This window comes from Setaria viridis, chromosome 8 (assembly GCF_005286985.2).
Source record: "Setaria viridis chromosome 8, Setaria_viridis_v4.0, whole genome shotgun sequence".
Lineage (NCBI taxonomy): Eukaryota > Viridiplantae > Streptophyta > Magnoliopsida > Poales > Poaceae > Setaria > Setaria viridis.
This window is the reverse complement of record NC_048270.2, coordinates 17,071,943-17,144,031: the sequence shown is the minus strand read 5'-3', so window position 1 is coordinate 17,144,031 and position 72,089 is coordinate 17,071,943. Positions and strand designations below refer to the sequence as shown.

General features: G+C 44.9%; 1 pseudogene; it reads right to left on the bottom strand.

Moving 5' to 3' along the window:
- Positions 1-17,725: 17,725 nt before the first annotated feature.
- LOC140220231 (uncharacterized) lies at positions 17,726-50,550 on the bottom strand (annotated as a pseudogene).
- Between the last annotated feature and the right edge of the window lie 21,539 nt (positions 50,551-72,089).

Genomic DNA, 72,089 nt, shown 5'->3' with positions numbered 1-72,089 from the left:
CACCCAACCAAACAAAAGGATCATTATTATTTTGAATCATTTCATACATGAATCAAATGATACAACCAACCAAACACACCCTGAGTTTCCCCCAACTTTTAGAACTTCACCCACCGCCGCCCATGCCTCACTATGGCACCCCTCCTCCGACTGTCCTCGTCCTCAACCAAGTTTTTAAATGGAACCTAGGTGAGCTCCTAACCGTGATGCTTGCGCCCGTTTTCCGTTTCCCTTAAGTTTCCTCGCCCGTTCCTGGCGATGTCGATGACGTTCGCTGCCGCCGCGCAGAGCCCCTGTGCGTTGCTGTTTCCCTCCCTACCTGTGCCATGCCAGGGAAGCCCTTTGGCCTGGGCATGGTGTCGCCGCCCCTCCTCCTAGCACCCTGCTGCCTTTCCCCCTATCCCATGGCCAGCCCCAGTGTGCCCATGCATGGCATGCCTATGATCTGTGCGTGGTGCTGTCCCAAGGTTGAAGAAGGACCCAATTGCTTTGTGAATAGAAGTTCTAGGGGGTTTATGTTTGAGGTGGGATTGTTTCTAGGGGCTAGATAGCAAAACGCAGGGGGTAGAGTGTTAAGAGAAGGACAGATCCATGAGGGGAAAATGTTTTCCAGGGGGTAGCTTCCAAATAGTTTCGGTCTTGTTTGAAAATGACTAGTTTTACTATGTTGACAACTTTGAAAATGCATAGAAACTAGTAGAAAAATGCTAAAATGTGATTCTTGTTGTGTTGGATTCCTTGTGAAGTCTAGTTTATTTTAGATCACCTAGAGCTGTAAAAAAATTGTGAAACCACCTTTGTTTGCTTCTTGTAACATGCATGTTTCAGATATATAACTTGTGTTAGTAGAATCCATGGTGTTCCTACTGTTTTGGATTTAAAATGCTTATTGCCATCTTCATATTGCTAAGTGCATGATAAAAAGTGAAAAATTGGTAAAATGGCGAAACCACTTTGTTAACCTTTGTGTTACATCTAGTGTCTAGGGAAAATGATGTGGTACTTTTATGGTTGATTGACAAGCCTTTTTAGATTTAATGTGCTTAATGGTAGTTTAACTTGTTTAACTAATATTTCCACATTAAAATTTGATTTTGAGGTGAAGCCAACTGTCATGATTGGGTATTGATTGTCTTCTGTTAGTGAAGGTTATTTTATGCTTATTTCTCAACAGATGTTTTAAACATGCCGTTCATGTTTGTTTTTGATTTATTGAGCAAAGTAGCTTCTCTCATTGTGCTTGTGTGAGTTGTATTACGATTAAATAGATTGTTCTGCAACAGTTGACTTTGTAGTGTCTCCTTTATTTTACATGCCTTTCCAAAGCTACTGGTTACATACATCCACCCTCTGATGCCATGAAAACCAATTTCTATAGCCTTAAGGTGTTGCATGTTACTAGGGAAAAACTATAAATAACTTGTGTTAGGTTACATGCATAATTGAAATTCTTAGTTAAATAATCATCCCTCCCAGTTATGTGAAACTAGTCTGTTGTTTCCCTAAACTTGTCCGTCATGCTAGAAGTATGCTTGGTCATGAAATGTGGTTGAATTGTTCCTACAAGACTCATAAGCATATCTAACTTAGTGTGTGCTTAGCTAATTGTGGAGCCAAATCCTGATTTTGTTTTTATGCTTGTCCTGTCTTTTAAAAATAATGCCAACCATGTTATCTTAGGGTTTTCTTTGGTAATCAGTTTGTGCTCATTTTCAACATGAGCATTTCATGAGCATTTGCACTCATAGCATCATCCCTAATGCATGCACGCTTTTCTTTCTTTTAGAGAGCAAATTGCCGGAGAACGTCACCTTTGAACCCACAGTTGAGGCCGGCATAAAAGTTAAGTTTGAGCCCGAAGAAAACCAAGGCAAGCCACTAAGCATGTTTGTTGTCTCCTACCTTTTAAAATGAAATTGTTGTTATGGGTTGCATATAGGTGATAATAACTTAATCTTGCAACTTGCTTAGTCATGCTTAGTCATAAAATGATCACTTAGTAAAAGAAACGGTCATAGGTTAATCAACACCTTTACTAATAAGGTTCTTTAAGTTGTTTAAAAATTCAGAAATAGGATAACTTTCCAAATAAGTGTTAAGCAACCCTAAAGTGACCCCACCGTTATTTTTTGAAGTTTAAATGATTTGAACTTTAGATGTGTACACAATCTTCATCAAAGTTAACTCCGAGTTTTAAATCGCAACAAACCTTACTTGACAAGAAAATAAATGGTTATAACCTTGTCTAAGTGAATGTGGTCCAAAATGCACCCTAAGCTTTTACAATGTTTATGAAATGCAACCTACACATAAAAGCATGAAACTGAAATCTTGCATATGCATCTCGTGTAGAGCTAACCGCATTGATGGAACGTACGAGCTTGGCCGGAATGCGAAGCAAGAGGGTGTCTGCTGAGCTGGACGTAATCAAGACAAATCAAGACCTGAACCGAGTTCGGAAGAGCCCAAGGCTAAGTTAGGGCAAGAAGGCAAGCCCCAGAGCATAACCCTGATTTCTAAAATTATGCACTACTTATGCTAGTTATGTTTGTGCATTAAGTTTATAGGAGTTGCTTGAAACCTTAGTTGCATGATCCTAGGTACCTATGTTTTGAATACTAGTATGTTAAGTCGTGTAGTTGCTATGCTAAATAGGGACACGGTAAAAGTCGAGTTATTTCCTATCACTCGCGAGCTATAGGAGTTGCCTATTTACTTATGTTGGAATCATAAGGATTGTTGTGTGGGGCTGGGCTATATGTTCGGAATTGGTGGATTGCCCCATCTATCTAGTGGAAAAATGTGCTAAGGTCGAACCGTGATGGGGATTGTGGTCAAGTGTTTGAATGTACTAAGCTCATACCTAGTATGGGATGGGGAAGCCTAGTACCTGATTGGTCCGGGACGTGGGCATACCTACCCACTCTCTCTAGAATGGGTTCCCCTGCTGCAGCATGTGGGTACAAGTGCAGCCATGGTACGACGTCATTCCGGGACCGTTGGGGCATTGTATCTAAGGGAAGTGGGACCTGACCACGTGCTAGGGATTGATGTGGACGGCTGACATGTGTGGACCCGTCGTGGTACGCATCTGTGGTGGGTTTAGGTCCATCTTGCAAGGTTAACAAACTTGATTCAAATTGTCTTCCTCTCACAGTTTGAGATTGCTTGATCACTATGTTGCACTGAGTAAGAAGTGGAACAAAGGATGATGATTAATACTGATGCTTGAATTAAATTTTTTGTTCAACATGCTTGCTTAGAATAGGTGCTTACTTAGAATGGTTAATCAATTAGAACCTGATGCTAAAATTTGAAAGTAAGGACCTACTTTAGATGCATTTGGCAAAGAAAAACCCCTTAGCCAAAAAGCTTTCATGTCTAGGAGTCGGTGGAGTAGATACTACCTGACGGGTAAGTCTTGTTGAGTATTAGTATATTCAGCATTGCTTGTGGCTATGTTTTTCAGGTGTTGTTGTTGACTTGGTTGCTAGTGTGACTCAGCCGTCCCAACTCCCTCTGGGTTGGACTGCCGAGTGGGACCCATCCTTGGTCGGCGAGGACCATGGTGTTTGATATCATGGCAGGCTTCACCATGGTATTGTTGTATCGACGTTAGACTTCCGCTTTATTCTGTTGCTTTTGAACTCTGAAATCTACTTTATGCTTTTGAACTCTTGGTTTGTAACAACTCAATGTTGGACCTGTAATAATTTATCTAGATTGTTGTAATCTCTGGACTCGTCTTTGTGCCAGTATGCTTTGTTTCGATCTGAGACAAGTGGTTTTCTCGTGTGAAACCCGATAGACTGTCATTTGAACTTGATTAAAGTGTCGATTCACATATGAGGCGATGTTGAGTACACTTTAGCTAGGTTACTCTAGGCGGTTCCGCCACAGAATTGGTGGCAGCATGGGGCGGCGACGCTTGGAGGTGGAGGTAATGGTGGCAGCACAAATGGAGGATGGAGGGGCTAGGGTTTGGGGCGTCGGTGTGGGGCTTATAAAGGAGGAGCAGGTGAGGGTAGAAGGGGATTTTCACATGGCTGGGGCCTCGCCGGCTGGTGTACAACGGCAACATGGCAGGCAAGCTCTGTTCGCCCAACCAGCGGTAGAGAGAGGAGCAGGAGGAAGAAGAAGCAGGCGCTGACGCGTGGGCCCAGCTAATTTCAAAACCGTTCAACTTTCCCGACTCAAACGACCCAGCTACATGCATCTAAAAATCCGCCAAAAATACTTATTTGGAAGATAAAATCGCAAAGAACACAATGCCACAAGAATCACTTCTAGATCTGCTGAGGTTTTTACACAATTGACAAAAGAAAACAACCAAAAAGAAACATAAATGAATTTTTAACACAAGGAAACATCACTAAAAACTCAAGTAAAAATACTTTAAAATCATGAAATTGTATCTAGTATTTAAATAAAATAACATGAGGCACAATTGCATAACAAAAATTGAAGTTGCTTCACAAATTTGAATTTCAACAATAAATAACAGTTATGTGAGCTTAAATAAATGCATGGCCATGATGCTCAATTATGCACAAATGATGCTCATGATATCCATGTTAACATGTTAAAGTTGTTTTGCATCTTTGGGTCACGACAATTCCTCCCCCCCCCAAGAGAATCTCATCCCGAGATTCAAGTGATGAGATGAAAGGTGGAAAGGAGGTATAGCAAGGAATTTATGAAAAACCCCATGGTTAGAGAAGGCCACATTCACCTAAACAAGTTAATTTAACCAAGAGATTTAACAACGATATGGTTGGTTAGTGAGGGACTAGTGAGACCTTTTTGATGGTGATTGTGTACACATATAAAGATGTAGATGGATTAATTAACACAAGGAAACATGGTGTGCTTGGTGTAGATTGGGCTTACTCATCGGAGAAAAGCTCAGGATACTCTTCTCTCATTTTATCCTCGCATTCCCAAGTAGCTTCATCTTCGGAGTGGTTACTCCATTGAACCTTGAGAAACTTGACATTTCCCTTTCTCATTTTCCTCTCGATGTGATCAAGAATACCAATAGGATGTTCGTCATAAGTTAGGCGGAAAGAGATGGAGGAAGTTCCAATTGATAGGCCATGGTGCCAATTCTTTTGGTGATTTTGTAAGGTCCAACATATCGAGGAGCCAATTTTCCCTTCACTAGGAAATGACGAGTGCCCTTGAAAGGAGAGACCTTAAGGTATACATGGTCACCAACTTCGAAACATAGCTCACGACAACGACGATCGGCATAACTCTTTTGGTGAGATTGAGCGATGCGAAGATTCTCATGAAGGGTCTTCACTTGTTCTTCGACATCCATTAACAAATCGGGACCAAAGAAAGGTCTTTCCCTAGGCTCGGACCAATCGATAGGAGTTCTACACCTCCTTCCATAGAGTGCTTCAAAAGGGGACATCTTGATACTTGCTTGATAGCTATTGTTATAAGAGAATTCCCCAAATGGATAGCATGTTAACCACTTATTTTCATAAATAAGCACGCAAGCTCGCAACATGTCTTCTAGGACTTGATTGACTCTTTCAGTTTGACCTTCGGTTTGAGGATGATAAGCGGTAATATAAGTGAGGTTGGTTCCCATGGCATCATGAAGACTTTTCCAAAAGTGAGCAACAAATTGAGGACCATGATCAGAGACTATGGCTTTTGGAACACCATGGAGACATACTATCCGAGTGAGATATAGTTCCGCAAATTGCTTAGTGAGGTAGGTGGCTTTGACTGGAAGAAAGTGAGCCAATTTCGTCAAGAGATCAACAATCACCCAAATGGAATCATATCCTTGAGAAGCCTTTGGTAGACCGGTGATAAAACCCGTTGCAATGTCTTCCCACTTCCAAGATGGAATAGGTAAGGGTTGAAGGGTACTGGCCGGTTTAAGATGTTTCACTTTAACCCTTTGGAAAATATCACATTCTGCAACATACCGAGCAATTTCTCGCTTCATGCAAGTCCACCAAAACCTTTGCTTGAGGTCTTGATACATTTTAGTACTTCCCAGGTGAATAGAGAGTTGAGAGTTATCAGCTTCTTTAGGAATGAGACGCTTCAACTTGGGGACCTTGGGTGCAACAATTCTCTTCCCAAAGAAAATGACGCCTTGATCATCAATGGAGAAACATTGTGCCTTGCCCTCCTTCTTTAAAGTAAGAATTTGGGCCATCCCTTTCTTACCCCTTTGAGCTTCTTTGATTTGGTCATAAAGATCAGGCTTAACAATGAGGCTAGCAACATAACCTTCCTTGACCATTCCAATTCCAAGTCTCCAAAAGTCATCACAGAGAGTGTTCACATGAGGTTCAACGGTCAAACAATTGCACCTAGCCTTGTGGCTCAAGGCATCGGCAACAACATTTGCCTTCCCGGGATGATAGTGGACTTCAAGATCATAATCCTTGATCAACTCAAGCCATTTTCGTTGTCTCATATTAAGGTCAGATTGGGTGAAGATATATTTAAGGCTCTTGTGATCGGTGCAGATATTACAATGATTCCCAAGGAGATAGTGACGCCATATTTTTAGAGCATGAACAACAGCTGCAAAGCTCTAGATCATATGTGGGATAGTTTTCTTCATGACACTTTAGTTGACAAGAATCATAAGCTACCACTTGACCTTATTGCATAAGGACACACTCGAGACCAATGCAAGATGCATCACAATAGACATCAAAGCTCTTATGGATGTTTGGTTGAGCAAGAATGGGGGGGGGTAGTGAGATGAGATTTCAATATTTGGAAGGCTTCTTTACACTCCTTGGACCACTCAAACTTGACCCCATTCTTCAATAACTCGGTCATAGGCTTCGCAATCTTGGAGAAGTTTTCAATGAACTGGTGGTAATATCCCGCTAACCCAAGGAAACTCCTAAATTCGGAGACACTTTTTGGTTGCCCCCAATCAAGAACATCTCGCACCTTGCTAGGATCCACGGCAACGCCATCCTTAGAGATAACATGAACAAGAAAAGATACTTCTTTTAGCCAAAACTCACACTTGCTCAATTTTGCATTAAGGCGATCATCTCTAAGCTTTTGGAGAACAATGTGGAGATGACGAGCATGATCTTCTGTAGTCTTGGAGTAGATAAGGATGTCATCAATGAATATCACAACAAAGACATCAAGCTCTTCCATGAATATGCTATTCATAAGGTACATGAAGTAGGCCGGTGCATTGGTTAAACAAAAAGACATGACTGTATATTCATAAAGTCCATACTGAGTAGAAAAGGCCGTTTTAGGAATGTCTTCTTTTCAGATCTTTATTTGATGATACCCTAATATTAGATCAATCTTAGAGAAATAACGTGCACCGGATAATTGATCAAACAAGATATCAATGCGAGGAAGAGGATATTTATTATTGACGGTGACTTCATTTAATGGACGGTAGTCAACACAGACCCGTAAGCTCTCATCCTTCTTTTCCACAAAGAGAGCCGGGCATCCCCAAGGTGAGGAGCTCGAATGAATAAACTCTTTTTCCAATAAAACCTTGAGTTGCTTTTTCAATTCCTTCAACTCGTTAGGAGGCATACGATGGGGACATTTTGAGATTAGAGCCATTCCGGGTAATAGCTCGATGGCAAACTCAACCTCATGATCGGGAGGCATTCCCAGTAATTCCTCCAGAAATACATCCGGATACTTACAAACCACAAGAATTTCTTCCAATTCCGTGATTTCGGTACCTGACATGGTATAAAGACAAGACTCTTCTTTATCAATATAGAGGGTGACTCTCTTGCTAGAATAGTGTAAGAGATCCACGGTACAAGGCCCGCACTTGATTATCCCATCATGTGTACCCATCCAATTCATTCCAAGAATGACATCCAAACCCAACCTATCTAGTATGAGAAGATTGGCTTTAAAGATAACTCCCTCTATGAGAATTGGAACATGTTCAACAAAATGTCTAGCAATGATTTCCCCACCCGGTGAGTCAATGAGATGTGGGTGTGATAGGTTTTGAACTTTAAACTTATGATGTAGTACTAGAGTCTTGTTGATGAATGAATGAGTAGCTCCGGAATCAAAAAGAACAACGGCGGGAGAGGAATTTATGAGTAGCGTACCAAAGAGTACTTCGGCATCCTCCGGAATTTCTTCTACGGCGAGATAGTTGAGGCAGCCACACTTCGGAGCTTGTTGATTCTTGTTCCATTGATGTCTAACTTGAGGTAGGAGGTTGCCTTGCCTCGGTGCATTGGGAGGACCACCTTGCCTTGGAGAGGGGCAATTCTTGGAAATATAGCCCACACCACCACAATTGTAGCATGGACCCTTTGGACCACCACTAGTATTGTTCCAACTAGGGTTGGTCAGCCTTGATACTTGTCCTTGAGCATTGGAAGGGCGACGCATAATCCACATAGGACGTGGGGGAGGGGCGCCCAGCGTATGAGGTGGAGGAGAAGGCCCCATACACGGGCGTGAAGAGCTACCTCCCACCAAAGTAGGAGCGGCACACTTGCTCTTTGCTTCAAGCTTCTTCCTCTTGTGCTCAGCTCGGATAGCCACATAAACCATATCATGAAAATCAACAAACTTGTTGGTAGAGAGCTTGTCCTACATTTCCTCCGAGAGCCCTTCATAAAAGCGCTCTCTCTTCCTGGCATCACTAGAGACCTCCTCGGGAGTGTATGGACCAAGAGTGTTGAAGGCATGCAAATAAGTCATCACATCATTGTTGCCTTGAGTGAGGCTAAGAAATTCCTTCTTCTTGATATCCATAATGCCCTTGGGAATGTGATAGGCGTGGAACGCCGTCCGGAATTCCTCCCAAGTGAAGCGATGGTCGCGAGGGCGCGTGGCAGGCACACCACGCCACCAAGCACCGATGGCATCTTGAAGTTGGTGGGCGGCAAAGAGGACCTTGTCATGCTCATCACACCGAAGGAGACAAAGCTTTTGCTTAGTAGTGCTGAGCCAATAATCCGCGTCGAGAGGGTCCTTGGTTCCACGGAAGGTAGGAGGGTCGGTGCGAAAGAAATCCCCATGACCATGCACCGGGGGTGCCTCCCTCCTAGGTGGATTGCCCATGTTTTGGACAAGTTGTTCAATGAGCCGAGTTTGTCGGGCAAGCACATCCACAAGAGAGGGATTCACAGGAGGGGGAGGAAGTCCCCGCCTGAGGGCTGACCACGCTCACGGCCCGATCGGTTCCTCATCCTGTCGTCCAAATTAGATTTGGTTAGCGATGAGATAAGGATTTAGGAAAGATTGGATTGGGATCGAAAATATTAGAGAATGACAGATGTATAGAGTGTTAGAAGGAACAAAGATGGCATTGACAGATTTTGGACAGCTAGTATACCATTGAGTTTAAGCTCAGTTTTGGACATCAAACAGCAAGAATATCATGATAAAATAGCTCCAAAAGATAACCCATATGTACATTAACTGGTATGCAATGTATGGATGCAATATGATGCTTCCTCATATCGTTCTAAGCAATTAGATTGGCCCAAACATAAATTTCAGCAAGCAATAAACTAAATGAACATGATATAACTTGCACAAATGAAGCATGATATTAAGGAAATTCAAAGGAACAAGAACCATGATTAAACCACCATTAACTTAACAAGTTGCAACCACCAAAGTTCACAAGTTTAGCACATAGGGCACGATACATAGTAAGAATCTTACATCGCGATACAAGAGCAAAAGCCAACACCCACCCTCTCAACTACTCTCAACCCATGATAACTTGCTAAGATCTCGACGCGAAGGTTCACGGCACAAAGCGTTCCAGGTCTCCCAAAAGAGTCTTGCGAGTGGTGCGCACTCGAGGAAATTGGCACATATGCAAACTTGAGGAGATGGGGTTTAGCCTAGACCGAGCTTCCACCAAAGTACCCGTCACAAGCGGAAAACGGTGAGAAGGGGCTGCCATCTCTTGTGTCATGTCACCTGGCAATCCATCAAGCACGCGCCTTGGCACCTTCCTAGACCTCACAAAAGGCTCCACCTAAATTTGGAACTTGAGGAAACACCTTCTTGTCTCCTCCAACTCCCACTTGGCACTCCGATAGGCCCACTCGTAACTGGAGATTGTCTCCGCCATACACCTCACAAGAGGAGGGGCTCCCACTAGGACAGGCGACCAGGGGGGGTGAATGGGAGCCAATTCAAATTTTCTCAAAGAACCTCGGCTAAGATCCCAAATCAATCCAGAAACCTCACTTCTAGCAAAATCAAGTCCATTTAGCTATGCACGAGCTAATGGATCTAGGAATGATGCTAGGAACCCAATTTGAGACTAGCGGAAGGAAGAAGAAGTAAAAAACAAGTGTCGGAAGAAGGATTTTGAAAACCAACACCTTAGTTCAGAAAATTTCGGAAAAACCTTTGGAAAATTCCGGATTTTTGGAAATTTCCAGAAAAACCTTCGGAAAATTGCGGAACTTCAGAAATTTCCGGAATATTCTGGAATATTCTGGAATTCCAAAATCAACTTTCGTGAGGAAGCTGGAAAAATCCGAAACTCGATCAAATGACCTCCAAAAATCATGAAATTTGAACCATAGGCTCACAACAACATACCAAATGTATTCCTAAAGTTTCAAGTTAAAAAGCCCAAGAATTGGTCACCAGATTCAAAGGATTCTGGAAGGGCTTAAGAAAGTGGATTTTCGGGAAATTTCAAAAATTCAAGGTGCTCGTGCATGAATTTGCTAGGGGATCATCCTAGATGTTCTTGCACATATTGTGGCCAATCGTGAGATCCAAAAAATCACCCAAAAATGCTTTGAAAATAGAAAAAAGATAAATTTCAGATCTTGAGAAGGAGAAGCAATTGAGCACGAAATTGATTCTTGGATTACTTCACCATGTCCAGTTACAAGCCACTCCTAAGCACAATCCAAGCTAGGATGGCAAAAAGATCAACACAAAGATCCCTCCTCTCTCCCTCTCTCCCTCTACCAAAGGTTCTCACAAAATAAATGAGAAAACCCCCACCAAAACAACCAAAGGGACGGCTGCCCCAAACAGCCCTCCTATACATATATAGGCATTTGGCAAATGTCCAAAATGCCTTTACATTAAGCACACAACCCAAATACCCCCAAGGGGTAAAGTCATCCAACTTTTTCTTCGTTCATCAGACGGACCCGACGCCTTCACGACTTCGCTTCGCCTCGACACAAGCTTCACAATGGTGTCATGCGTCCTCTGACTCGACACCGTCCAGCCGCACCGAACTTGCCCCCAGTTTTGAGGCCCAAACCGGCAAACCTGCGTGCGTGGTGGTTTTCAGGCCCAAACCACCCAAACCCGCTGCACACCCACCTAGCGTGACTCACCCCCGGTTTTGAGGTCAAACTGGTCAAACCCTCTGCACACCCTCCTGGCGTGACTCACCCCCAGTTTTGAGGTCAAACCGGTCAAACCCTCTTGCACGCCTCGCAAGGCGTGACTCACCGATGTCGACGCGTGTCCAGGCTCCACCAAGTCTTCGACGCCTCCAAGTCTTTCGCTTCCGGCTCCCGGACCACCTACTCGACTTGCCTCCATCTTGCTTGACTCGACCAACGCCGTCTCCATCACTGTCTGTGTACTCTTGCTCTTCCGTGCACCATGTGGATCACCTATGACTCCGCCCGGAATCCTCGGGTCCCTCAGTCCAAGCCTACTTGTGTCCACCCTTCACAGCCCTAGTACATCAGCATGAACCTTTCACGCTTGACTTCACCTCAGGCCGTCGACCACCATGTCACATCCTGCACTTGCATATCACAAGCCAAGAGACACAACACACAACATATGGTTTACACAAACACCACAACAAAATGCACACAACACAACACATCCGGTTAGCCGTTAGCATAATCATGCACATATGAAATATGGACTCAACCGGTAAAGCCTTAAATCATCTAGTCAATCACTCATCACAAATATACCAAGGCACATCTCAACTTGGTCTCTCAGGGTCTTCGGGCCCTTGCATCGGGAGGTATGAGTAGGATTTCACCTAAAGCTCCCGGTGCCCATAGAGAAGGTGCATGATGGCTTCATGAGCCACCTCTTGTATCGCCATCTCTAGGGAGGTTCCACTTTCTTTGGAAACCTAGGGCACGGATCCTGTCACCACCTTTGCTTGAATGTGGAGAGCGCGCACATACTCCACCATGCCCACTCCAAAGCCACAAGCATAGACCTCATACTCGAGCCTAAAAGTGTAGCCCGCTTTCACCAACATCTCATTGAGGACCGCAGAAAAGCCAACCGCGTCCGTGGCTCGGGTCGCCATAATGAACGTGAAGCTAGGAGGCATCTAACCCAAATAAAAGACAAGATAAGTTAAGAACAAATTAAATAAATAATTAAATGAAGAAGGGGGAGGACAAGCTCTAAGATAAAGTGAAAAGATAGAGCAATTAACCTTATGTTCAAATTTTAAGAACATAAAATTTAGTGTAAGTGGTCAAAATTTTATTTTTTTACACACCCCACTAAACAAATTTTAAGTTCACTTTATGGAACACCGGCTCTGATGCCACTTGTGAGAACTGCCCAATTTAATCTCGAATTAAGTGAATTGACGGTCATACCAATAGGATGAGAGCCCACACTTACATGTCTTGCGACATGTCAAGTGTCAACCCACACCTAGAGATGCACGACTCGGTGCAATTCAACTTAACAAGAGCCAAATCCAGTAGTCCCGGTAGGTGTTTCACAACATGCCCAAGATTGAGCAACACCAACCGTACGAATTGCACATCACCACATGAACCATAAAAGAGCAATTTTAACATTTCACAAGTTCAACAATTAAGGTTACAAGTTCATTACACACAGGATTCAAATCTAAAATTTGATTGAATGAGCTCCAAAATACAAGTCTTGGGCTCATGACAACAACAACATGGAATTAAACGTTAAGGTTTAAGTTTTCCCAACATCTAACCCTTATAAAGAGTACTACTACGCAGCGGATACGATAGATAAACGCAAAAGACACGATGGTGTAGTTGCCCAAGAACACCATCGAAGCAACAAACGACCGCTCTAGTCACTTATCACCCACCCTCGGATCGGCGGGGTAACAGTGACCAAACACGACCTTCAGTTCACCTGCAACTTTAGTGAGAGATAGCAACATGAGTACAAAAAGGTACTCACAAGACTTACACAATTATATAACAAGGATCATGCATAGGGTTGAACGAGTGAGGCTTTAGGGTTAAGTAAATTTGCAAAAGCCTATCTCATCCTATCCTTAATCTTTGACCATAAGCATGTGAATAACACTCTATGGACAGCTAGCAAGTTTAATTAATCTTGCCCAAACCCACTTCAAATTTTAGTTGGAAACAATTGCATCAACATGGTAACATAGAGCATAAATATATGAACAAGTATTAGTGTGGCGGATTCACCTCGGCTTAACCAAATCAAGGCATGGTTAAGTCGCCTAACATGTGACACTCGGCCTTAATCGGGCTAACTCGAGATGCCGTCGGATTTCATCCAATTTAACCACTTGAACAGGACCGAGTTAGCAAACTCACGCGAAGGTGAGCGGTTCCAGAGAATACAACAAGTCCACTGAGTTAAACAAATTTGGCCATTTAGTTCAACAACAACATGAGATCAGAGTTTTACATGGTTCAAAAGGAAACAACAAAAGGTAAACAACAAGCGGAAGCTACTTCATCGGGGTCGGGCATTCCTGGTGAGGCCAGCCAGGATGTCAGTGATCCCTTTCCTCGCCATCCGAGGAGGGATCCCACTAAACCGTCCAACATGGAGGGAGTTGGGGCGGCCAAGTACCAACAGAAGAAGGCTCGGGAGCAGCAACTTCACCTGAAAAAGAAAAGCCACAACAAGGCTAAGCTACTAAGCTCAACAAGACTTAACCGACAGGAGGAAGCTACTCCACCACTTCTAGACATGCAAGGCTCTTTGGCTGAGGGGTTGGTTTGCCAAAAGCACTATGTAGATCCTTATATTCAAAGTTTTAGCTCAGATTCTAAGTTCATTATCCGGTGTAAGTTAGCAACTTACTCTAAGCAAACATAGAACCCGCCAAGAGGGGTATATAAGCAGCATCAAGATCATGTTATCATCATATTCCGTTATTTACTCAGGGTAGCATAGCGATCAAGTAGTGTCAAACTGTGAGAGGCAGACGAATCGATTCGAGTTCTTTAACCATGCATGGTGAACCTAACCTCATGACATCCGCGCACCACCGAGGGTCGCTTCCTGTGTCGGCCTTCCCCATCATTCCCCTAACCCGTGTTGGGCCCATTTCCTTTGGTGCAAGGTTCCACAGACCTGGCCTCTGCCGTTCTGTGACCACGCTTGCCAATGACAAGGACAATGGGGCGACTGCTCACGTCTAGGTTCAATCCGGTACTAGGCTTCCTTATCCCATAATAAGTATGAGGTTAGTACTTTCAAACACTTGATCACGAACACCACCACTGTCGGGCCTTAGCAAGTTTCATAGACAGACGGGGCAATCAGCCGACCACCAAAGAGTTAACCAAAACCCTGCCCCGTCCATCGTCCTTATAGTTGTAACAGAAGAGAAACAACCAACTCCTATCACTCGCGAGTGACAGGAAATCACTCGACTTTTACCGAGTCCTAATTTAAGCATTGCCACTACTCGAACCCAACAGACTAGTGTTCAGATCAAGGGATCTAAGTTATGTATCTAGGGTTGCAAACAACTCCTATACGTAAATGCACAAACAAGATGAAGAAGGCATGTGCAAGTTTGGAGAAAACTAGGTTCATGCTCTGGGGCTAGCCTTCAAGCGAGGAAGGGAACGGGTCTTCTGCTGGGGCGGCTTCGGCTTCTGGAAGCAGGAGCTCGGCTACAGCTTCGTCTTCTGGCGCCGGGTACAACTCGTAGACGCCATCGGCAAGACGCAGCTCTACACGAATGCAATGCAAGAGTTAGCATTTAGATGGTTATTTCAACAGCACACTTGCAAGTTTTAGCCCAGAGACTAGTAGCAAAGCTATGGAAAAAGGTGGGGAAGTTCGCTTGGGTTGGTGGAGAGCAAGGTAAAAGGGTCGGATGGAAAGAAACTTATGGTCTGACCCTTAGGAATAGATGTGCTGGGGTCCTCAGACTTAACGCAGAGAAGTCCTCGATTTTTACACATATACCCTCAGGTCAGGGAAAAAGATACAGCTGAGCCCTCGGGCGAGGCGGAGAAAGGGTCGGCGGAACAGATAGGGTCGGGCGGACAGACAGGGTCGGACGAGGCGGACAAGGGGTCGGCAGCTTACTTTCGGCTCGCAGGTGAAACTTGGGGTCGGGAAGGAGCAGACTTGGGCAGAAGGATGGAAGCACTAAGACTTGGGCAACGGCGATGCCCGGCGGTGCTCCAGCGGTGGCGGTGCTTATTGTGGACAACAAGCAAGCTCTAGCACAGCGCGGAGGAGTAAGCGGCTGGGTGGTTTCGGGAAGGCGGGTGTTGAGCGGAGAGGAGAGTTCCTCAGAAACTTAGGCGGTAGCGCTTTGAGCACAAAGCAGGAAGCAAGCTGGGAGGGCAGCGATGGTGAAGGGAACTCCGGCGGGGACTCTTGCGTTCCCTTTTATAGCTGCGCGGGAAGAGAGAGAGAGACAGCTGGAGCAGCACGAAGACCCAAAAGAGGCGATGGAGTGCGCTGCCGGGGCGGTGATTGAGCAGCTAGGCGGCGGAGCAGGACTTCGGGGATGAGGCCTTCGGCCATAAGGCATCAGAGATAGGGCGGTGCAGGCGCGGTTTTGCTGGTGGTTGAGATTTAAAGGCGGGTGTCGTCGTGCGGCGGATCTGATGGAGGTGACCGGGGGAACGGCGCTAGAAGCGAGGGCGCACAGGTGAGAAGACATGCGGGCTGCGGTCGCGCGGGCGAGCGTGAAGCAATAGACTGTCGGGGCGCATCTCTGACAAGGCGGGAAAGGAGCTGTCATGGCCGTGGCCGGGGTTGGCGGAGGAGGAATCGTCGCGTAGCGTATCTGGGGTGGCGTGACGGTGGAGAGGCGGCGGAAAAGACGGGCGGCATTGGGCCTTGCAGCTGGGGGTCTGGCGAGGTGATGATGGGCGCGAGCTGTGAGATGCTGCAGAAAGGGTTGCAGGGGGCTTCCGCTGCGATTGGGGAAGGGGGCGCGGATACCCATCCGGTCGCTGCCGGCGACGGGGCGGACCGGCGGGTGTCGGAGGAAACGAGCCACGCGGCGGAGAAGCTCTGAAGCGGGCATACCACTCGAGTGTGTCTGTTGCAGGAGATCTGGGGAAAAGGTTTTGTGGGTCCACCGGTCAGTCTCGGTTGGTCCACTGCTCAGATTGAAAAGACACATCGTGGAAAGACTTAGAAGGATCCGGCGAGGTGAGGTGAGTTGGGGTCGGAACTGAGGAAACGGCGGAGAGGGGTCGGGACCGAACTGGAGGTTGAGTTCTTAAACTCGGGAAAGCTGAGACAGGGGGATTAGGGACTCGGATTAAGATTGACTCGAGAGATTTGGGGTCGGTCGTCACAGCCTACCCACCTTAAAAAGAATCTCGTCCCGAGATTCGGATGTAGAAGTAACCAGTGGGGGTGTGCAGTCCTTACCTCCTTGGTTGGAAAGGAAACCTGGGAAATGCTTGTTCAGATACTCTTCTGTCTCCCATGTTGCTTCATCCTGTGTGTGGTTACTCCATAGGATCTTGTACATTTTCACCACTTGGCGTCAGGTGCGCCTCTCCTTATGGTCAAGAACCTTGGCCGGGTACTCGGCATAGGTCAAGTCGGGTTCAATTTGAAATTTCTCTTGCTCGACTATCTCGGTTGGGATTTGGACACATTTCTTCAGTTGAGATACATGGGAAACATCATGTATGGCCGAGAGTTGTTCTGGGAGTCGGATCCGATAAGCAACGGGTCCACAAATCTCCACAATCTCATATGGGCCAATGTAACGGGGAGCCAATTTCCCTTTTACTCCAAACCGTTGCACTCCTTTGGTCGGGGAGACTCTAAGATACACATGATCACCAAGGTCAAACTGCAGGGGTCTTCTTCTCCTGTCGGAGTAACTCTTCTATTGAGATTGGGCAGCCTTGAGATTTGCTTGAATTACCTTCACTTGTTCTTCTGCTTCTACCACTAAGTCAGGGCCATAGGTTTGTCTTTCTCCAGTTTGTGACCAATTCAAAGGTGTCCAACATCTCCGGCCATATAAGGCTTCAAATGGTGCCATCTTCAAACTGGTCTGGTAGCTATTGTTATAGGAGAACTCTACCAAGGGCAAGCACTTGTCCCAATTTTTGTCATAATGGATGACACAAGCTCTTAACATGTCCTCAAGGATCTGATTAACTCTTTCGGTCTGACCATCGGTTTGGGGATGATAGGTTGAGCTACGGATGAGCTTGGTGCCCATTGAGGCTTGTAGTTGTTCCCAGAAACATGCTACAAACTGAACTCCTCGATCAGAGATGATTGTCCTAGGCACACCATGTAGGGAAACAATGCGGTCAAGGTACAACTCCGCATACTTCTTGGTCGTGTGGGTGGTTTGGACATGAAGGAAGTGGGGAGACTTGGTTAGGCGGTCCACAATTACCCAGATGGAATCATGTCGCTACGATGTAAGGGGTAGTCCAACAATAAAGTCCATGCTGATGTCCTCCCATTTCCAAGAGGGAATAGGTAGGGGCTGCAGGGTACCTGCTACCTTTAGATGACTGGCTTTAACCCGCTAGCAGGTGTCACATTCCGAAACATACCGGGCAATCTCTGGCTTCATTCCATTCCACCAGAAGATCTGACGGAGATCATGATATATCTTATTGCTGCCAGGATGGATTGAGAATTTGGAGAGGTGAGCTTGATCTAGGATTTGCTTCCTTAGATTGGGGTCGGATGGTACAACAAGTCGGTCTCCATAATATACTTTCCCATTCTCATCCTGTCGGAAATGTTTATACCCTTCATCCTTCAATGAAATCTTCCTTGTAATCCATCTTACTTCCTCATCCTCTAACTGTGCTAATCCTATTTGGTCCTCCAAAACAGACTCAAGGGATACGTGGCCGAGGGTTCCAGGGGAAACAGTTTCCAATTTGAGCTTTTCCATCTCATATCTCATGACACAGAGTCTCGGTGAAGGTTGTTGCCGACAAGCAGTTGCAAAAGGTCTTGCGGCTAAGAGCATCGGCCACCACGTTGGCCTTGCCGGGGTGATAGTGCACTTCCAATTCATAGTCCTTTATCAACTCCAACCATCTTCTTTGGCGCATGTTGAGGTCGGCTTGGGTGAAGATGTACTTGAGGCTCTTGTGGTCGGTGTAGATGTTGCAGTGGGTGCCCATCAGATAGTGTCTCCATATATTTAAGGCATGAATCACTACTGCCAACTCGAGGTCATGGGTGGGGTAGTTCAGCTCATGAGGTCGCAACGCCCGTGAGGCATAGGCAATGGCTCGGTTGTCTTGCATAAGAACACACCCAAGTCTAGTGGCAGAGGCATCACAGTACACGTCAAACGGCCTAGTAGGGTCGGGCTGAGCCAAAACCGAGGCTATGGTCAGCAAGCGCTTCAGGGTCTTGAAGGCTTCTTCACACTTGTTGTTCCACACAAATCTGACCTCCTTCTTCAGCAGCTCTGTCATCGGCTTAGCTATCTTGGAGAAGTCTGGTATGAAACGCCGATAGTAGCCTGCTAGTCCAAGAAAATTTTGGATCTGGTGCAATGAGGCGGGAGGCTTCCAGTTCATGACTTCCTGTACCTTGCTAGGGTCGACGGCTATGCCATTCTAGGAGATAGTGTGTCCCAAGAACTTGACACTATCTAACTAAAATTCACACTTGGAGAACTTGGCATAAAGCTGATGATCTCTCAACCGTTGGAGAACCACATGGAGATGATTGGCGTGTTCTTCTTCATCCTTCGAGTACACTAGGATATCATCAATGAACACCACTACAAACTTGTCCAATTCAGGCATGAACACCGAATTCATGAGATACATGAAATAGGCGGGTGCATTGGTGAGTCCAAAGGACATGACTAGGTACTCGTAGAGTCCATATCTTGTGGAGAAGGCAGTCTTAGGGATGTCGCAGGGTCGGATCTTGATTTGGTGATAACCTGAACGAAGATCGATCTTGGAGAACACTCTTGCTCTAGCTAACTGATCAAATAGAACATCAATGCGGGGAAGTGGGTACTTGTTCTTGACAGTCACCGCATTGAGGGGTCAGTAGTCCACACACATACGTAGACTCCCGTCCTTCTTTTTCACGAACAGGGCTGGGCAACCCCAGGGTGATGTACTGGGTCGGATGAAGCCTTTTTCCAACAGATCATGCAACTGGGTCTTTAACTCGGCCAGCTCAGCAGGTGGCATGCGATAGGGTCTCTTGGATATCGGAGCGGTGCCGGGGATCAACTCTATGGAGAACTCCACATCTCTATCGGGCGGCAAGCCGGGCAAATCCTCTGGAAACACATCCGGGTACTTACAGACAACCGGAAGGCTTTCTAGCCAGGCTTCCGATAGAGGGTATGCACAGGAAAGTGCGGACTTAGGGTGTTTCAAGGGTAGGGTAAAACTGCCATGAAAAGGTGAGTTGATGTGGAGAGTTCGGGCAGCTGCATCTAGAACCACTTGGTGTCTGGTCATCCAATCCATCCCAAGGATGATATCTATTCCTTCCAGGTCAAGGATGATAAGATTTTCCTTAAAAAGAGTTTGGCCTAGCTGGAGAGGTACAAGAGTAACGATCTGGTCTGAGGCTATCTTCCTTCCGGGAGTGGAGATCACATATGATCGTTTAGCGTGACCGATACTTAGCTCACATCTTTCTCTAGTCTTACTCCCGATGAAGCTATGGGAGGCTCCCGAATCAAACAAGACAACAACAGTTTGATTTAAGATAAAGAAAGTACCTGTCATCACTAGCGCACCTTCGGGGAGTTCGGTCAAGCTGGTGTAGTTGGGCCGTCCTTGGCGAACTTGCACCTTGGGCCTTCTTCCTCTGCTCGCCATGGAGTTCTGGCCAGGTTGTTGATATCTATTTCTGGGGCAGTCCTTAGCGAAATTCCCTTCATTGCCGCAGGTGAAACAGCAGTTACCAGTTGTAGGGCGCGGTGGTGGCGGTAGGATTGGCCGGGGCACCTGTGGTTGGAAACCAGGAAAACGAGGTGTTACCGCTGGCGGGGGTCGGGCAACCCATCTTCTTGACTGCTGGGGTCGGCTGGGCGCCTGTGGAGGAACCATCCTGAACCTTCGAGCGGGCGGGCTCGGAAATGCCATGGAGGCCTTCCTCTTCTGGTCATCTTTGAGAGCCTGCATGCAATCGTCTTGTGAGATGGCCAAGTTGACCAACTCGTTGTAGGTATCCACCTTTATAGGGTTCAACCTCTCTCTGAGCTCTAGGCTTAGACCTCTGCGGAATCTGTCCCGCTTCTTCTCATCTGTGTCCGCATGATAGCCAGCATAACGGCTCAGGTCATTGAAAGCTTGGGCGTAGTGCAGGACATCTCGGTTTCCTTGGGTAAGAGCTAGGAATTCGTTGAGGTTGCGCTCCAAGAGACCTTCCGGAATGTGATGCCCTTTGAACGCGGTCTTGAACTCGTTCCAGCTGACAACATGGTCGGCCGGCAACATAGCATGGTAGTGATCCCACCAGAGCCGGGCGGAGCCACGCAGCTAATGGGCCGCAAACCGAGCTTTGTTATGGTCGGGGCACGGGGCGGTGAGGAGCTCAAACTTGGATTCGATTGTGCGAACCCAGGCATCGGTGTCGAGCGGGTCTTGCGTCTTCTGGAACAAAGGGGGCTGCGTCCCCAAGAAATCCTCATAGCGAGCAACATGAGGCTGCTGCTGAGCCCTTCCCCCATGGGGCTGCTGCTGTTGTCCTTGTACAAGATGCCTCAGCAGCTCAGTTTGAGCCGCTAAGATTGCCTCTAGTGGAGATGGGGGCGGGGGCGGGGGAAGATCCTGCCTCTGCTCACTGCTGCTGGGCACAGAACCGGATCTGGTGCGATGCGCCATCTGCAAGAGCCAACGTTCCATCAATTCCATAATCTCAGAAGTATTCCAAATAGATGGGAACGCACATGTTAAATCCTCAAATGCGACTCTTGCCAATAAGGCAACACAACACAGCTTTATAAAGGAGTTACACACTTCCTCTGGCCATCTTGGTTAACAACTATCTTAGTTCTGCACACGACTTTGGGCGAACCATAACCATATCCCAGGAGTTCCCTTATATCCGGTCTAAGGCCAAGGGGTCGGACTTAAGCGAAACAGCACAAGAGGGGTCGGGTGAAGTGAACCGCACAGGAAGGGGCTGGGCGAGGCGGAGAAGCGCCTCTAGGGGTCGGGCGCGTCCGACCTTGCGACCCGGGGTCGGCCAAACTTTGGACAGACCCACAGAAAATGGGTGTGTGGTCACAGCACAAACTCACACAGTCTGGCATCCCAACGTGTTTCAAAAGAGTCAAAGGTCAAGCTAAGATCTGATTTCAACTGAGATCATTACATTGCTGGTCTTCAAACACAGGAGGAAGTACTCAACTCAAGGCTAACCTACTTACATGACTATCCAAAATTTAGGTTGCCGAGGAGTACAACAAAAGAATTTGTTCCCTACAACTCTCCATCTACGAGGGAACATTGTGGGTTGGAGAAGGGGCATCGCCATCCTCAATGTCCATGCTGGACGCTCCCACGACCTCCTCAGGGTCCTCTTACTCTTCCAACTGCATCTGAAGGGCATGCATGTCGTCGAGCTCGGCGTGGTGCTCGTTTAGATGGGCATTAGCCACTGCTAGCTCCACCTCTACTTCCATCTTCTCTTCGGACAGCTCAATCATGCCATCCACCAGATCGGCCACTTCTCCCTCGAGTTCGGAGATTCGGTCTTGCATGTCGTGGATTTGGATGCCTCTCTGGATGAGTTGATAGGTTTGTCCCACGAGGTCTCTCTTGGCGGCGTTGAAGTGTCCCTGGGTGTCCACGGCGATCCGAGCCAAGACAGCCATGGCCCGTCCTTGAAGCTCGATCAGCCGATATAGGGCTGACATGCATCTGACTGTGGTGCAGATGGTGACCAGCGAGTGGGATGTGGCCAACACCTCTATGTTGTTGACGCGATCAAGCCACGCCGGGTTTAGTCGATCTCTGGCAGGAAACAGACCGATTGGGTCCAAGGTGACCTCAAGCGGATGCAACTGACAGAACTGAGTGAGGAGTTGTAGAGCAGCTGACTCCCACGTATCTTCCAAGGTGTGTCCGTATGTCGAGATTCCAAGCTGGGGCCATGCGGGCCGCACAGGGGGTGGAGGTACCATCGCCTGCACGTTGCACCTCTGGACGCCGTGCTCCAGGTACATCCGTCCCACGTACAAAGGCGGGGACTGATACCCGAACCACCTCAAGGTGTCCCACAGAATAGCAGGAAAACCTTCGAAGTGCAAGCACGTCGAGTGGGAGATGCCATTGGCGCCGTACAGAACATGTCCGGGGGCGGCCATCTGGAACAAAGAACCAAAACAGCATGAGATAGAACTCTAAGAAGAAGGGGTCGGACAGAAAGCATTCGGATTTGACCGAGAACAAGCTGGAAGAAAACTAGAAGTCCTTAGAACCGAAGAAGAGCTTTTCCAAGGCAAGGTCGCTTTAGGGAGGGGTGGTTTCACAGATTTTAGTTGATGATGCATGCACGGCCTACCTTGTCTCTCAACCAAAACAACTGCCAAACTTGGCCTTACGTAGTCAGTGCCGGTGGCAAGGCAACCAATACGTCTCTCCCTATAGTAGCTAGTCAGTTCTAGTAGCGTCTCCTAAGCGAACGCGGTTAGTGTACCTGCAGAAAACACAACCACATGAACCTTTCATGCAAGCACCCACAAAAGCGTTCCCAAACATTACCGTTCACTATAGGAACGGCACCCATGCGTTCAAGGCTGCATGGACAGCGCAACAACCATGGAAATAGGTCCGTTTTGAATGGAACCGTATAACCCTTCGCATACTCGTGATACGGAATCAACGCACGTATAATAGACGTGGGCGAACAACCGTGATGATAGGCTCGTTGGAATCGAACCGTACCACCCTTCGTATGAATCAACACACGGAACCTACGCACGTATGATAAACGTGGGCGAATCAACCGCGATGATAGGGTCCTTTGAATAGACTCCCTATCAACCCTCGCATACTTGTGATGCGGAACTCGGCACACGTATGATACACGTGGCGAAGTGCTGGAAGGTTAGCAAGATAACCAAATAACTATTAGCCACCTAAAAACAACCCCAAAATCCCCTAGGGCCTCTCGTGCTAAGGTCATCCTTAACGATCGTACGAGATTTTTCAAAATTTTTCTTTGCAACTTTTATTTAAAAAGAAGTGTTTAGGGCCTATTGTGTTCTCTGTCTTGCTAAACCAGCTCTGGTACCAGCTGTGGCGGATCCACCTCGGCTTAACCAAATCAAGGCACGGTTAAGTCGCCTAACATGCGACACTCGGCCTTAATCGGGCTAACTCGAGATGCCGTTGGATTTCATCCGATTTAACCACTTGAACAGGATCGAGTTAGCAAACTCACGCGAAGGTGAGCGGTTTCAGAGAATACAACAAGTCCACTAAGTTAAAAAAATTTGGCCATTTAGTTCAACAACAACACGAGATCAGAGTTTTACATGGTTCAAAAGGAAACAACAAAAGGTAAACAACAAGCGGAAGCTACTTCATCAGGGTCGGGCATTCCTGGTGAGGCCAGCCAGGATGTCAGTGATCCCTTTCCTCGCCGTCCGAGGAGGGATCCCACTCAACCGTCCAATCCGGAGGGAGTTGGGGTGGCCAAGTGCCAACAGAAGAAGGCTCGGGAGCAGCAACTTCACCTGAAAAAGAAAAGCCACAACAAGGCTGAGCTACTAAGCTCAACAAGACTTAACCGACAGGAGGAAGCTACTCCACCACTTCTAGACATGCAAGGCTCTTTGGCTGAGGGGTTGGTTTGCCAAAAGCACTATGTAGATCCTTATATTCAAAGTTTTAGCTCAGATTCTAAGTTCATTATCCGGTGTAAGTTAGCAACTTACTCTAAGCAAACATAGAACCAGCCAAGAGGGGTATATAAGCAGCATCAAGATCATGTTATCATCATATTCCGTTATTTACTTAGGGTAGCATAGCAATCAAGTAGTGTCAAACTGTGAGAGGCAGACGAATCGATTCGAGTTCTTTAACCATGCATGGTGAACCTAACCTCATGACATCCGCGCACCACCGAGGGTCGCTTCCTGTGTCGGCCTTCCCCATCATTCCCCTAACCCGTGTCGGGCCCATTTCCTTTGGTGCAAGGTTCCACAGACCTGGCCTCTGCCTTTCTGTGACCACGCTTGCCACCACGTGCGGCTGCAGGGGAACTCCGTTCCAAGGACAATGGGGCGACCGCTCACGTCTAGGTTCAATCCGGTATTAGGCTTCCTCATCCCATAATAAGTATAAGGTTAGTACTTTCAAACACTTGATCACGAACACCACCACTGTCGGGCCTTAGCAAGTTTCATAGACAGACGGGGCGATCAGCCGACCACCAAAGAGTTAACCAAAACCCTGCCCCGTCCATAGTCCTTATAGTTGTAACAGAAGAGAAACAACCAACTCCTATCACTCGCGAGTGCACTCGACTTTTACCGAGTCCTAATTTAAGCATTGCCACTACTTGAACCCAACAGACTAGTGTTGAGATCAAGGGATCTAAGTTATGTATCTAGGGTTGCAAACAACTCCTATATGTAAATGCACAAACAAGATGAAGAAGGCATGCGCAAGTTTGGAGAAAACTGGGTTCATGCTCCGGGGCTTGCCTTCAAGCGAGGAAGGGAACGGGTCTTCTGCTGGGGTGGCTTCGGCTTCTGGAAGCAGGAGCTCGGCTACAGCTTCGTCTTCTGGTGCCGGGTACAACTCGTAGACGCCATCGGCAAGACGCAGCTCTACACGAATGCAATGCAAGAGTTAGCATTTAGACGGTTATTTCAATAGCACACTTGCAAGTTTTAGCCCAGAGACTAGTAGCAAAGCTACGGAAAAAGGTGGGGAAGTTCGCTTGGGTTGGTGGAGAGCAAGGTAAAAGGGTCGGATGGAAAGAAACTTATGGTCTGACCCTTAGGAATAGATGTGCTGGGGTCCTCAGACGTAACACAGAGAAGTCCCCGATTTTTACACATATACCCTCAGGTCAGGGAAAAAGATACAGCCGAGCCCTCGGGCGAGGCGGAGAAAGGGTCAGCGAAACAGATAGGGTCGGGCGGACAGACAGGGTCAGACGAGGCGGACAAGGGGTCGGCAGCTTACTTTCGGCTCGCAGGTGAAACTTGGGGTCGGGAAGGAGCAGACTTGGGCGGAAGGATGGAAGCACGAAGACTTGGGCAACGGCGATGCCCGGCGGTGCTCCGGCGGTGGCGGTGCTTATTGTGGACAACAAGCAAGCTCTAGCACAGCGCGGAGGAGTAAGCGGCTGGGTGGTTTGGGGAAGGCGGGTGTTGAGCAGAGAGGAGAGTTCCTCAGGAACTTAGGCGGTAGCGCTTTGAGCACGAAGCAGGGAGCAAGGCGGGAGGGCAGCGGTGGTGAAGGGAACTTCGGCGGGGACTCTAGCGTTCCCTTTTATAGCTGCACGGGAAGAGAGAGGGAGGGAGCTGGAGCAGCACGAAGATCGGAAAGAGGCGATGGAGTGCACTGCTGGGGCGGCGATTGAGCAGCTGGGCGGCGGAGCAGGACTTCGGGGATGAGGCCTTCGGCCATTGGGCATCAGAGACAAGGCGGCGCAGAGATTGGGAAACGAGCCACGCGGCGGAGAAGCTCTGAAGCGGGCATGCCACTCGAGTGTGTCTGTTGCAGGAGATCTGGGGAAAAGGTTTTGTGGGTCCACCAATCAGTCTCGGTTGGTCCACTGCTCAGATTGAAAAGAGACATCGTGGAAAGACTTAGAAGGATCCGGCGAGGTGAGGTGAGTTGGGGTCGGAACTGAGGAAACGGCGGAGAGGGGTCGGATCTCAGGGGTCGGGACTGAACTGGAGGTTGAGTTCTTAAACTCGGGAAAGCTGAGACAGGGGGATTAGGGACTCGGATTAAGATTGACTCGAGAGATTTGGGGTCGGTCATCACAATTAGAAGCATCCGATAACTCTACGATGAATTCATGGGACTTGAGCTTGCTCATAACCGAGAGCGCGGCAATTTGAATTGATTTATCCTTGCAAGGTGTACTCTTTACCCACACGACTCGAGGACCTTGCGGCTCGCACACCTGGCCAAAGGTGCGCAAGGGGGTACTCATGCCAACCTTTCCCAAACCACCTCAAACTATGAGTAAAACACGCCTAGTTTGTGTGGAGGACGACCTAGGTCCACGGGGGACACTCCTAGGCTCCTCTACATAGTCCAAGGACCACACATCTAGGGCCGTGCCTCATAGAGCGAGTCAAGTAAGGTATTAGGCTTGTTCTTCCCGTATGGGAACATTTGCTAGCACAAAAAAGTGTGCTCAAAGCAACGTCAACAAGAGACAATCCTTAATCGACTCGAGCGGCCTATGTCACCGAGACTCCATTCTCACGACCCTACACACCGCTCAAATCTCGTATCCAAAATTAACCATCATGCTCATTTATTCAACAACATTAAAGAACCTTAATAGAAACGGTTATGATTAACCTATAACCATTTTCCTTACCAAGTGATCATTCTATGACTGAGCATGGCTAAGCAATTGCAAGATTAATTTATTATAACCCATACTACTCGAGCGACAAGTTATATGATAACAAAGCAAGGGAGGCCATAATAACAAAAACATAGGTTCTAATAATGCAATAAGATAACCCACCTACAACCCATAGCTAGTCATAGTAACAATTTCATTTCAAAAAGTAGGAGACAAATATTCTTAGCTGCTTGCCTTGATTCTCCTTGGGCTAAAACTCGACCTCTATGCCGGCCTCGGCTTCAGGCTCAAGGGTCACGTTCTCTGGCAAGTCACTCTCTAAAGAATGAAGTGCGGGCATGCATTAGAGATGATGCTATGAGTGCAAATGCTCATGAAACACATGAAAAAATAAAATAAATAGTAAGAAATCACTTGTTAACAAAGCAAGCTAGCTAAAAACAATACAAAATCATACAAGAATGATGAGGGAAACTATTTGCATGATAAGCTAAAAGCAAGCACGAAATTGCAAGATTAAAAACATTCATTGAGAAACAATTATGAAATAATTTTCACTAATAGGAGACACCAATACAAGATTATGAGAATTGGATTCACCTCAAAATCAATTTTTAATGTGGAGATACAAAATAAACAAGATAAACTACCATTAAGCACATTAAATCCAAAAAGGCTTGTAAATTAACCATAAAAGCATCAATATCATTTTTCATGGATTGTATATGGACAACAAAGGAACAGAAGTGGTTTCAACATTTTATATATTTTCCAGTAATTACCATGCAATAACAAGATTAAGACAGCAAACAAGCATTAGACTTAAAACAGCATGAAAACCATATATTCCATTAATACAAGTTATAGATCTGGAACATACATGATAAATGGAAGCTAATAAAATTGGTTTCATGATTTTTGGACCACCACATGATTTATAAGGCATTTAACAAGTCTAGAGAACAATAATACATGGAGAAAAATATACAACAATAGCATGCACATACTCAATTTCGAAATAAACTAGATCTCATAAGGAATCCAAAAAAACAAGATTCACATTTTTAGCATTTTTCTACACATTTCTATGCATTTTCCAAGTTTGCAGCTATTTAAATCTAAGAAATAAAACACATCCAAGGTTATTTCTCAAAACCACCCTCAGATCTATTCAACTTTCACAAAAGGGTCCCTGGAAACTTCCACCATAACCCCCTCTTTTTCTCCTTTTTCTTCCCTAAGATCCCTGGCGCACCAACACAAAACAGACTCACGGGAACTTGGCCGGCCAGTCATGGCCCTTGGCCAGCGGCAGGGGGAAAGGAAGGCGTGGGGCTTCGGAGCAGGCAGGGCCGTGCCTTGGGCGGGGGTTGCTCACCAGCAGGAAGTTCAAGCGCTCGGAGGAGGTGGCACAATAGAAGCTTCACGACAGAGATGGGGTGGATGGGGCTTGCCATGGCGACGCTTGCACGATGAGGGAGGACAGCCGGAAAGTGGCAAAACGGATGTGGGAGCTCGAGGAGAAGCCATGGCTGTGAGGAATCGAGCCGAGACTCACTGATAGCGATGAATCGGCTGTGGCAAGGGGTGGCGGCACTTGGAGGTGGAGGTACTGGTGGCGGCGCAAATGGAGGATGGAGGGGCTAGGGTTTGGGGGTGCCGGTGTGGGGCTTATAAAGGAGGAGCGGGGTGAGGGTAGAAGGGGATTTTCATGTGGTTGGGGCCTCACCAGCCGGTGCACGGCGGCAACATGGCGGGTGAGCTCTGTCTGCCCAACCAGCAGTAGAGTGAGGTGCGGGAGGAAGAAGAAGCAAGCGCTGACACATGGGCCTGACTAATTTCAAAACTGTTCAACTTTCCTCACTCAAACGACCCAGCTACAGGCATCTAGAAATCCCCCAAAAATACTGATTTAAAAGATAAAATCGCAAAGAATACAATACCACAAGAAAACTTCAAGATCTGCTGAGGTTTATACATAATTGACAAAAGAAAACGGCCAAAACTGAAACTTAAATGAATGTTTAACACAAGGAAACATCACTAAAAAATCAAGTAAAAATAATGTAAAATCATCAAATTGCATCTAGTATTTAAATAAAATAATAGGAGGCATAGTTGCATAACAAAAATTGGAGTTGCTACACAAATTTGAATTTTAACAATAAATAGCAATTATGTGAGCTTAAACAAATGCATGGCCATGATGCTCAATTATGCACAAATGATGCTCACGATACCCATGTTAACATGTTAAAGTTGTTTTGCAACTTTGGGTCGTGACAATCTACACCAATCCAAAATGTAACATCTACAGCTAAAAGTCCACAAGTCTACTATCTACAGAATACAGACTACATCATTCAACATATACAGACTACAGATCCACTTGACTAGTTGACTACAAGACTACATCTAATCTACATATCTATAGAGAATAGACCTTCCATCCAATGTTTTTAGTACCACCTGGAACTAAAGGGCCTTTAGTCCCAGGTCAAACAGCCACCACCGACGGCCACCAACGACGGAGCTTTAGTCCCGATTGTAACGGCTTGTGGGACAAGAAAATCTGGTGGGATGTTTAGTCCTAGTTGGTAACACCAACGGGGACTAAAGGCCCCCCCTTTAGTCCCAGTATCTCCCATCCGGGTTGGTAATTCAAGCCGGGACTAAAGAGGGGGGCCCTTAGTCCTAGTTGGTGTTACCAACCGGGACTAAATACCTCGCCTATAAAAGTTAGCTTTTTCCTCCCCGAGTTTGAGCCACTCAGACCGAGAGCTTCGGGCTCCTTCTCCATGGTGAGCAAGCAAGCTTAGGGAGGTGCTACCCGATTTTTTTCTTATTTTCGTGGGGATTTCACTCATCCAAAGTGTTGTAAAGGTTAGCTACTTCATCCTCCCTTCATTTATTATTATTTTTCTTTGTTTTATTCTTTAGAGATAGAGAAAAATGAGTTTTTTCGAATGAGGGAGAATGTAGAGGATATTTTATTTATACATATTTTTGAGCTACAATTTGATGGATAGCTTGCTTGTTATATATGATTCGTATTAGATAAATATCTTGATTAATATAAGGTATGGAAAAAATAGAGTAAATGTGTTTTTAATATTTAGTCATAGCAATAAAATTAAGGTAAATAAATTGTTGGTGTAAGAAATAGAATTTGGTCATTGCTATAATTTTTTGGATAGATTGCATGTTAAGTTAGAGTGACATAAAAATTACACCGGTCAACTTAATGCTACAATTGTGGAATAGGACAACAAAGATATACTAAAGACTACACACGCTCTGTAGTGGTCTTCACGGAGTCAAGAATCTAAAAATAATGGTAGAAAAGAAGAACTTCGAGTCCACAAGCTCGGGATGAATATCATAAAAGAATCTTGAAATAGTTTTCCAAACGCCTTTTGGAGCCACATTCTCATAATAGAAGTATGGGGGCCCAATAGTCTAATCAGGCAGAGATCTATTCATTGACCTTGACCCATCGGCTTTTGGTTGGTTTTGGCTTGCCAAAATGGGCGATGCTAAGTGAACAGATCTTTGGCTTGGACAAGCTATTGTGTGCCACCATACTTCTGTTATGAAAATGTGGCACTTGCTACAAACGATGTTTGGATAATTATTTCAACATTCTTTTATGATATTAAACCTGAGTATGTGGACTCGAAGATCTTCTGTTGTACCATTATTTTCTAGTACTAGAGGAGCGGAGGTGACTCTCGATAGACTTCATAGAAGATTGAGTCATGTGCAGAGATGGCTAGGAGGGTGAACATTCTGCTATGTTGTACCATTATTTTAGGATTATTGACTATGTGAAGTCCACTATGGAGCATTTGTAATCTTTAGTGTATATATATCTTTATTGTCTTGTTCCAGAATTCTAGCATTTTCTTTTTGTCGACCTAGTGAATGATATGAATATTGATTGGTGTAATTTTTATGTGAATTATTTTTATCTTTATGAAGGTTGATTGGTGTAAATTATCAATATTGATCAAGTTCTTTATCTGATACGAAGACCTATGTCCATTTTCATGTAATACGATGCAGATGGACCGACAATGGATGTACAATGTGGATAGACGGACTAAGGAGTTCATTGATGGCTTGCGTTATTTTCTTGAAGTGGCCAAAGCCAACAAGCCAGAAAACGGATTCATATGTTGTTCATGCTTCCAATGCAGTAACAAGAAGGACTACTCTTCTTGGGGGACTTTACACAGCTACTTGTTTAGATACAGTTTCATGCCTAACTATTTGGTTTGCACTAAGTATGGCGAAAGAGCGGTTATAATGGAAGACGACAAAGAAGAGTAGGATGATAACAATATTCCGGACTCGGCTGCAGGCCAAGCTTTTGCGGATTCTACAATGGGCAAGGCTGATGATGTTGGAGGTATGCCCTAGAGGCAATCATAGAGATGATGATATTCCATTTGTATCCATGATTTGTATATTGTGTTCATTGAATATCCATTAAAGGCTACTTGAATTGATTTGCAATTATGTGAATTGTATGTGAAACTCTTTTTACTTGTATGGTTATTCTAAAGTTGTCCCTAGTCGGAGTTCATGTGAGGACACACATGAATATTAGACTAGCACATGTATTAGTTGATGACTATGTTTCACAAGTCATGGATATGAAGATGTTGAACTAATAATGTGGACACATGTGGAGACATGTGTTAGGACTGACCCAACACGAGAAGTAGTTCTCTCTTTAAACAACATATACGCTTTGTCCTTAGACCTGAGATTGTCGCATGTATTCTAGATGTGGATTGACCTACTTAGGGGCTATCAAACGCTACGCCGTAACAGGGTAGTTATAAAGGTAGCTTTCGGGTTTGTCAAGAAGCATGCTATGAGACATGGTCAATCAAGATGGGATTTGCCCCTCTCTGATTGAGAGTGATATCTCTGGGCCCCTCGAGTGATCGGATCAGAAAATGCATGGCCATGCTACGTACGGTTAAGAGTTAACCTGCAAAGGGATTCCGAATCACAGGATCGAGAAAGAGCGGTCGGCTTGAAGCTAGACCAAATATCGTGAGGCAAAGGGAATAGCATGTATATTATGTTGTGATGGTTCGTCTGATATGATCTTCGTGTGCGTATAGGAGTTGGCACGTCTTGCTAGAGGCCGCTACCGACTATTGGGCCGAGTAGGAGTACTCGGGCCATGTCTATACGTATCCGAACCCAAAGGGTCGCACACTTAAGGGGCTGGAAGCCCAATTCGGATTTGATCCGAGTTGGATTAGGTTTAGGAGTACTAATGGGCCTCGGATCCAGAGGCCCATCAGGAACCCCTATAAATAGAGGGGTGGGGGCGCCCTAGGGTTTCACACCTTTTGGCTGAACACTCTTGCCGCGCCTCCCACGCCCTCGCCAGTTGCAACTCGCGGATCTAGCAATCCGGCTTGCGACGCTTCCTCCCTGCACGTGTGGATACCTTGGAGGTGTTGCGCCTGCAGCACTTGGACGAGCCATCGACGAGCCGCCGACGAGCCACGACGAGCCGACGACGAGCCGCGGCACCGGAGGCGATCTTGCTGTGCACGTGGACGAGCTGCTGAGGAGCCGCTGGACGTGATCGACTACGTACGACTACGTTGTTCGACTACGTACGACTACGTGATCGTCTTCACTGCACCGACGCATATCTACATCTTCCGCACCAGTAGTGCGTCGAGTGGTAATCCCGTGATCCTTATACGGCAGTTCTTCCTGGTTATACGCGGTAGAAATTTTGATTTGCGCTAGCGTAGCCTACCTCGTATCCCAACAGTGGTATCAGAGCCTTAGCTGCTTAGTTTTGGATTCGGGATGTGTGCATATGGAGATATGCGAGTTCTCTGTTTGATCTATGTCCTGATTTCGTGCCCTTGCTGCAATGGTAGTGTAACGACATACTCCTACCGGTCGGTTTCCGCCATCGGAGTTAAGTGATACACGTAAATCCAGTTGCAGTGAGGGAAGATCAATATGATTGGTCAAATCGAGATCCAGGGTCATACGCCAGGCGCATTAGATGTGCAATAGTAGATAGGATCTACTGCTGGGGTCGGGATTTTGCCGTATGCGTATGCTTCGGTAAATCAGCCGTAACTTTTCGGTACGATCTCGGATCGAGGCGATTTCTATACGAAAATTGATCTACAGAAAAAGTTACACATGAATTTCAACCGCTTCGCCGTTTTCGGCGAGATTAGATTTCCCAAATTCGGCTTGGAAGATGGAGTTTCGGGCCTCCCAAGTTTGGAACGTTAGGACGCCTAACTCTATTTTGCAGGATGTATGCATGTATCTTGTGATCAGTATGGCCCCCTTGTGTATGCGATGCATGTGTGTAACTAATTCGTGACCTGCGTGTCGCGCGTACGGCAACACGGCAGGAGCCATAAGTGTTGTCACTTTATTGTATTTAATGGTCTGCGTACCAACCTGTGATGACCCAAGCAACTATGTAATCTTCATTACTAGATTCTTTACTAGCTATTAGGCGTAATAGCATGCTCTAGTTCTTGGAGGACTCATCACCGGGAGGATGGCGCACATGGAACATGGAGATGGAGATCACCATGGTGAACAGGTTCTATGGAGATGGAGATCACCATATGAAAACGGGCCATACTGTGTCACAACTGTGTGAATACTATTCTGTTTATGTTTTACTTTCTGCATGCTGTGATGTTAGAAGTAGAACGATCCCTCACAAAGTTTAAGTTAGTATGCCCTCCCAACTAAAACTTGCACCGTCCCATGTCTTGTACAATTAGTGGTGGGTCTATGAAATTAGGGTGCCACTAGTTTTCCTTGACTAGACGGGTTTGTGTCGGACACTTACACGCATAAGGGTTGGTTTGCTTAACAAGGTTATCTTAACGGTTAAGGACCTTGGGGCATAAAGGTTGGGCGCCGAGACATAGAGATGTCACCCAACAACAGGAGTCATATGTGATATGATTAGCAAAAGTTGCTTACCGATCTACCTCGTTTGCTAGCGGTGATGCTAAAGCTCACTAGTGGACTTGTTAGTTGTGGATCCTGAATCACTAAGTTTCAATAGAGGGATATTGATTTTAGTGGGAGTAGATTCTGTTAAAATAGTTTAATGTAATTTGCTCTATCATGGATACGTTTGTCTTAGTGTATTTTGCATTACTTTTGTTGTAGATTAAATGGCACCTAGCAACACCACCACATCGTTTGCTTTGCGTTCGGTCCTTGAGAAGGACAAGTTGAATGGAACAAACTACTCGGATTGGATCCGCAACCTGAGAATTGTTCTCAGGGCTGAGAAAAAGGAAGATGTTCTAGACAACCCACTACCAGAAGAACCTGCTGAGGATGCACCCGCTGCTGCTAAGAATGCTTACAAGAAGGCATGTGATGCTAACCTTGAAGTAAGCTGCCTTATGCTTGCTTGCATGGAACCCGAGCTGCAGATGCAGTTCGAAACAAACCATGAGGCGCACGATATGATCGTGGCGCTTAGAGACATGTTCCAAACACAGGCCAGGACTGAAAGGTTCAATGTGTCTAAGGCCTTTGTTGAGAGCAAGCTAGCAGAAGGCGCAGCAGTAGGACCACACGTGATCAAGATGGTTGGTTACACTCAACGGTTGGAGAAGCTAGGCTTCCCACTGGGCCAAGAGTTGGCCACTGATTTCATTCTTTCATCTCTTCCGGCTAGCTATGGGAACTTCATCTCGAACTACCATATGCATGGGACGGAGAAGGGTCTGAATGAGCTATGTGGTATGCTCAAGACAGCAGAGGCTGACATAAAGAAAAGTGCTAGTACCAGCCATGTGATGGCGATACAGAACAAGCCCAGCTTTAAGAAGAAGGGCAATACTTGGAAGAAGAAGGGCAAGGCTGGAACGTCCAAGCCAAACCCACCGCCCAAGGTTAAAGCTGGACCTGGACCTGCTCCAGATAAAGAGTGCTTTTACTGTCATGAACTTGGTCACTGGAAGAGAAACTGCAAGCAGTACCTAGCTTCCTTGAAGAACGGCGGAAGTAAGAGTACTTCTACCTCAGGTACGCTTGTTGTTTATGTTATAGACAACATATTTCTCGCTGATACAGTTATTAATTCTTGGGTATTTGATACCGGATCGGTTGCTCATATTTGCAATTCGATGCAGGGAATGATAAGAAGTAGAAGCGTGGAAAGAGGAGAAGTTGATTTCCGCGTGGGCAATAATGCAAGAGTTGCTGCTTTGACCGTCGGGACGATGCAACTCCACCTCCCGTCAGGATTTATTATGGAGTTGAATAATTGTTATTTTGTTCCTAGTCTAAGTCGAAACATTTTGTCTCCTTCATGCTTGATGAAGGATGGTTATTCATTTGCGAGTGAAAACAATGGTTGTGTGATCTCTAAGAATAATATGTTTATGGCTTTTGCACCCATTGTGGATGGATTGTTTGTTTTAAATCTTGATGGTTCACCTGTCTGTAATGTAAGTGCTAAAAGGCCTCGGCCTAATGATTTGAGTCCTACCTACTTGTGGCATTGTCGTTTGGGTCATATAAGTGAAAAGCGCATGAAGAAGCTCCATTCTGATGGACTTCTAACTTCGTTTGATTTTGAATCATACGAGACATGTGAGGCTTGCTTGCTAGGCAAGATGACCAAGACGCCTTTCACAGGATTTCCTGAGAGAGCAGTAGACTTGTTGGAACTCGTACATAGTGATGTATGCGGACCAATGAGCACGACGGCTAGAGGAGGATTCCAATACTTCATAACTTTTACTGATGATTTTAGTAGATATGGCTATGTCTACTTAATGAGGCACAAGTCTGAAACCTTTGAAAAGTTCAAGGAATTTCAGAATGAAGTTGAAAATCAGCGTGGCAAGAAAATTAAGGCCTTACGATCTGATCGTGGAGGCGAGTATTTGAGCCACGAGTTTAGCAATCATCTAAAGAGTTGCGGAATTGTTCCACAACTTACGCCGCCTGGAACACCTCAGAGAAACGGTGTGTCCGAGCGACGTAATCGAACTTTGTTAGACATGGTTCGATCAATGATGAGCCAGTCGGACCTACCGTTGTCATTTTGGGGATACGCTCTAGAAACAGCAGCTTTCACACTAAATAGGGTACCATCTAAATCCGTAGTTAAGACACCATATGAGATATGGACTGGAAAGGTTCCTAGTTTGTCTTTTCTAAAGATTTGGGGATGTGAAGTGTTTGTCAAGCGACTTCAGTCGGACAAGATCACACCCAAGTCGGATAAGTGCATTTTCGTGGGATATCCAAAGGAAACTTTGGGATATTATTTCTACAACCGATCAGAAGGCAAAGTGTTTGTCGCTCGGAACGGGGTTTTCCTAGAGAAAGAGTTTCTCAAAGGAGAAAAGAGTGGAAAGACAGTGCATCTTGAAGAAGTTCAAGATGAACCAATCGGGCAAGAATCAATGAGTGATGCTAACGTAGCAGAACAAGTTGAGAGACCCATGGCAAGAGAAGCGCCGCCACAACCACGAAGGTCGGCAAGGCTCCGCGAAATGCGGGAAATATTATTGTTGGACAATGATGAGCCTGCGACATATGCAGAAGCACTGATGGACCCAGACTCCGAAAAATGGCAGAGTGCCATGCAATCCGAAATAGAGTCCATGGGAGACAATCAAGTTTGGAACTTGGTTGACCCGCCTGATGGTGTTAAAGCCATAGAGTGCAAGTGGATCTATAAGAAGAAAAAGGACATGGATGGAAATGTTCACATCTACAAAGCACGACTTGTCGCAAAAGGTTTTCGACAAGTTCAAGGAGTTGACTACGACGAGACCTTCTCGCCCGTAGTGATGCTTAAGTCCATTCGGATTATTCTAGCTATAGCTGCATATTTCGATTATGAGATATGGCAGATGGATGTCAAGACAGCTTTCCTGAATGGAAACCTAGCTGAGGACGTGTATATGATACAGCCCGAGGGTTTTGTCGATCCGAAAAATGCTGGAAAGGTATGCAAGCTTCAGAGATCCATTTATGGATTGAAGCAAGCATCTAGGAGTTGGAACATTCGTTTTGATGAAGTGGTCAAAGGGTTTGACTTCACCAAGAACGAAGAAGAGTCTTGTGTTTACAAGAAGGTTAGTGGGAGCTCTGTAGTATTTCTAATCTTATATGTGGATGACATATTACTGATTGGAAATAACATTCCTATGCTTGAGTCCGTAAAGACTTCACTGAAAAATAGTTTTTCGATGAAGGACTTAGGGGAAGCGGCATATATTCTGGGTATTAAGATCTATAGAGATAGATCGAGAAGGCTTATAGGTTTGAGCCAAGATACTTATATTGACAAAGTGTTGAAGCGGTTCAGCATGGAAGAGGCAAAGAAAGGGTTCTTGCCTATGTCACATGGCATACATCTCAGCAAGACTCAGTGTCCTTCGACTGTTGATGAGCGGGATCGCATGAGTAGAGTGCCATATGCCTCGGCTATTGGATCTATCATGTATGCAATGATAAGTACTCGCCCAGATGTTTCATATGCGCTAAGTATGACAAGCAGACACCAATCTGATCCAGGTGAGAGTCACTGGACAGCGGTGAAAAACATTCTTAAGTACTTGAGAAGGACTAAAGATATGTTCCTCGTCTATGGAGGTCAGGAGGAGCTCGTTGTAACAGGTTACACCGATGCAAGTTTCCAAACCGACAGAGACGATTCAAAGTCACAATCAGGATTTGTGTACACGCTAAATGGTGGTGCTGTTAGTTGGAAGAGTTCCAAGCAGGAGACGGTGGCCGATTCTACGACAGAAGCCGAGTACATCGCGGCTTCGGAAGCCGCGAAGGAAGGTGTTTGGATAAGGAATTTCCTCATTGAGCTTGGTGTGTTCCCGAATGCGTCCAGCCCATTGAATCTCTACTGTGATAACAATGGGGCAATTGCGCAAGCAAAGGAGCCAAGGAACCACCAGAAGAACAAACACGTAATGCGGCGATTTCATCTCATTCGAGACTTCGTTAACCGGGGTGAGATCAAGATATGCAAAATACACACGGATCTGAACATTTCTGATCCGTTGACAAAACCACTCCCGCAGGCTAAGCATGATGCGCATGTAAGAGCTATGGGTATTAGGTACCTTCTAGATTGACTCTAGTGCAAGTGGGAGACTGTTGGAGGTATGCCCTAGAGGCAATCATAGAGATGATGATATTCCATTTGTATCCATGATTTGTATATTGTGTTCATTGAATATCCATTAAAGGCTACTTGAATTGATTTGCAATTATGTGAATTGTATGTGAAACTCTTTTTACTTGTATGGTTATTCTAAAGTTGTCCCTAGTCGGAGTTCATGTGAGGACACACATGAATATTAGACTAGCACATGTATTAGTTGATGACTATGTTTCACAAGTCATGGATATGAAGATGTTGAACTAATAATGTGGACACATGTGGAGACATGTGTTAGGACTGACCCAACACGAGAAGTAGTTCTCTCTTTAAACAACATATACGCTTTGTCCTTAGACCTGAGATTGTCGCATGTATTCTAGATGTGGATTGACCTACTTAGGGGCTATCAAACGCTACGCCGTAACAGGGTAGTTATAAAGGTAGCTTTCGGGTTTGTCAAGAAGCATGCTATGAGACATGGTCAATCAAGATGGGATTTGCCCCTCTCTGATTGAGAGTGATATCTCTGGGCCCCTCGAGTGATCGGATCAGAAAATGCATGGCCATGCTACGTACGGTTAAGAGTTAACCTGCAAAGGGATTCCGAATCACAGGATCGAGAAAGAGCGGTCGGCTTGAAGCTAGACCAAATATCGTGAGGCAAAGGGAATAGCATGTATATTATGTTGTGATGGTTCGTCTGATATGATCTTCGTGTGCGTATAGGAGTTGGCACGTCTTGCTAGAGGCCGCTACCGACTATTGGGCCGAGTAGGAGTACTCGGGCCATGTCTATACGTATCCGAACCCAAAGGGTCGCACACTTAAGGGGCTGGAAGCCCAATTCGGATTTGATCCGAGTTGGATTAGGTTTAGGAGTACTAATGGGCCTCGGATCCAGAGGCCCATCAGGAACCCCTATAAATAGAGGGGTGGGGGCGCCCTAGGGTTTCACACCTTTTGGCTGAACACTCTTGCCGCGCCTCCCACGCCCTCGCCAGTTGCAACTCGCGGATCTAGCAATCCGGCTTGCGACGCTTCCTCCCTGCACGTGTGGATACCTTGGAGGTGTTGCGCCTGCAGCACTTGGACGAGCCATCGACGAGCCGCCGACGAGCCACGACGAGCCGACGACGAGCCGCGGCACCGGAGGCGATCTTGCTGTGCACGTGGACGAGCTGCTGAGGAGCCGCTGGACGTGATCGACTACGTACGACTACGTTGTTCGACTACGTACGACTACGTGATCGTCTTCACTGCACCGACGCATATCTACATCTTCCGCACCAGTAGTGCGTCGAGTGGTAATCCCGTGATCCTTATACGGCAGTTCTTCCTGGTTATACGCGGTAGAAATTTTGATTTGCGCTAGCGTAGCCTACCTCGTATCCCAACAGATGAAGAAGAGTTTGTGGAAGATGACCCTATTGATGATGTGGGTCAGGTGCTACGAGATGCATAGAAAGACTACAAAACTGAGAAGGAATCAAAAAAGTTGCAGTGCATGGTAGATGATCACAAAAAATTGTTGTACCTAGATTGCAAGCAAGGGCATAAAAAACTGGGTTCCACACTGGAAATGCTGTAATGGAAGGCAAAAAATGGTGTGTCCGATAAGGCAATTTAGGGGATATTAAAAATTCTAAAGAACATGGTTGAAGAGAATAATAAATTGCCATCCACAACATATGAAGCTAAACAGGTTGTTTGCCCTCTGGGATTGGAGGTTTAGAAGATACACGCATGCCCTAATGACTGTATCCTCTAATGAATATGAGAAATTGGATGCTTGTCCTGTGTGCGGAGCGCTGCGGTATATAATTAAACGAGACAATCTTGGTGTTGTTGAGGGGTAGCCTCCCAAGAAGAGAGTTCCTGCTAAGGTGATATGGTACTTTCCTATAATACAACACTTGAAGCATTTGTTCATAAACAAGGCGAATGCTAAGTTGATGCAATGGCACAAAGAAGAATGTAACCAAGATGAGATGCTTAGACACCCCGCGGATGGGTTCCATTGGAGATTAATTGATAGAGCATTCTCGAACTTTGAAAGTGATGCAAGGAACATAAGGTTTGGTTTAAGTACTGATGGATTCAATCCATTTGGTGAGTTGAGTAGTGGTCATATTACTTGGCCTGTGACCCTTCGTATGTTCAACCTTCCTCCTTGACTGAGCATGAAGCGGAAGTTCATTATGACGCCGGTGCTTATCCAAGGCCCAAAACAACCTAGCAACAACATTGACGTATACCTAAGACCATTGGTTGATGAACTGCTACTGCTCTGGAAGGAAGAAGGTGTACGTGTGTGAGATGAGGATAAACAAGAGAGTTTTGACATAAGAGCATTGTTATTCATAACCATCAATGATTTGCCTGTGCTGAGTAACCTTTCAGGATAGACAAATAAGGGATATCGGGCCTACACCCACTGTTTAGACGACACAGACAACATGTATTCGAAACATTGTAGGAAGGTCGTGTATATGGGTCATCATCGATTTCTTCCTGCTAACCACCCATTAAGAAAGAAATAGATGTATTTCAAAGGGGCGCCAGACCATCGTAAAAAGCCTGCACAACGTAATGGAAAGTGTGTATTTGAGATGATAAAAGATATAAGGGTAGTCTTTGGAAAGGGTCTTGGTAGAGAACCTATTCTGAACAACGATAACGGACGTGCACCCATGTGGAAGAAGAAGTCTATATTTTGGGAGCTACCTTATTGGGAAATCCTAGAGGTCCGAAACACAATAGACGTGATGCACCTGATGAAGAATCTTTGCGTGAACGTGCTAGGCTTCATGGGTTGTTATGGGAACTCAAAATATACATTGGAAGCACGATAGGACCAAAAGCGTATGAAGCAATGAGATGACATACATCCGGAAAAGAGAGATAAAGGACAACACTCCTTACGTCCTGCCAGTTATACTCTCAGCAAGGAAGAGAAGGATAGCATGTTTGACTACATGAATAGTATCAAGGTTCCGTCTGGGTACTCCTCAAATATATAGGGAATAATGAATATGAATGAAAAAAAGTTTACAAATCTAAAGGCCCATGACTGCCACAGTTGATGATCCAGTTGCTTCCGGTTGTATTGAGGGGTATTCTACCAGAGAATGTATGATTGACGCTTATAAAGCTATGTGCATTTCTCAATGCGATTCGCAGAAGGCAATCAATCCAACCAAGCTACTAAAGCTACAGAATGATGTTGTATAATGTCTTGTCAACTTTGAGTTGGTATTTCCACCATCCTTCTTCAATATTGTGACGCACCTTCTGGTTCACCTAGTCAAAGAGATTACTATTCTTGATCCAGTATTCCTGCACAATGTGTGGCCTTTCGAGAGATTCATGTCAGTCCTAAAAAACAATATGCTTAATCATGCCCATCTAGAAGGAAGCATAGTCAAGGGATATGGAACAGAGGACGTCATTCAGTTTTGTTTTGATTTTATTGACTCAATTAATTCGATTGGGGTCCCAACATCACGCCACGAGGGGAGGTTACGGGGAACGGGCACCCTTGGAAGGAAATCAAGTTTGAGCAATGATAGTGATTTGTTCCATAAAGCACACTTCATGGTTCTGCAACAATCATCCTTTGTAGCTCCGTATATTGAGGAACACAAGCAGATTCTATTTTCCAATACCTGATGAAATCCGATGCCTGGATTATACGTCATCACATGGATACTTTTCCTTCTTGGTTGCGTCAACACCTTATGGGTAACTCCACAAAATCCGATGCCTGGATTATACGAACAACTTGCTTGGTTAGCTAGGGGACCTTCTAGCATAATCATGGAATTCCAAGGTTACAAGATAAAGGGTTATACATTTTACACGAGAGTTCAAGACCAAAAAAGTAGCAACAAAAATAGTGGTATCCGTGTAGATGCCATAGATTGCAACAAGAGCAAGGACTCGTATTATGGTTTCATAGAGGAGATCTGGGAACTCGAATACGGACTGCTGAACATTCCTCTATTTTGTTGTCAATGGATGAAGCTAACTGGAGGTTGCATAATGAAGGATCAGTATGGAATGACAATAGTGGACCTGACTAAGACTGGATACAATGAAGAACCATTTGTCCTTGCCAATGATGTGCATCAGGTTTTCTATGTGAAGGACATGTCTAGCAAACCGAAGAAAAATTCAGAAGATAAAGAAAAACCATGGGAGCTAAAGCGCCACATAGTTCTTCTAGGTAAAAGAAAAAAATCGTGGGAGTCGAGGATAGAATAGACCAGTCAGATGATTATGATTAGTTTGATAACATGCCTCCATTCGCTGTTGAAGTTGACCCAAGCATCATGCTAGCCAAAGAAGAGGCTCCGTACTTACGCCGCGATCATGACCAAGGAACTTTCGTCAAGAGGAAGTTTTTTAATGTTACATTGTAAAGTACTAAATATGGTGCACCTTTATGCAATGCTCTACGGCAATCAGAACTTTTCAATATATTGTAATGCTCTATGATTCGAACAATATAAAAAAATATTAACTTAACCACATACATCAATTGCATTTTTGCGCGTTGAAATTATTTAATTGAAGAGTTTGTTGATTAATTGATGCATTAAAATAATTATTTTAGGAACTTAATAAACTAGTATAGACTTAATAAGTGATTCAAACTTATTTTAAATATACTTGCTAATTTAATATATTTTTCATGTTCAAAATATGTCATTTTGTTATTTTTATTTAACAACACCAATACAAAACAACTTAATATATATATATATATATAAATTAGAACTACAAAACAAGCGGGAAACGACAAGGAGGGGCCTTTTTCATCTCCCGCGCTTCAAGCCCCCTTTAGTCCTGGTTGGTATTACCAACCGCGACTAAAGGCCCCCCACCCCTTTAGTCCCGATTCCAAAGTCCACCCGGGGCTGGGTGTGTGTGTGTGGGTAACTACCTCTTCTTTGCCCCCTTCTTCCTCCTCACTTCACTCCCTCGATCCGCCGCTTCTCATCATCTGCGCTCCGCCCTGGCCGCCACTATAACATCCCTAGTTTCAATCAAGCTTGCAAGAGGGTAATTAAGGTATTAAGCACCTAAATCAAACTTAACCTCAACATTTTTGCTGCTTGCACTTTCAAAATGCCTTTCAACTTCATAAAAATACCACAAAGGGGCAAAAAGAAAGCAAAATAGGGCCAACCAAGAAGCTAAATATGAAAAACCAACAAATTAGTTTGGGAAGGTAGAAAACACCCAAAGTTCAAATCCCAACTTTTGAAATCCTTTTAAATTTACAAAGTGTTGGAAAATGCCTCAAAAGCTCTAAAAAGGGGTAAGAGTAGAAAGTCAAATTTCATATAACAACTCAACTTTTGGCCAATATAAAAGTTGTAGACATTTAAAAACAAAAAACTTTTGTTATTAGCACTGTCTTGGATTTTGAGGAGAAGATGTTCAAAATTGAGTAGAAGTCAGGCATTATTAATTTCACACAATTGCTGTTTATTGATAAAAATTCAAATTTGTGAAGAAACCCCAATTTTTTCCACACAACTATCCCCCAGCTATTTTATTCAAATACTATACACCATTTAGTGATTTTAAAATATTTTACCAAATTTTTTAGAAATTTTTGCTTGGGTTAAAATTCAGTTAAAGTTCAATTTTAGCTGCTTTGTTTTGTCGATTGTGTGCAAAACATAATAGCTTTTGAGTTGATTCCTATGGCATTAGATTCTAGATGATTTTATCTTTCCAATGAGTATTTTTGGGGAATTTTTGAACACCTGTAAAGGTCGGTTAGGGGGACAAAGTTGGCACGTTGTATTTTCTTCGCGAGCCCACACGTCGGCACCCTCTTCCTCCTTCCTCCAGCACTAGAACACCACCTGCATGCCTGTGGCTGGCATGGCACCCAAAGATCGCCGGTTGGCCCTCCCTTAAAGCCTGCAGGGCTCCTCCTCCGCCCATAGCCCAATCAGGCATCTTCCATGTGCCCCTCCCTTCGTCTCCACGCCTCCCATTGCCCTCCATTGGCCGGAACAAGGACTCCACGCCATGGCTGCCTAGTGGAGCCCAAGCATCGGAGCTCCCCTCCCCTCCAATGGCCGCACCCCGTGCTTTATCACCTCTCCGTTCTTTTCCGTGCCTCGCCCTAGCTATATAAGCAGCCCCAGCCCCCCCCCCCTCCAGAACCACTCGCCTCATCTCCCAACCTCCATTGCCAGAATCAAGCTCCAACTATTGCCCATCCATCACCGGAAAAATTCATTGCTGTTGTTGAGTCTCCGGTCGATTCCTCGCAGCCACAACGCCTCCTCGACACCGCACATCCGTTTTGCCACTTCCCAGCCGTCCTCCCTCGCCGAATAGCCCCCTCCATCGCGAGCCCCCGTCCGCCCCCTTCCTACCCATGAACTTCCTGCGGCGCCACTCTCTTCCCTGCCCCTGCTAGTAAGTGTCACCACCCTAGGGCGCATCCCTGCCCCCTGTCCCTGCTCCCTAAGCATGCCATCCTCCCCCTTTCCCCTGCCGTGGTTGGCCATGCCAATCCCTGCCGTAGCGTGCTTCTGTGTTGTGTCTGATGCGTGAGGGACGTGAAGGAAGAAGAAGGAGAAGTGTAGGAGGGTATGGGAGAAATGCAATGATCTTTGCGTGATTAAACCTTAGATTTGGGGGCTAGTTTGCAAGTTGATCCCGGTTTTCTTTATTTCCTAGATCTAAAAAGGCTGAAACTTTCAAAATACATAAGTAGATGTAGAAAAACGGGGAAATCGTGATTCTTGTTTTGCTAGGTTCCTAGTGATGTGTAGTTTCATTTAAAAATACTCATATGCATGTTTATGATCTGTGTTTAGCACTAGATTTTATTTGGTGTTTAAGCCTTTAAATGCTTGGTAAATCACCCAAAAATGTTAAAATAACAAAGCCACCTCTTTTAGCTTTTTCACACTGAGTTTGTGCTAGGGAAAATGTTTGGGACCCTAGTTTAGATGTTTTACACATGTTTTAGATTTATCTTTGAAATCTAGTGAAAGATTTTACTTTTTGCATAAGTAATAGAATCTATCAGAGAGAAATATGAAACCACCTCTGTAATATCATCCATGAAACATACTTGCTAGGAAAAGTAAGGTTCACTAGATCAAACATGATGAAACATGTTTTCCTTTTTATGCAAAGTTAAATACTAGAAAATATGGAAAATAGATGTCCTTCACCAAAAATCGTGGAAAATTCACTGTAACCTCTGTTGCACTTGTGTAACACACTGTTGAAATTTCATAAACAAATTCTTTGTAGATTTGGAGATAAAAATAGTTAAGTGCTTTTAACCATAGGATCTTGGTGTAATTTTAATTATTTTTGTTGAAGTCCAGTGAGCTCCAAAGTTTTACAGTAACTTAGTAATGACATGTTTGACTTCCTGTTAAATTTTTGGTTCATACCTCACTGTTTTCATGCTGAAACAAAATTTGGAAGTTTAACCCGATTTAATGAATAAAAGAACATTAAGTAGTAGTAAGGGTAAAATGGTAATATTGGAAGAGGTACAACAAAACATTTAGAAACAGGAGAACTTTCCGATCTAAAGTTAATAAACTTGTTATATATGGACATAGTCACCATCAAACTAGAACTAAGTGTCTAAATCGCGAAAATGCACTAAACTGTGAAGAAAGATAGTACAGGTGCTTGTCTAAATAAGTTTGGTCTTGAGTTAGCTATGCTTTGTAATAATATATGAAATGCCATTCAGACCATGAAAGGTGGAATTATTGAATTATTGCATATGCATCTCATGTAGAAACTAACCTCACGGATGGAACCTACGAGCTCAGCCTACAACGTCAAGAAGGACACACCCGCTAAGCCGGACGTAATCGAGGCAAATCAAGACCCGAACCAAGTTTGGAAGAGCCCAAGGCCAATCTAAACTTAGGACGAGAAGCCAAGCCTCGAAGCATAACCCTGATTTCTAAAATTATGCACTACTTATGCTAGTTATGTTTGTGCATTAAGTTTATAGGAGTTGCTTGAAACCCTAGTTGCATGATCCTAGGTACCTATGTGCTGAATACTAGTATGTTAAGGCAAGTAGTTGCAATGCTAAATAGGGACACGGTAAAAATCGAGTGATTTCCTGTCACTTGCGAGCTATAGGAGTTGCCTAATTACTTATGTTGCAACCATAAGGATTGACGGGTGGTGCAGAGCTATATGTTCTGTTTTGGTAGATGGTGGATTGCCCCGTCTGTCTAGTGGAAAAATGCTAAGGTCGAGATTTGTTAGAACAGTGGTCAAGTGTTTGAAAGTACTAATCTCATACCTAGTATGGGATTGGGAAACTAGTACCTGATTGAACCGGCGTGGACCTTTACCCTGCTCTCTCTAGAACAGAGTTCCCATGAGGCCTCATGTGGGTACAAGTGCAGCCTCAATACAATGTCATTCCGGGACCGTTGGGGCATTGTATGCTAAGGGAAGTGTGCTCTGGACAAACGCTACGAATTGATGGAGACGGCTGATATATGTGAACCTAGCGCAGCAGTAGCATATATTGTGGGGTTAGGTTCACCTTGCAAGGTTAAGAAACTCGATTCGAATCATCTGCCTCCCATAGTTTGAGACTACTTGACTGCGCTTTTGCACTGAGTAAGAAGAGGAAAAAAAATGTTGATGAATAATACTGATGCTTGAATTAAACTTCTTGATCACATGTTTGCTTAGAATAGGTGCTTATCTAGAATGGATAATCAACTAGAACCTGATGCTAAAACTTAAAATGAAGGGGCTTAGATGCTTTTGGCAAACAAACCCCTCAGCGAAAAAGTCTTGCATGTCTAGAAGTTCGTGGAATAGTTACCACCCGACGGTTAAGTCCTGTTGAGTATTAGTATACTCAGCCTTGCTTCTGGCTTATTTTTTCAAGTAATATGATAGATGTTGATGATTGTGCTGCTAGCTTGACTTGGCCGACCTAGCTCCCTCTGGGTTGGACGGTCAAGTGGGACCCATCCTCGGACGGTGAGGATCGCGGTTATTGATATCATGGTTGGCTTCGCCGTGATATTTTGTCTCGACGTGCTATTGTTATCATTTTTCTGCTGCTTTGAAACTCTAAACATTTTACTTATGCACTTTTGAACAATGGATGTGTAATAACTTAATTCGGATCTATGCTTTAAGTATTGAAATGTTGTAATCTCCGGACTCGCCTTCGTGTCAGATGCTTTTCGTTTGATCCGAAACAAGTGGTTTATCGGGTATGACCCGACGGACTGCCGAATTGATTTGATTAAAGTGTGGTTCGCATATGAGGTGACGTTGAGAACACTTTAGTCGGTTAATTTGGGTGGTTCCACCACAGCCACGTCCTTGTCCCCGGCCGCCGCATCCGCCGTTGGCCCCTGTCGTCGCGCCGCCGGTTCTCCTCCTCGGCCACTGCCGCCACGCTTCCTCGTCAACATTTAGCGCCAGCATTCCCTGCACTTCTCTGTCCTCCTCCCAGCCGTGCTCCGGCCCCCGCTCGCCTTGCCAGCCCGACCGCCACACTACGCATCATCATCATCCCCTCGGCCATCACGTCGCCAACTGGTAGCTCCTCCTCAGCGCCCCCATCGATGCCCGGACACCCCATTCTCCTCCTCCACCGGCCGCCCCTTTGCCTCCACGCCTAGCTCCGTGGCGCGGCACCCTCCTTCTCCCCCTGCCTACTGGCTTCTCTCCCACCACATGGCACCACAAGCCGATTACCCGGACGCCGGCGCCACCACAGCAGCTTGTTAGCTTTGTTTCAGTGAACTTGTGCTTAGAAAAATACTTTGGACCCTGGTATAGATGTTTATGTGATTGTTTAGTTTTATCCTTGAAATCTAGTGAAAAATATTTCTTTTTGCATAAGTAATAGAATCTGCTAGGGAAAAATATGAAACCATATGGAGTAGCTCAGTGATGAAATGTAGTTCTTAGGAAAAATATGAAACACTGAATGAAACTTTATGAAGTATGCTTTTCTTTTTATGGAATGATACATAGGATATAATTATGGAAATAGATGTTCTTCACCAAAAATCATGGAAAAATCACAGAAGCCTCTAGCACAATAGTGTAACCCCCTGTATGTTTATCAGAACCAAAATGCTACTGGATCTTGAGTTAAAAATAGATCCCTATAATGTGACATAGGGTAATTTTCTAATTTTAATTAGTTTTAGAAGTCCAATGCATTCCAAAACTTTACAGTAGCTCACTGATGTGATTAGGAAGCATCTGTAAAAAATTTAGAACCATATCTTATTAGAAGCTACCAGAAACATTTATGGAAGTTAAACCCAAGAGAAATGAATGAAAACAAATTAAATAATAGTAAGGGCAATGTGAGAAATATCGGAAGAGGTACAGAAAAACATTCAGAAATAGGATAAGTTTCTGATCTAAGCTTGATCAACCCTAGGATGGTACCTTTTCTCTTTGGCAGTTAGTAATAACAAACCTAATATGTGTGTACGCAATCACCATCAAAGTCATCTCCGAGTTTTAAATCGCAACACACCTTACTTTACAAGAAAAGAAATGTTATAAACTTGTCTAAGTGAATGTGGTCCAAAATAAACCCTATGCTTGTGCAGTAACTTATGAAATGCAACCTACACATAAAAACTTGTTTTTGAAATCTTGCATTTGCATCTCGTCTAGAAGCTAACCGCGCTGATGGAACGTATAGTTGTTGTTGTTGTGCTAAATAGGAGTTGTTGTTGTGCTAAATAGGACTCGGTAAAAGTCGAGTGATTTCCTGTCACTCGAGAGCTATAGGAGTTGCTTGTTTACTATGCTGCAACCATAAGGATGATGGACAGGGTCGGGATTTGGTTCTGAATTGGTGGATTGCCCCGTCTGTCTAGGAAAAAGATACTAAGGTCGAAATGTGTTTAGAGCTGTCGCCAAGTGTTTGAAAGTACTAAGCTCATACCTACTATGGGATAGGGAAGCCAAGTACCTGATTGGTCTGGGATGTGGGCATACTCCCCACTCTCTCTAGAACTTGGTTCCCCTGCTGCAGCATGTGGGTACAAGTGTAGTCACAGTACAACGTAGACCGGGACCGTAGGGCATTGTACGCCAAGGGAAGCGGGTCGTGGCCATGTGTCGAGGATTGATGGGGACGGCTGACATGTGTGGATCCGGTGTGGTACGCATATGTCGTGGTTTTAGGTTCACCTTGTAAGGTTAAGAAACTCGATTCGAATCATCTACCGCTCACAGTTCAAGACTGCTTGACCGCACTTCTACATTGAATAAGAAGTGGAACAAAGGATGATGATTAATACTGATGCTTGATTATTTATGCTTGATCAACATGCTTACTTAGAATAGGTGCTTACCTAGACTGGATAATCAACTAAAACCTGATGCTAAAACTTGAAACTAAAGACCTACTTTAGCTGCTTTTGGAAAAACAAACCCCTCAGCCAAAAAGCCTTGCATGTCTCGGAGTTGGTGGAGTAGTTACCACCTGACAGGTAAGGCTTGTTGAGTATTAGTATACTCAGCCTTGCTTGTGGCTTGTTTTTCAGGTGTGGTTGCTGGTGTTGACTTCTTTGGGACCCGTCCTCGGTCAGCAAGGATCGTGGTGTTTGATGTCATGGTTCGCTTTGCCATGATATATTGTATCGACATTTAGCTTCCGCTTGAATTTTATCTTCCACTGTTGAACACCTTGCAAATTTTTGTTGAATTTCAAACACTGATGTAATAAATTATTGCACTATGTTAATCTGGATGGATGGTTGTAATCTTTGGGAATAACCACTCACCTTCATGTGAGCTTGCTTTGTGATCGATCCGAGTTAAGTGGTTTTATCGGGTGAAACCCGACGGACTGCCATTTTAACTTGATTAAAGTATCGGTTCGCATATAAGGCGACGTTGAGTACACTTTAGCCGAGTTAATCTAGGTGGTTCCGCCATATCTCAAGGCTAAGAATTTCGTCAAGTTTAGTCTTGAGCAAGTCCTCTTGCACCTTGAATCCCTTCTTTTCATTTTCAAGGGACTTTTCAAGGGCAATTGTTTTCTCTGACTCAAGTCGAAACAACTCTTCTTGGACCTCAAGAGTCTCATCCCTATCTTTTATTTCCATCATTAATTTCATTATTCTCTTAGATGCTAGTTTTCCTAATCCTTTTAAAGCTTTCCCATCATCACTAGCATTACCATCATCATCATCATCATCATTATGAGAGGGGGTTTTGGAATCTACCTTTGGCCCTCTAGCCATGAAGCAAGTGTGGGTGAAGCCATCTTCATCGTTGGTGAGATCATCAAATAGAGACAATTTGGAGGCTGGGGCTTCAAATGCTATAGTTACCACACCAACCTCCTCATCGGAGTCCGAGCTTTCCTTATTTGAGTCCCATTTTTGACCCAAATGGGCTTCACCAATCTTCTTTTTGTACTTGTTGTCATGCTTTGATGTGTCATTTCTCTTGATGTTGACATCCGGATGATTTGCAATGAAGTGGCTCTCCTTGCCACATCCAAAGCACGACCTCTTTGATTTCCTCTTGTTCTTCTCTTTGTCTTTGTTCTTCTCAAAGAAGACACCCCTCTTTATCACTCTCCTCATTCTTCTCATGAATAAGGCCATTTCTTCCTCATCCATGCTCTCACTATCACTATCATCATCAATTTTCTTGGTAGTGACCTTTGACGATGAGCTTGGTTCCTTTTCTTTGCTCTTGTGACTTGCCTTGAGAGCTACCCCATTGTTCTTCTCAATTTGTTCATGAATCTTTTACATATCTTGGGATAGCTTGGATTCCTTGATGGTGATGCGATGTTCTTCAATTCGTCCAATCACATCTACCGGTATGAACTTCTTGAATCCTCTCTTCTCCCTAATCAATATAGGAAGTTGAATATCTCTAGCCATATAAGCCGAAGGATCTTGTCAACCACTTCTTTTCTTCCCCATTTATCACTCCCAAGAGATCTTATCTTGTTGGCAATCTTGTTCAACCTATTATACATCTCTTGAGGTGTTTCATCTTCCTTTATGATGAAACAGTTGAGTTCACTTTCCAAAGCTCTTATTCTTCCTTCTCTAACTCTCTTTGTGCCTTGATGGTTTATGAATAGAGTATCCCATACTACTTTGGCGGATTGCAATCTATCCACCTTATCAAACTCTTCGGCGCATAAGGAACTCTTGATAAGAGGCAAGGCTTGATAATTGCGTTGTATGTCAAGAGCTTGATCTTGTGTGAGAGTGGCATCTTCGGATGGAAATGTTATACCTACATTCATGACATCCCAAAGTGCGGGGTTGACCGCCATCAAATACTCCCTCATCGAGTTTTTCACATGGAATAGCTTACCCCATCGAAATGGGGCGGCTTTCCCAAGTTGATCGACCCGGATGAGGTATTAACATTTAAGCGATTGTAATTGAAAGGAATTTGATAATACTCCCTTCTTGAGCCTTCTTGAGCCACGACGTCCGGAGTGATTAGACCTTGCATCATCATAGTCGGAGTCCTCAGAGGAGGAATCATCACTATCATGATGTCTCCTCTCACTTGTGCTTGCTCCACCAATTCCTCCACCTCGAGCACTTGTCGTTGCTCCTTGTGGTACCACGGGTGGTTGGGAGCCGGTTGGATTGGATATATTTCCTCCAATAGCCACATCATAATTCCTTGAGGTCGACATCTTGATGCTCCAAGTAAATATGCTTTAATCCGGAGACCAAAGCTCTGATACCAATTGAAAGGATCTAGAGTGTCGACTAGAGGGGGGTGAATAGTCGAATCTGAAAAATTTAGACTTAAAAACAAGCTGATCAGACAATTTTGGAGATTTCCGGAGATTGTTCCGAAAATTTCCAGACTTTTTTGGAGAAATCTCTAGATCATTTCGGATTCCTCCGAAAGCAACTACAACTCTAAGAAAAACCTATTAGAATTTAGATCGATGAATATAGGTTGTTCAACAGGTTGTTCTAAGTCTATTCAGCAAGAAGGAACAGCTCCAAGCAAACTAGAAAAGTAGATCGAGTACAAACCTTAAATATGTGTTGTATGCAAGAATATGTATGAAATCAAGAACAATAAGCAAGAGTGACACAAGGATTTGTTACCGGAGTTCAGCTTCACACCGTGAAGCCTACGTCTCCATTGAGGACCCACAAAGGGTGGGCTTATATCACCAAGCCACTTTGCTCCCTCTAGTGACCACAAAGATCAAGCTAGACTTACTTACCTAATCGTAGGGTAATACAAACTTCTCGGGGCAGCCACAGGCTTGGATGCTTGTCCGGGCGACGCCACAGCCGGCTAGGAGCTTGAAGCTCCAAGAGTAACAAACACGAATCACCAGCTTGACGAAGAACGAAGGTGCTCAAGAGATGGAGTTGCAGCTCACTAGCATAATCCCTTGCCCACTCACCAATCTCTCCTCAAATCCCCAACAAGTCTCACAAGAAAGCCAAAGAGGAGCAAGAGAGGAGCTCTAGAGTGTTTCTGTAGCTTAGAATAGTAGAGAGGCAAGAGAGAGCACAGGGAAGGGGGTGAGGGGGTATTTATACCCCTTCACTCCAAAACTAGCCGTTATAACAAAGATTCCGAAATTTTCCTGAACTTTCTCCGGAGATTTCCGGAATCTCTGGAATTTTCCGGAAAAACTTCCGGAAAGACCCAGACCTCCGGAAACTCTCCACTTCCGGAATATTCCGAGAAAACTTCTGGAAAATTTCGGATTTCTCTGATTAGCCCTTCTAATTATCCCCATGTGATGTGCAAGTGCAAATGGTGCCTCTCATAGGTTTTGTTAGGTCATCTTAAGCACCTTTTTCATTATTAAGACCAGAGATTACACATCCCTCTTAATAGTGCAGCTTTCCTATACTCAAAATCAAACGAAAAATAAATTTAAAATAGATAGGATGCCACCTAACATTTCATTTCCTTTTGAGGGGTCTGTCACAAGTGCTCCATGACCAATAATCAATCTAAACTTGCTCATGCACTTGAAACTTTGTTAGTTACTTAAGATTTTGTCATTAAATCACCAGAACCCACTTAGGGGGCCAAGATACTCTTCAATAATTAATAGTATGCATATACTATCATTAAATATATATATGACATGTATACAATACGAGCGTATACGTGTAAGTAGTGTACGCTAAGGATGTATACGTATATGTGTGTGTGTATCGATGTGTATGTGTGAAGCATAAATTAGCATTAATATGGAAAAGAATTCAGGGTAAAAAGAGAAAAGGTCTTTAGTCGCGGTTGGTAATACCAACCGGGACTAAAGGGGCTGTGTGCATGCGCCTGCATGCACATGCATTACCAACCGAGACTAAAGGGGGTCTTTAGTCCGGGGTGAATGACCTGGGACTAAAGGCCCCTCTTTAGTCCCGAATAGTTAGTTCCGGTTGTTTTTTCGAGAGCTATGAGGCTTACCAACCAGGACTAAAGCTCAGTTTTCCACTAGTGTACTGACTATACATCTACACAACGTCTCTAAACATGAGCATTTTTTACATGGAACTAGCTGAATACCATGATTTTATCCTGCTCTTCATTCAACTATACCGATCCCAAGAGCTCCTGCATCATGCCCTATTCATGCACTTCTTCAGTACCAAAGGCCCTACACAAATAAAAATCCTATTCTCCCTCCCAACACTCACTCACCAGAGATTTCTTATTAAGCCTTTGCTTGCCTTTCATCATTACATTTGGTCATTCAGCATCAAGACCATGCTTGCCTTCACTCTTGAATAGTCCATCATAGCCAAGCCTTATGTAAGGAAAATGGCCCTAGGCCATAGTGATTTTTGTTATTGATGACAACATAGTCATTGGGACTAGTGTGTTTGCAAGATTTACTTTTGTTGGTGTTTTATAGGTCCCAATGATGAATTTCAAAGAAAGACTTAGAAGAATTCTATGACAGCCAAATGATAGTGAAAACCTAGAGATAATCTTTTTCTTAGGCATCATATGATGGTAATGAAACCGGGACAAAGACATATGAAGACTTGAATTGGATCCTGCTGGACAATACAACTTAACGATTCATACGGTGGTGAGTGGGACGATCATTGAATCAGTCGGTGACTATAGGAATAGCACCAGGGCCAACATGTGCATGCACTGTATGCACCGACTAATTCGGTCTTAGCAGTGACCATCACTGAATCAGTTGATGATTGTCGACTCAGCTTAGCATCGGCTTTGATTCAACTTTGGATGTTTTAAATACATCCACCGATTCATATAATGGTAATAGCAAGAGTGCAGCAAATCATTTGGTGAAGGAAGTCAATGGTAGACTGCGGCTTAGGGGTCACTGGCTCCTTCTGTGATATATGTGGGGTCAAGGCGTTAGTAGCACAATGGCTAGTAGAAGTGGCAGCACCGATTCATCCAGTGCTACCCAATGTGAACCATCGAATCAGTCAGTGATACGTAGAAAGTTGCAACGGCTATGCAACTGCTAGTTCTTACACTTGGGGCTATAAATACCCCGTTTTCTGACCATATGAAGGGTGTTAGAGATTCATTACTAGAAATAGTAGCTTCCATGACGTTTTGCGTGTGATGTTCTAAAACTTCATCATTGAACATACCACATCTATGATGGAAATCCTAGGTTCATCATAGTTCATCGGTGCTAGCCCTCAGCTGCTACGGATGTATGATGAAAGTAAAATGAGCATCATAGAACAACATCTCATATAATCATAGAATGGTGTGCCACCAGCATCTTGTATTTGCGATGCCAGCAACTCATCATAGAACCGGTGGGCCACATGTGGTTGTGGGACCCATAGGTCCACACACTACTAGATTTTAGGGCTATTGCCTCGGCCATCATCCCATCAACTCACATTTCATTGCAACAGGTAGGGGTTATTGCAACGATTTTGAGTTTTCGTTGCAACCGGTAGGTGTTATTGCCACCATTTGAAAATTCATTGCAATAGGTAAGGGTTATTGCCACGTGTGTTTTCGTTCCAATAATTAATTGTTTTCGTTGCAATATCGACAGGGTATTGCCACGAAATACGTAATGTTGCAAGGCTTTGATATTTTTGCAACAAATTTGTCACGTTGCCAGATAGCCCAAGGCAACAATGGAAATTCTGTTGCAATAGGTCGGTGTTGTCGCAACGAGTTGAAAATGGTTGCAAGTTGCTGAACAAATTGCCATAGTTTTTTTTGCGTTGTTACAAAGTTTTCTTTTGTGTTGCAAAATGTAAGGGTTATTGCCACGAAATACGTAATGTTGCAAGTAGGAAGCAATATTGCAATGAATTTATTATGTTGCCACATAGCCCATGGCAACAACAAGAAATTTGTTGCAATAGATTGGTGTTGTCGCCACAAGTTGAAAAATGGTTGCGAGTTTTACTTAATGGAAAAATTAAAAGATGCGCAATGAGGGAATCGAACCAGGGTCTCCAGAGTTTGGACTCGAGCACCTCACCACCACGCTACGCAATAGTTGGGTGATGGATAGGAGCCAAAGTAAAAGAAATAAATTCTATAAAAATTCGTTGCAATAGGTAGGCAATGTTGCAAGGCTTTGACAATTACTCTAGTAACCTCATTCAATCAGTAATTTAATACTATAAATGTATTTGTCAGCTAGACCAACAGATTGATCAAACGTAACATGACAGATGGGGATCATAGCAAAGATATTGATCAAAATGAGGCTTATCAAGCAACATTTTTCTACCATGCACACAGGCAGTCCAAAAGAACATGGCAGATGGGGATCATAGCACTAGAGGTTATGTTACAGACAAAACTAAACACTTTGTGAACCAAGACCTACTTAATGTCTACCTTCTTCTTGCCAAGCCTCTTAACTGCAGCAACTAATGTTTTTGCCTTCTCTTTAGTTATGTCAAGCTTCTTGGCAAGGTCATGGCACTCCCGCACCACTTTGTTGTACTTTTCGTTGGCATGATTCGCGTACTTCTTGAAAGCAGATTTCAACTCATCGAAATCAGTTTGCAATACATTCTGATATTCAATGTTCAGATTATTTTAATGTTTCAGGGGTTTATGCATGACTGACATTCTGACATAGATACATAGGTAAAAACATAGACATTCCCCTATTCACATTGCTGTCATGTTCAATGACTAGCTTAAGCATCTTTGAATTGTAGTACAAATGAGGGATACATAGATAAAAACATATAAGAAAGTAAGAACATTATGATTTCATCGACGCACTGCTCGCACATGGTGTCAATAATGTCATCCATCTCTGTGTTGGACTCAGTTTCGTAGTTAGAGTCGGCAATTATCTTCACCTGAAAAGATTTCCCCAAGGTAAACCCCCTCGAAACCGACTGCGTGGTAGGCCGCCTGTTGACGCCGCTGTGTAATTGTTGACGACGTGAGGAAGAAGCGTCGCCACGGCAGCCCCGACCTCCCGCGGTGTGGGCCTTCGACGGCGTCTCCAACTTTATGAGCTTGTTGCCTCGGGCAAAATGACCCCTAGCGTCGCGATGGTACTCCCTCATTGACCCGGGCGGTGTGGATGGGGAGCGGCGGGTAGTTGGGAGGGAACCGGATCTAGGGTAAGGTGTGTGGATCTTGGCGGAGGATGACTGAAGGAGGATGGGGAGGAGGTTTGGGCTCGACGAGAGGAGGCGGACTTGACGAGGACGGGAGGGGAGGCGTCGGAGGAAAAAATGGTTGGGTTGGGCTTTAGTTTTTTCATGGCGCTGGGCTTTGCTTAATCTTATGACCCTGGTTGTTGCATTCATGCCTAATATTTGGCATCACTACCCTTGTCGTTGCCCTAGGGTAATTACAGGGCGGCTACAGCAACAGGGTCTGGTTGCGGCGGCAGCAGGGCGGCGACGGCCGGACGTCGGACGATGTGGAGGTAATTATATATAGATGGAGAAAGTAGGGACTTATTAGCGTACTGATATGAGCGACTAACTGTATATGCAGGACATTAATGTCGCATAATGATGATCGGAGTTGGATGCGGCTGCCACAAGTATCAGATCAGTGGCACAAAGGATTGAAGAAATTTATGGAGACTAGATTTGTAGGCACTTGTAAAGGAGATACGGCACCATATCCATGTACAAGATGCCATTCCATGTCATACAGAACAGTTGAGGAAATTAGAAATCATTTGCTTTTTAGGGGATTTTCTGAATGTTTCATCCAAGGGGAAGGAGAAGAAAAGGATTCATATGCGAGCATCACTGAAGGAGTTGGCAATGATGCTGAATTAGGGGATGGTCCGTCTATGAATGATGTGGTTTCCTCACTAATCAGTGGTGCAATACGTGGAGAAATCTGAACTGAAGAGCCAAATGAAAGCGCTAAGAAATTCTTTAAGTTATTAACTGAGGTGCAGAAAGAACTATATCCAGGTTGCAAGGAGGCTACTAAGGTCTCATTCATTATTAGGCTATTTCAGATTAAATGCAGGTTTGGTCTCAGTAACAGTGCTCTGAAGGCTGTGCTTCAGCTATTCTCGCTTGTGCTCCCTGAAGGTCATTGTGTTCCAGATAGTTTGGATAAAGTGCAAAGGGTAGTTCATGATCTTGGGCTAGACTACGAAAAGATACATGCACGTATCAATGATTGTGTTTTATTTAGAAAACAATATGCTGACTTGGATAAATATCCAACATGTGGAGAGAGTAGATGGAAACCTGTTGGTTCAAGTGAGAAGGAGGCAGCTAGTGGTGATGCTGCACCTAAGAAGCATGTTCCACAGAAAATCCTAAGGTATTTTCAAGTGACCCCTCATCTGCAAAGGTTATACATGAGAGCGACCACATTTGAATATATGCATTGGCATAAGGAGGGACTTGTTCAAGATGGAAAAATGCGGCACCCTGCTAACTCCATGGCATGGAAACACGTGGATGAAATTTATAAGGAATTTGCTTTGGATCCTCGTAATGTTAGGATGGGTCTTGCATCTGATGGTTTCAATCCATTTAGGATGTTGAATGTGACATACACTACATGGCCTGTGATCCTAATCCCTTACAATTTACCTCCTTGGTTGTCTTTGAAACAACCGTTCTAGATGATGTCAATGTTGATACCGAGGCCAAAAACTCCAGGAAATAACATTGATGTTTATTTGCAGCCCCTTATTGATGAGCTCAAAGATCTTTGGCTCAACGGTGTTTAGACATGGGATGCAAAGGTAAAGAAGAATTTCACTCTGCGTGTTGTTCTACTTTGGACAATTAATGACTTCCCAGCATACGGCATGCTATCTGGTTGGAGCACAAAAGGCAAGTTTGCATGTCCATACTGCCACAAGGATACTGACTATTTATGGCTGAAATTTGGTTCAAAGCATTGCTACATGGGTCATCGCCGCTTTTTACCAATGGATCACAGGTGGCACCGCAACAATATTAGCTTTAACAACCAGGTGGAAAAGAGGGAGCCTCCAGTGCCATTGGATGGGGAAGGTGTGCTGAACCAGTATGAAAGCTTTGAGCAAGTGACATTTGGGAACACGACTAAAAAGAGGAAGCAGCGTGAAGAGGACACTAGATGGCACAATTGGAGGAAGAAGAGTATTTTTTTGAACTGTCTTATTGGGAAAAGTTGCTTGTAAGGCATAATTTGGATGTGATGCACATTAAAAAAATATATGTGAGAGCATACTGGGGACCTTGCTTAACATGGCAGGAAAATCCAAGGATAGCGAGAAGGCTCATCTGGACATGCAACATTTGGGCATGAGGAAGGATCAGCATCCTTTGGTGATGAATGACAAATACACTTTGCCTTCAGCGTTGTACAGTTTGGGTCAAGATGACAAGGTATATCTATGCAAATTTATGCAAGGTGTCAAGATGCCTGATGGTTACGCGTCTAATATCAAGAGATGTGTGGATGTGCCCAGGTGTAAGCTCTCTGGACTTAAATCTCATGACTGCCATGTTATATTTTAGAAACTATTACCCATTGTGGTTCATTACATACTGCCACAAGAGGTTGTTAAACCACTGATTGAGCTTAGTAGGTTCTTCAATGCAATATGTTTTAAGGAGTTGAGCACCGAAGAGTTAGAAAAATTGAACATTTCGAGTAGAGAGGCTCTTTGTCGTATGGAGATGATCTTCCCACCAGCTTTTTTTGATATCATGATGCATTTGCCAGTTTATCTTGCTGAAGAGGCTAAACTAGGAGGACCTGTATGCTATAGATGGATGTATCCAATAGAGAGGTATCTACATACGTTGAAAGGCTATGTGCGGAACAAAGCCTATCCTGAAGGTTCAATAGCAGAGGGATATATACTAGAGGAGTGCATGACTTTTTGCTTTTGCTTTTTGGATGATGTGGACACAAAGATTAATCGTCCAGAGCGTCATGAAAGGGCTGCAGTGAATGAACCACCAGCAGGTTTAAGCATATTCAGCAACATTGATTATACTAAGAAAGGATTTGCAATTGAGCAACTTACTAGGCTAGATATGCAGCGGATGAGGCACTGGATATTAACAAATTGTGATGAGGTTATTCCATGGGCCAAGTAAGTAGTAACTTTAATTTACTTACATTGGAGTATGCACATACATGTTTTTTTGTTGACTTTGTATTCCCCTCTTTTGCCCGTTATTGTAGTATGCATAAGGATTTACTCAGAAAACAGTGTGTCAGGAATGTTGAACAACGTCATACAGAACAATTTGTAGGCTGGTTCGAGCGTAAGGTGAAGTACAATTTCCTCACAGGTTTTATTGCTTATAGTGCTCATGTACTCATACATTGTTCTTTTATACTTCTTGCAGATGAACATACTTTATGCAAAAGGAAAAACAAGTGATTCCATGCATGCACTTTCTCAGGGACCAGACCATCGGGCACGTGTTTTCAATAGGTGCTTCATCAATGGATTTCTGTTCAGAACTGCTCATGTAGAGAAGAATCTGACTACACAAAATTCTGGTGTTGCTGTGAATGGTGATCCTACTACTGGCAACATCGATTGGTATGGTGTGGTCAAAAAAATTTACGCACTAGATTTCCTGAAATAAAAGGAAGTCATCCTATTTCAATGTGACTGGTACGATGTGCCTGCTGCCAGTAGGAGCAAAGCTAGAGGATTCAACAAGGATCAATATGGTATTATAGATATCGATACAACTCGATTGCGATATTTAAATGAACCTTACATTTTGGGGACACAGGCTCAGCAAGTGTTTTATGTGAAAGGTTCAAAGAAACAAGATTGGAGCACTGTTATTAGAATGAACCCTAGAAATGTGTTCTTCATGCCCGAATTAGACAACCCGAAAGAAATTGATGTTGATTCAATCGATGTCGGAGTCGGAGATATGATCGAATCAGGCACACATGAAGATTTGACAAACTGGACTACGACTGGCATTGAAGGTGTCACCGGTGACGCATCTGTTATTGAAAAGGCTCTTGCTGAGTCTGTACCCGAACCAACAACTATTGACTTAGCAAATGAAGATGAAGAAGACGACACAGACAACTACATCGATGATGGATACATTGCACCTGTGAATTCTACTGTGGACGGAGCGGAAGATGTGTTTTTTGTTTAACTGTCATAATTTGTAGTTCTTTGCAATTAACGATGAATCTAACAATATAATAAACTGAGGATTTGGGATATGGTGGCCTACCAATTCCCCACCGGCTGGCAACCTACCCAATGACCGGAAGGCGGCGTCGGATCCCAAGTTCACCGGAAGGCCATGCTTGATCTCGGTGCGGCGGAAGAGCGGCGGCCGGCGCAGGAGCTCGGGCGGAGCAAATTGGGGCCTTATGTGGGAAGAAGCGATCGAGATAGGGGAACGGGGAAGAATTCATAATGGGCCAGCCCACGTATGAAATCTATTGCGCCAGAGTTCATGGCCACAATTTTTAGTACCACCTCGCTCACGAAGAAGCTCCTTGCCATACTTAAAAAGGGAGGCGCACAAGCACCATTGAAATCCTCTGACTTACCATATGATACACCACCTGATTTGCTACCTGACTGCTTGCTCTTGGTGGGCTCGGTTGGGCTCTCTCTGTGGTTGAGCCTTCTATTGGGCTCCCTATGAGGTTGAGCCTCATCGGGCCCCCTTCGGCAGTGGTCCTTTTTTTTACCTTTCATTTTTTTACTACATACATTGTGCATTTTTTTAGATTAACGAACATTGTAGAACCTACTAAATTCCCAATAATTTTAGTTAAGACTTGTGAAACATATGATTACATGTGACTACGTATGATTACATGCCACTATCTCCGGGGTCTCTTCTTGTGTGTAAATGCGCATTTGGTTTTAAGCCGTTTGTGTAGATGTGCTACTTCAGCAATAAGTGAGTACTACGGAGTAGAAGATGTGTACGTGAAAATGGGCTGGGCGACTGATGTGACTTGATGTTGATCGCCACATTTTACACTGCTGTGACTTGATGTTGATCGCCTACTCAAGTGAGTGTTGGATCCTTTCCACCGTGTTTTTAGGTTACTATGCTAACTGGTAACATTGGAAAAAACTCCAAGAACAAGATAAAACTAGTTCTCACTTACTGAACAAGTTCGACAACATTTACAACATTGACAACATTTACATATGAACTAGTTCTAGTGCACCTTCCGCTCCTTAACTGCCGCCTCCTCCTCCCATTCATTCCTTGCAGCCATGCGCCGGCGGCGTTCCACCTCCATCGCCACCCATTGCTCTTCCCTCCGGGTGGCCTGCTCCGCTTCTGCGGCGGAGATCTCAAGAGTGCGCCTGAGGATGCAGTCCTTAGTCTCCTTTCGTGTGATGGCCCACAGGCGTCGTTCCTCCTCTTCTTGGCGCGCCGTCTCCAAGGAGTGGAGGACGGCAACGTCCTCCAGACATGGCCCCTGCTGAGCCATCGCCAAATCCTCCTCTTCCGAATTGGTCTCCCGATCTGGATCATCCTCGAGGTTGACCTCGAGGTCCGATGAGTCGGACAACGGTGGGGGAGGCGTCGGCGTCAGCGAGCAAGGTGGGGAGGAGGAGCGGTCCGAATCATTGGACGACGGCGAGGGAGGCCGCGTCGTCGGGGAGCGACGAGCGGAGGAGGAAGGGCTGAGCATTGCCCAAGTAGTCTTCAAGCGGCGAGGCATGGTGGCGAGGGCTTGTTGCGGGAGGGTGCATGATAGAGTTGGAGTGCCCGATCTTTCGGTGAGTGGAGATAAATTCGACTTGGTGGAAGTAGACCCTCACGATCCGACTACGACGAGCGAACCCGAAGCGCCAATGCAATCGCTGAACCAACTTCCTGTGGTTACCAACCTTGCCAGCACAAGATCAGCCTGATCACGAAGATCGATTCCTGTCCGCAATCGAAGAACGAACAAGAAAAAGAGGCGAGCAATCTAAATATCAGTCGAAGGTGGAGTTCTGAATCACACAAGGACAGCGCGTATTTGCGCGTGTTCAAGAGTAGCTAAAGCTAGATGTAAAACAAAACTCAAGTCGTAAACAAAAGGGACTCCGACTAAATAAAGGGGGCGCAGCCCCTGGAGTCCGGAGGAGGCGCGACAGCAGGAGGGGGGGGCGCGCGACCAGGGGGAGGGCCACGGCTCCCAACCCTAGGCGTCCCACCTGGGCTGCCCTGTTGGGCCATCTTCTTATTCCGCTGGGCCTTCGTTCCTTAACAGCATGATGAAGTTTAATTCTCTCGCACGGGCCCGAGTGATTGGCCCAACTGGATGATCAACTGTAGTCGCCTGAGGTGGAGGAGCAACTGGAGGCACCTGAGGTGTTGCTGGTGTAGATGTACTCGATGTGTCCTCATCATCCTCCCCTTCTTGAACTGAAGTCGTCCTCGACGGCAACTCATCTCCGCCCGCATACGGTTTCAAATCTGCAACATTAAAACTTGTGGAAACACCAAACTCCACAGGCAGGTCAAGGATATAAGCATTATCATTAATCTTGGTTAGCACTTTAAAAGGACCAGCAGCACATGGCATCAATTTAGAACGACGTAAAGTAGGAAAACGATCCTTTCTCAAATGCAACCAAACCAGATCACCCAGTTCAAAAGTAACATGTTTTCTCCCTTTGCTACCCACAACCTGATATTTAGCATTAGCAGCAGCAATGTTTTGTTGAGTTTGCTCATGCAAGCTAATCATTTGATCAACATGTGCAGTGGCATCTCTGTGTGGGGCATCCTCGACATCAAGTGCAAACAAATCAATGGGCGCCCGAGGAATATAACCATAAACAACCTGAAAGGGACACATCTTTGTAGAAGAATGTGTTGCATGATTATAAGCAAACTCAACATGAGGCAAGCAATCTTCCCAATGTTTCAAGTGTTTATCTAAAAAAGCCCTAAGCATGGTGGACAATGTTTGATTAACCACCTCAGTTTGTCCATCAGTCTGAGGGTGACAAGTGGTGCTAAACAGCAATTTAGTTCCCATTTTATTCCAATTTTATTCCACAATGATCTACAAAAATGACTGAGAAACTTAGCATCACGATCAGAGACTATTGTATTTGGAATACCATGCAAACAAATAATCTCGCGAAAGAACAATTCAACAACATTGCTAGCATCATCAGTCTTATGACAAGGTATAAAATGAGCCATTTTGGAGAAACGATCAACAAACACAAAACTACTGTCCCTCCCCTTCTTAGTTCTAGGCAATCCCAAAACAAAGTCCATAGAAATATCAAGCCAAGGGGCAGTAGGAACAGGCAAAGGCATGTACAAACCATGGTTGTTCAATCGTGACTTAGCTTTCTGGCAAGTAGTGCAGCATGCAACAAGGCGCTCAACATCAGCGCGCATCCGGCGCCAAAGGAAGTGGGCAGCCAGCACTTCATGCGTCTTGTTGACGCCAAAGTGCCCCATGAGACCGCCTCCATGCGCTTCCTGTAACAACAAACAACAAACCGAGCTAGCTGGAACACACAGCTTGTTAGCGCGAAATTTGCCCCATGGTTTGCCATGAATACAATGGGCGAAAGCATCGTTAAAATCAGCATCGTCCACATATTGATCCTTCACAGTTTGCAAGCTAAAGATTTTAAAATCTATCTGTGACAGCATGGTATAGCGACGAGACAAAGCATCAACAATGACATTTTCCTTCCCGCTCTTGTGTTTAATAATGTAAGGGAAAGACTCAATGAATTCTACCCATTTAGCATGACGACGGTTCAGGTTTGTTTGGGTACGAATATGTTTTAAAGCCTCATGATCAGAATGAATTATAAACTCGCGATGCCAAAGGTAGTGCTGCCAAGTATGCAAAGTACGCACTAAAGCATAAAGCTCCTTATCATAAGTAGAATAATTCAAACTAGCACCACTTAATTTCTCGCTAAAGTAAGCAACCGGTTTTCCTTCTTGTAACAAAACAGCACCTAGCCCAATACCGCTACCATCGCATTCAAGCTCAAACACTTTAGTAAAATCAGGCAACTGCAAGAGAGGAGCATTGGTTAACTTATCTTTCAAGGTGCTGAACGCAACCTCTTGCGAATCACTCCAAGCAAAGGGAACATCCTTCTTTGTAAGCTCATGTAGAGGCGCTGCAATGGAGCTAAAATCACGAACAAACCGGCGGTAGAAACCTGCAAGGCCAAGAAAGCTTCGAATTTGTGTGACCGTCGTTGGTGTAGGCCACTCCTGAATGGCATCGATCTTGCTGCTATCCACCTCAATGCCCTGTGGAGTAACAACATAGTCAAGAAACGAGACACGTTGTGTGCAAAACATGCATTTTTCGAGGTTAGCAAATAAATGGGCCGCACGCAACGCATCAAAAACAGCACGTAAATATTCTAAATGCTCTTCCATAGACTTGCTGTAAATGAGGATATCATCAAAATAGACAACTACAAACAATCCTATGAACGGCCTCAGAACTTCATTCATCAAACGCATAAATGTGCTGGGAGCATTTGTCAAACCAAACGGCATAACCAACCATTCATATAACCCAAATTTTGTTTTAAAAGCCATTTTCCATTCATCACCTAATTTCATGCGAATCTGATGGTAGCCACTACGCAAATCAATCTTAGTGAAAATAATGGCACCACTAAGCTCATCTAGCATATCATCAAGGCGTGGTATAGGGTATCCGTAGCGAATGGTAATGTTATTAGTAGCACGACAGTCTACACACATACGCCATAAGCCATCTTTCTTTGGAACAAGTAACACGGGAACGGAGTAAGGGCTAAGAGACTCACGAATATAACCCTTGTCAAGCAACACCTGTACCTGGCGCTAGATTTCCTTCGTCTCATCTGGATTTGTCCGATACGGTGCGCGGTTCGGAAGCTGTGCGCCGGGAATGAGGTGGATCTGGTGCTCAATGCCACGAAGTGGTGGGAGTCCCGGTGGCAAATCTTTTGGAAAGACATCAGCGTACTCCTGCAAAAATGTTAGCATATAAGGGCATAGCATGGCAAAGGAGCATCGCGTAACTCATCAAAATCAGCACATGTGGCAAGCAAAACAGGAGCATTCAACTTGATTTCAGAATTAACAGATGGCGATGCGTCAAGTTGTTTAGCAGTTTTAGCAGCTCTAGCAAGATCATCTTTAAGAATTTGTTCAGGTGTCATTGGATGTATAATTATTTTCTGACCCTTAAACATGAAAGAATAGTGATTTGAACGACCATGATGCAAGCTATCAGTATCATATTGCCATGGTCGCCCAAGTAACAGAGAGCATGCTTCCATGGGAATAACATCACAATCGACAAAATCAGAATAAGCACCCATGGAGAAAGGAACACGGACTGATCGAGTAATTCTAATTTTCCCACCATCATTAAGCCATTGAATGTGATATGGATGTGGATGCTTACGAGTGGGTAAAGATAACTTTTCAACCAGCGTGGTACTCGCCAAATTGTTGCAGCTGCCGCTGTCGATGATGATGCGAATCGACCGCTCCTACACAACGCCCTTGGTATGGAAAAGAGTGTGTCGCTGATTCTTCTCGGACGGGGTGACCTGTGTACTAAGAACACGCTGCACAACAAGACTTTCATACCTATCGGCGTCGCCCGGGTTGACATGTACCTCCATAGCTGCATGGTCAGTGGCAAGCATCGCATGTCGAGTATCTTCAGAATCACTAGCGGAAGAGTACTCACCATCGTCACGAAGAAGCAAAGTGCGCTTGTTCGGACAGTCCCGAATCACGTGGCCAAATCCTTTGCAACGATGACACTGAATATCCCGTGTACGGCCTGTGGGAGGGGCGGCACCTGTGGAAGGGGCAGCGCTTGCAGGTTTGGCTGTTCACTCGCGCGGTGTAGTGGTGGGCGTGGGTGGCGCAGGGAGAGCGGGTGCGGAGTTGGATGTCGAGCTTCTTCCTGCAAAAGAGTTAGAATATGTCTTCGAGCGGCGTCCCTGCACTTCACGTTCAGCTTTGCAAGCATATTCAAATAATGTTGTCATATCTGTGTAGTCCTTATAATCAAGTATATCCTGAATTTCGCGGTTCAAACCACCACGAAAACGTGCCATAGCAGCGTCATTTTCCTCCAATAATCCACAACGAATCATGCCTATTTGTAATTCCTGGAAATATTCCTCAACAGATTTGGAACCTTGCTGAAAACGTTGCATTTTATTAAGCAAATCTCGGGCATAATAAGAAGGCACAAATCTTTGGCGCATAGCAGTTTTTAATTGCTCCCAAGTGGTTGGAATGGTATTGGGATGTTTGTGTTTATATTCACGCCACCAAATTAAAGCAAAATCAGTAAATTCACTAATAGCAGCTTTAACTTGAGAATTAGCAAGAATATCATGGCATGAAAATTTCTGTTCAACTTCTAATTCCCAATCAAGATATGCAGTAGGATCATATTTGCCATTAAAAGGTGGAATTTTAAATTTAATCTTGGAAAAGGAATCATTATCAGGACGGCGTGGCACGCGGCGGGCACGGCCTCGGCGGTCGCCATCGTCCTGGTTCGAGTCACCACCATAACCCTGCTGCAACTCTGCGACTGTTGTGTGAAAGGCATCGAGTCTTGCCACAACTGAGTCGAGTGTGGCCTTAGCGGCCGTCTGTGCAAGGTCGAGCTAATCACACCTCTTGGTCGTCGAGGAGATCGTCGAGTCCAGCTGTTCATGAATCGTCTGAATGTCGGTGACAAGCCCTTCAACTTGTGCCCGTATGCCCTGCAGCTCGTTAGCCCCCGTGTCGACATCATCTGCCATGGTTAGCGCAAATACAAGAACAAAAGCGACGACAAAACAGGGGTGTAACGGCTCACAAGGCGCTCACACTAGTGCTGTTATCAAATTCTTATCCGTTCTTACCACGCACACAGGGGCGAACTGCAACCAACCGGTGGAACTTGTGAAAGATTGGAGGAGCGATTGCCTAGAGAAACAAAAGCTGCTTGTCGTAGAACTATGTGGATTTTTGGGAAGGCTGCACTCAAATGAAGGATTAGCACAATCAAACAATAATGCAAAGTTGAATTATAGTGCCAAACACGTAACAAGAGTTGCTGGTAACAAGGGAAATCGAAAGAACAGAGGCAAAGGTGGAGAGGGCGCACCTCTTTTGTTTTCTTTTTGTTTTGTTTTTTTTTGCAGGGTGCCCAAAACTGATAATATGAACACAGAGGATCACAAACAGCAAATTGCGGCACACACTTTTTCCGAAAGTACAGGGGTATTCCGGTAAAAAAAGAGAGAACCTCAGAAAAATGTACCAAGAAAGAGAGATACGGATATGAAAAGCTGGCACAGGATGCGTGGGGGGTGCGGGGTTCCCCAGGAGTGTCGTGACCCAGGGGGGTTCACGGCGCGCGCAAAGGGAGTTTCCACCGAAACAAAACCGGATCACCTTCCTTCTCCCTGTTGGATTCTTTTTTTTTTTGCTTCTTTCCTTTTTTTTTGCACTTTCCTTTTTTTTTATTGCTTTCTATCTTTCTTTTTTTTTGGACAGGGGAGGGGGCGATCGGAGGGGTGGGATGGCGCGGCACGGTTGTCGCGAAGGGGGCCGGTGGGCGCGGCGTGGTAGGGTTGGCGAGCAGCGGAACGGCGGCGGCGGCGAAAACTAGGGTTAGAGGAAAAATGAGAAACAAGAGATTAAACACAAGTAACCAGCAACAATGGAACGAGTAGGCACACAAATTCAACAAAGATAATTATTGAAAGAATGTGCGAGGCTAAACGGTTGCTGGGACAAGGATCTAACCTGAAAAAAATTTGTTTTGCTTTTTGTGGAATGTAGGAAGGGAAAAACACTCGGTAAAACTCACCGATCAACCTGGAAAGCTGATACCACTTGATAGAGTCGGAGTGCCCGATCTTTCGGTGAGTGGAGATAAATTCGACTTGGTGGAAGTAGACCCTCACGATCTGACTACGACGAGCGAACCCGAAGCACCAATGCAATCACTGAACCAACTTCCTGTGGTTACCAACCTTGCCAGCGCAAGATCAGCCTGATCACGAAGATCGATTCCTATCCGCAATCGAAGAACGAACAAGAAAAAGAGGCGAGCAATCTAAATATCAGTCGAAGGTGGAGTTCTGAATCACACAAGGACAGCGCGTATTTGCGCGTGTTCAAGAGTAGCTAAAGCTAGATGTAAAACAAAACTCAATTCGTAAACAAAAGGGACTCCGACTAAATAAAGGGGGCGCAGCCCCTGGAGTCCAGAGGAGGCGCGACGGCAGGAGGGGGGTGCGCGCGACCAGGGGGAGGGCCGCGGCTCCCAACCCTAGGCGCCCCACCTGGGCTGCCCTATTGGGCCATCTTCTTATTCCGCTCGGCCTTCGTTCCTTAACAGCATGATGAAGTTTAATTCTCTCGCACGGGCCCGAGTGATTGGCCCAACTGGATGATCAACTGTAGTCGCCTGAGGTGGAGGAGCAACTGGAGGCGCCTGAGGTGCTGCTGGTGTAGATGTACTCGTGGTGTCCTCATCAGTGTAGAGGGCTTGTTGTGGGAGGGTGTAGAGGGCTAGTTGTGGGAGGGCCCTTATATATGCGTGCGTGCATGAGAGACAGAGCATTAATGCAACCGCACATTGGGAGAGGAGACGCCTCTTGACTGGGGAAATGAAGGGACACAGAGCAGCCGAAGGACCGGTTAAAGGGCGGCTGGGCGGCGCAAAACGGTGCGAGGCAGGGCATCAACTGCTGTGTTAAAATGGGATATGCATGGGGAACCTGTGCGCACGACGTAATCATGGCACGGGCGCAGTACCGCAGAGCCGCTGGCACATGCGGCGTAATGGCACAATGCCAACAACTCCTTGGAGCTACTGGCATGCTATAGTAGGTAGTGAAAGGTCGAGCTGGACCCACAATGAGCTTTCTGGACTCACTGTGTGTCGCCCGCTTCGTATGCCGCGCGCGCCCACTTCACATGCCATGCCGTTCCTTACTCATTTACTCACCGTGTGTCGCAGGCCGAACCCGCCCGCTCGTCCCGTTCCTCGCAGGTGCTTCCTCCCAGGCTCCGTTCACCGCCCGCTCGCCAACCGTTCCTCGCAGGCACTATTCACCACCCGCAGGGTAGGCAATCCTCGCAGGCGCGGAACACCCGTGTATTACCTCACAAAATTGGGATGCACGGCTAGTTAAAAATATATGATTGCAAAGTTAGCTTCTAAACATGGCCCCATGACTCCAACTCAAGCTTGCGCGCTACTCTCGCCACCGCTGTGGTGCATGCGCGGTGAGGACACCGCGATGGTCTACACATCAAGCCGAGCCCACCACTCAGTTGTGCTGATGTCGTGAGACAAGATAGGCTGAGTGGATGTCGCCTATTGTAATCCGTAGCACTTCATGCTTTCATCAGGAGACAAGACAGGGGCTGCGCGCCTGCGACAACTAGGAGGAGCTGCACGATGGCGAGGCAATGAAAATCTAGGCTAATCCCAATGGACAGTTTCATTTTGATGTTTCCAAGATAGCCACATAAGCAACATGAAAATAAAATTGTGTTTGAAACTACCTCTACAATGCAAAATTTCATGGTGTAGTTTCATATGCATTAGTACATGCAAGACACAAACTGTGTTGGTAACTGTGCATACATGGTTTCATCTAGATGAAAATTTCATGGTGTAGTTTCATATGCATTAGTCTATCTCTTGTTCTCGACCTTAAGTGCTTATGCTTGTTTTTCTACTAGAAGATAATTCCATCTTGGAGAGTCAAGTATCTCAAGTATGAGCAAATTCTAAGTCATTCCAAGAATCTTGGAGAGTCAAGTATGTCAACTTTGACCAAATTATAAGTCATTCCAAGAAACTTGGAGTTTTAAAGTACCTAATTGTAAGTCATTCGAAGAATATTGGAGAGTAAAGTATCTCAACTTTATGGTGTCAACTTAGTTTCATTAGATTGTTCATCTCTATTCCATGCTAATCGATATACTTTCCAATGCAATCCTAATGCTTTCTCTCTCACCAAGGGACATGCCTTATGTTTATTGGCTTCACAGGCATTGACTTCACCAGTGAAGCCATTTTATTTGGATGAGCCATGCCAAAGGGGAGCTTATTGCGTGCCACATGAATATATACATGTACAGATGAAGCAATGTGCATAGTGATTTCAATATTGAACACATTGCTCAAATGTTCCAATTAAACATGCATGAAACATAATGTGTCGATGTATACCAAAACACCTCCTCCTCCTCCCCAGCCAAATTTTTCCCGCTTGCCCTACCCAAATTTCCCCCCTAACCCCGCCGAAATAACCCTTCCATATATTTTTACCAATCCCCATCTACTAAAATTTCGGCGCCATTAATCATGTTTCCTTGACGTTCATGGGGGAGAGGGGGGTGACGACCCGACGACTCTTGGTTCCTTGTCGAGATGGCGACTGAAGAGGACGACAGGAGGCCGAGTCCGCCCCACACTGCCAGCGACCAACACATGGCGACTGGATTCGACGGCAGGAGGCCGACTCCGCCCCACACCGCCGGCGACCAAGAGATGGCGACTGAAGACGATGGTCCTGATGAGTTTTTGTTTGAACCTCCCCGAACTAGGTATGTTTTCTCAGGCTGTTGCAAATCCAATCAAAGATTCGCATAGGGTTATAGTCCTATGTGATATTGGATGATCTAGATACATGCCTAGGGTTATATTCCTATCTCAAATTGGAAGATCTTGATACATGCCTAGTTTCTAGTGCTAGGGTTATATATAGTCCTCTATTGAATTTATAGATTAATATTCTTGTGTAAGAGTAAGGACATTACCTTGGTCAGTGAATGATTGCATATGAGTTTGATTGCAAACTCACTGGTGAGAGGTGGTGTGTAATTATCGATTGCGTCGGGGCACCTTCGGGTCATGAAACTGCCCAGTTCACTTGTGATAGGGCTAATATCACATTTTTTAACTTGGTCTGTTTGAAGTCCAAGCTCGGCTACTGTGGACGTGCCTTCTTGTACTATAAGGAGCGATGTGGTAGGAACACAGCAGCCCTCGTCCCTCTTGATTATGACCACCAAATCCCAGCCATGTTACAAAGCAATTCAAAAGACAGGAAAATCAGGATCCTCCTAACAAGGGATCAACAGACTAACTTGCAGGTAACCATAACTCCCTTGAAGCATCAAAGGGAAACAACTACAGAAGGACGACGGACAGGAGAACAAGTAGATGCTTACAAGATATGGCTTCAAAATCCTGCAGGTAGGTACAATTCCTCCAATCACAATTTATATAAGCTATGTGTTGTATTATCCATTGCACTTACATATTTGTTACATGCAGAATTTAAAGATGATTACAGGGACGAAACCATCAAGACATATAAAGAATGGTTAAGGCGTAAAGAGTATCTTCAAGACATTAGTAATTTCTATTCATTCATTCAGCAATCAAAGTTAATATTACTTGTGAACAAAAAATGTATAGACTGATGTGGATCCATTGTATGATATGCAGTATCTTATTTAGATCAAGATGACAATGATGAAGTTGAAAACCTTCCTGATGACGAAGGTCTTGCAGCCATGCAATCACCACCATCAGATAGGACAACTCATGCTCGACGTGACAAAAAAGCGATAAAAGGAGGACGTGGTGCCCTTAAGGGTTTATCAGCAGCCATAAAGAGGATAAGGAGCGGCTCACAAAAACTTAAAATCAAATTTTCCACAAAGCTGGGAGGTCCTGT